General features: G+C 43.2%; 1 long non-coding RNA gene across 4 annotated transcripts; it reads left to right on the forward strand.

Annotated features, from left to right (window-relative positions):
* The first annotated feature begins 1,151 nt into the window (after nt 1-1,151).
* Nucleotides 1,152-38,407, forward strand: LOC149127985 (uncharacterized). 4 transcript variants are annotated; one of them, XR_016230166.1, is made up of 4 exons: nt 1,152-2,074; nt 25,824-25,947; nt 35,917-36,036; nt 37,244-38,407. It is a non-coding gene; the product is annotated as an uncharacterized LOC149127985 (long non-coding RNA). The 4 variants fall into 4 exon arrangements; XR_016230169.1 differs by lacking the exon at nt 35,917-36,036 and having other exon boundaries at nt 1,162-2,074; XR_016230168.1 differs by lacking the exons at nt 35,917-36,036; nt 37,244-38,407 and adding an exon at nt 28,088-28,243 and having other exon boundaries at nt 1,162-2,074.
* The last annotated feature ends 33,682 nt before the right edge of the window (nt 38,408-72,089 follow it).

Here is a 72,089-nt window from a genome sequence, read left to right on the forward strand (position 1 = left end):
AGGATGCATCCCAGAAGCTGCCCTGAGTGGGGACTGTCGCTCCCCGTCTTCGTTGGGGAACGACACAGGACCCTGCGCTGTTCTTTTGTCTGCTCGGCCCTCCCCGGGTTTGCTGCTGGTTCTTCCCGGGTTGGCTACCAACCCTTCCACCTCCGTGGAAGGGCGGTTCCCCCTGGCCACTTTCCCCACTTCCGCAGGGGAGCGGCACACCGCCGGCCGGCTCTCTCGGGGGCTGCACAGGTGTTCCTCTTAGATGTTCCCCTTAGATGTTCCTGGTGCATGTTGTCTCTCTCCTCCTTTATAGTCCTCTTCCACCAATCCCAACTCTGCTACCCACACGCCAAGTACGCTGCTCTCCTCCAATCAGGAGCAGGATCAGCTCCTGCAGGTCATCATTCAAGCTGGCGAGAGGCAGCTGCGTAGAAGTTGCTACTCCCTTCTCAGCACCATCTTGTGGGAGAGCAGATGCATAGAATAAGTCTTAATTCCAGTAACTTAGTCTAGTCCGAGTTGCTCCCCACAGGGACAAAGAGAGAATTTAGAAGTCGGTGGTGCACCTGAGTTTCAGCCTGGCTTGTCTGTTCCCTAACGTGGCTGAGCGGGTGAAATGACAGACGCATTGTAGAGTCGGCTATGGACAAAGACACTAGGCAGACAGAAAGCACCTGCCACACTCTGGCCCCTCTCTGGTGGCTTTCCTTCTGCAGGGGCCCTCCTTCCTCCACCTCCAGCCCTGTCCCTCCTGGAGAGTGGCACTGTGGGGCTATCTGTGGCTCTCCCATCAACCAAGGCTTGTGTGTCCTCACGTCTTGCTTGGTGCATTCATACATTCATCAGTACTTAGTGAACACCTCCTCACTGTAGCTCTGCCCCAGGCCCAGGAAAACAAACAGGTGGGGTCCCTGTCCTCACTGCACTTGGGTCAGGAAAGAGTTCACTGTTTAACTCTGCCCCAACTGGGTACCCAGGGCTTTTGCCTGCTGCAAGAGACCTCCCCAGGTAGGCAGCAGGTTGGGATTTAAGAAAAAGGGGCTTCTCCTCCCTCTGGAGTCATTGCTGTCTTGCCTCTGTAGCACTTCCCTGGGCCTGGTTTATTTATTTATTTTTGAAATATCAGATTTGGGGGTGGGGGAGATAGAGAGAGAGAGAGAGAGAGAGAGAGAGTAAGCTTGAGAGAGAGTGCTCCCATTCCATCAGTCTACTTCCCAAATGTCTGCAATGTCCATGGCTGCAGTGGTCTGAAGCTGGGAGCAAGAAACTCAGTCCAGGTCTCTCATGTGAGCATCAGGAACCCAGTCACTCGAGCCATCATTGCTGCCTCCCAGGGTCTGCATTAGCAGGAGACTAAATCAGGAGCCAGAGCTGGGTGTTGAATTCAGGCACTTGGATGTGGGACATGGGCGTTTTAAGTCGTGTCTTAACTGCTAGGCCAAATGGGCACCCCTGGGCCTTGGTTTAAAATGTCGGTGGTGCTGCTTTCATAAACTCAGCTCCAGGTTCTGTCATAGAAATGCTGCCCCAGCGACATGCAGAGGGTGTGGCCTCCAAGAAGAACCAGGGGCAGTGCATCTCTTGTGGGGAGCAACTCGGACTAGACTGTTACTGGAATTAAGACTTATTCTATGCATCTGCTCTCCCACAATATGGCGCTGAGAAGGGAGTAACAACTTCTACGCAGCTGTCTCTCGCCAACTTGAGTGATGACCTGCAGGAGCTGATCCTGCTCCTGATTGGAGGAGAGCAGCGTACTCGGCGTGTGGGTAGCAGAGTTGGGATTGGTGGAAGAGGACTATAAAGGAGGAGAGAGACAACATGCACCAGGAACATCTAAGAGGAACATCTATCTGAAGGAACATCTGAGCAGCCCCCGAGAGAGCCGGCCGGCGGTGTGCCGCTCCCCTGCGGAAGTGGGGAAAGTGGCAGGGAGAGCCGCCCTTCCACAGAGGTGGAAGGGTCGGTAGCCAACCCGGGAAGAACCAGCAGCAAACCCGGGGAGGGCCGAGCAGACAAAAGAACAGTGCAGGGTCCTGTGTCGTTCCTCCACGAAGACCGGGAGCGACAATCTCTTTCACAGGTTGGTGCACACATTTCTTCCTCCCTCCCCCCTCCTTCCCTCCTCCCTCTCTCTCTCCCTTCCTTTCTTTCTTAAAGGTTTATTTATTTATTTGAAAGGCAGTGTTAGAGAGCAAGAGAGTGAGACAGCAAGAGAGAGAGGTCTTCCGTCTGCTGGTTCACTCCCCAAATGGTCACAATGGCTGGAGTTGGAGCTGGTCTGAAGCCAGGAGCCAGGAGCTTTTTCTGGGTCTCCCACATGGGTGCGGGGGCCCAAGGACTTGGGCTATTCTCTGCTGCTTTCAAGTACATTGGCATGGATCTTGATCAGAAGTGAAGCAGCCAGGATGTGAACTGGCAACCATATGGGATGCTGGCATGGGAAGCGATGGCTTTGCCTGCTACGCCACGTCACGGGCCCCTGGTGCAGAGATTTCTATAGTGTAAACTCTGATTCTGTAATCAGTGGTGCAATTTTAGCAGATGTTACCAAAGATCAGTGCTGGCTGAGCACTTTGTACAGAGACAGGGCGTGGCCTGGGGACTTTCGGGTGCTTTTTCTCACCAGTAGATTCTATGAGGGCAGAAAGTAGTACAGATGCTCCTTAGCTTATGATGGGGTCACGACCTGATAATCCCACCATAACTATCCTAAGTGAAAAGAATCAAGCACTTTTGTACTTTTCTTTTTAAATCTGACATTCTTCAAATTTTATTCATAATAAAATGATGTAGTTTGATATGCAGGGACAATGAAAGGTAGTGTGAACTTTGCTATTTTTGTTTGGGTTCGAAATTCCAGTGTTATAAAACCAGATGGATGGAAAAGTTATAGAAGCATTTGAAAACACACACAAATAGAAGACTAAGGATTTTTTATTAGTGTTTGAATTTCTAGATTCCTTTCAAATTCATGAAAATTGTATGTATATGAATTAGATAAACAAATAAAAATCTTCTGGGTCCTCTTTTCTCCCTTTCACAATGGTTTTTGTTCTGAGTAAATTATACCTGTCTTTCATTATAAGGGCATATGCTGAACTACGAGTATGTACAACAAATTAAAATCTGATGTAAATGATATTAATGCTACTTTTAGCAAACTGGGCTTCCTAGTTAATACAAATATTTCAATTTCCATTTGTGTCATGCTTTCAATATGCACTGTAAATTTCTTTAACTTAAACATTTTTTTATAACCATGGAGCTGACTTCTTAAAAATATATTATCTGTAAATAATTTACTACGAGGTGCACACAGAAAATACTAGTATACAATTAACTTCCATACAGTTTCTGTTTTCCAAAACACTTAAATTTTCTACATGAAAACTTAGATTGTGTTCCACATTTTATTCAAAATTCACAGTAAAGGTAGAATAAAGTCAGTGATCCACTTAGAGAGAGAGAGAGAGTGAGCGAGCCTGGAACCTACCTGATAGCAGCCCCTTCCGGTTCAGCAGCAGGTGCACTGTAGAGTTTGGGGGGTTTGCTCTCACAACCACGGGGTGACTGGTGGCTAAGCTTTCTGTCTAGCATCAGTAGTCTGGAAAAGATGCACATTCAATATTCCAAGCTGAGCTGCAACTGAATGAATATTGTTTTTGCACTGCACAAAAATTAAAAAAAAATCAGAGAGATTAAATGGCTGGTTCCTGGTCACATAGCTAGTCATTGGTGAACATGAGTTCTAAACCCTTCTCTTAGGATTCCGAGTGTAGAATCTGTTATATTATAGCCCATGGTTTCTTCCATAGTTGCAGGCACCAAAATCCTTTGTAAGTCCCTTATGTAAAATAGCATAGTATTTGTGTATAACCTATGTATGTCTTATACATCTCTAGCTATCTTTAGATTACTTGTAATGTCTAATACAATGTAAGTGCCTTGTAAATAGTTGTTATACTCCATTTTTTTAGGGAAAAATGATGAGAAAAAGTCCATATGTTTAGTGTAGATGGAATGCTTTTTCAAATGTTTGTGATCCTACTTTGGTTGAATCCAGGGGTATGGAACTGTGAGTATGGAGGGCTGAATGTACTTGGATTCCAGGAACCAAGGCCTGCCTCTGTCCACGAGTGTGAGATGGGATGGAATGCTCACTCCACCCTGCACTGTAGCTGTGTCTTGTGGCTCTTAACAATGGAAGAAGGTTTCTTGTCAGCTCAGGGGCCTGGGCTTCATGTGATGGGAAGACCCCATGGTGGGGACAGTTAGGGTCAAAGGAGACAACCTTGGTTCCGTTCTCAAGACAGATGGGCAGCAATGAAGAGCTTTTCCCTCCCTGCCTGTGTTAAGTTCACTCTCAGATACAAACTCGGCTCTAAGGATACATCCCTGAACATATTCTTGTTGCCCAAACTCCTTCTATCTTCTACCATTTCAGGCAGCGTGAAGGTCATTTTCTGAGACTGATATGTCAAATTCAAAGAAAGCGAAACAATGACCAGAGAGAGACACTCAGGTATTGTTCCTATTATGAGTGTGGCTTTTTCTCAGTTAACTCCAAGGCTGTTAAGAGAAATATGAAATGCATTCAAGGGTCCTATTGAAGGTGACACTTGACCCTGAGTCCACATGGCTAGACTTCAATCCAGTTAGAGTTGGTGTTGATGCACCAGAGCTGTCCGTGGGAGCCGGAGTTCACAGGGCTCCCATTTTGCAGATATGAAGACCTAGTGGGTATAGGAGCTTTCTCTCTGCAAGAATGTGAAATGTTGGATTGTCTTAGTAAAGGCATAGGCTAAAGGGATTCAGTGTGAATTCACTGGTTACCAAGACGGGCTTGCTGTGTGCTGATTTGACTTTGCTGATTTGGACAAGGTGACAAATTTCTTCTATGTGGGAGAAAATCTGCAGTTTAGATCCTCAAACCTAGGTTATTAACACCCCTGTGAGTTTTTAATCTCCCTGTAGACAGAGATCATAACCTGGAATTTATGTATTTCATGCAACATCTAATAGGTGACAATATTGGTTGGACGTTTCACCCTAATTGGTACTTCTACCCCCATTTTTATCATCATCAGAGGCCCCAGGGGGATGCATGACTAGTATCATATTTATTCATCTGGTTGAAATATGGAGGCAGAGGGTATGAGATGTTCAAGACTCCAAGGCTGTTGGCTGGCCCAGCTGGTCTCTGACTTTGGAGTGCACTGCCTCTACCATCCTGTCTATGTGAAATTCACACTGGTCCTGGGAAGATGTGTGGATGGCTGAATGTGGGAGAATGTCTAACACTTTCTCCTTTAAATGGACTGCCTTTGAAAGGAACCCAGTCTAGAGAGAGAAGAATCTATAGAAATGATAAACCCTCCATGGAGGGACAGTCCAGTCCTTCTTGGTACCCTCTACTACTGTTTTAACTCTTCTCATGTCAGGAACTCATTTATTCCTATTTGAAGTTAAAGCCTTTCCAAGGACTTGCGCTGTGGCGTAGCAGGTAAATCTGCCACCTGTAGTGCTGGAATCCCATATGGGCATGGGTTTGAGTCCCAGCTGCTTGGCTTCCGATCCCAGTCTCTGCTGTGGGCTGGGAAAGAAGTGGAAGATGGCCCAAGTCCTTGGGCTCCTGCACCCATGTGGGATGCCTGGAGGAAGGCTCCTGGCTCCTGGCTTCCGATCAGCCCAGATCCAGCCATTGCAGCCATTTGAGTAGTGAACCAGTAGATGGAAGACCTCTCTCTCTCTGCCTCTGCCTCTCTGTAACTGTGCCTTTCAAATAAATAAATAAATCTTTTTTAAATAAATCCTTCTCACTCAACTTTAAGCCAAGAGCTTATCACGGCCTACTGGATGGGGATGACAGACAGCTCGTGACAATGTTCTGAGTAGAAGTCTGGGAGTTTTTGAGAAATGAAAATACACACACTCACACACACATACACACAGAACCTCAAATAACACAATTCCTCTATACACCTTTACGGTAACTTAATACAAAGCTTAGAACTTTGCCTTCTGTATTTTTCCCATTGGAAAATATTTCCCAGATTAAATATAGATTAACTATATTTCTAGATAGTACAGTTTCCATACATATATTTTATAGTGAACTTGTGGATTCCATAAACTATGGACTTTAGAAATCTTGGTCAATCAACTTTTTAAAGCTATGAACTACCTCCTCTTTGTATAGAACCACATAGCATATATAGCCAACAACTGGGAGGAAAGTGTTCATGGCCTGAACAGCTATGTAATAATGGCTCCCTGAATCTTAAGGCAAAAAAATTTAAGTTTTCAATTTCAGAGCAGTGTAAGCACCATAGTAATTTGTACTGCCTCCAAGGTGAAACTTGTCTTTCCCATTTTTTAAAAATTTTATCTATTTATTTGAAACAGTTACACAGAGAGAGTGAGAGACACCAGAGTAAGAGAGAGAGAGAGAGAGAGAGAAAGAGAGAGTTCTTCTATCTGCTAGTTCACCTCACAGATAACTGCAACAGCCAGCACTGGGCCAGGCTGAAGCTAGGAGCCAGGAGCTTCTTTGGGGTCTCCCACATAGATGATGGGGCCCAAGCAAGCACTTGAGCCATCTCTGCTCCTTTCCCAGGCTATTAGTAGGGAGCTGGACCAGAAGTGGAACAGCCAGGACTCGAACTGGTGCCCCTATGGGATGCTGGCACAACAGGCAGTGGTTTCACTCACTCTATCACAATGGTGGCCCCAAGTGTTTTCTATTTATGGATGACTTTTGTGAATCTTTACGCGGTTCTGTTCAGAAAATAACCAGAGCTTTCCAGTGAATAGTTGATCTTCAGTTGGAAGTAGCTGAAGTCATGGAAGAGGGTGGGGTGGGGGTGAGGAGAGGGAGTGGGTAGGGAAGGGAGTGGGCATCCCTTGGAACCCGATGGAGCTGTCCTGGCTTCCTGTCAGCTGCCCTCACGCTTGCTGCCTGGCCAAGCCTTCACCATCACAACCATCAGCAAAACCCAGAAACGTAAGGGAAGTGAAAGGCATGCGTACGCAGAGGCCCTCAAGGTGAGGGCAGACTGCTGGGGGAGGGAATCACTTCTCAGTGTGTTCCAAGGGAGAAAAAGTTAGCATGTGGAGGGGAAGAGAAGCAAGGGAGAGAGGGCAAGAGGCACTGGGGGGACAGGAAAGGACATGAGGCAGGGAGGAGGAGAGAGGCAGAGGAACCAACGTTGGGAGGTGGGGGCGAAAGGCACAGGTGACTGAGCCAACTCATAGCAGAACTTCTCTAAAACTCCAGAAGCCCACTCAGTAGATGTAGCCCCCAGACGGGCAGCTTGTCACCCTTGCAACCCACCCACCCACCTCATTCTGGACCTGGGCCCAAAGTGCGGTGTTAGGGGAACACAAGTAATGGCCCAGTCCTCCTTCATAGCTCTCCCTTTGTCTCAATGAATCTCACTTTCCCTTGCATGCAGCGGGCTCCTGGGCATTCATGCTGGGTTTCTGGCCAGTGGCCACTACTCCATGGCCTCTCCTGTGGCGATTGCCTGGAACTCTGTGCTTTTGCTGCCCAGAGGGACAGGCTGTGTCCCTAGCCCACACTCCGCCACTGCAGTGCACAAGTGCCTTCCTAAATCTGGAATGACAGAGTAACCATGGTTGTACCAGCTCCCTTGAGTGCCAGCACGGGCTCAGGGGTTGCCCAACATGGCCCTTTAGGTGGGCACCAGGCTTGGTCTCCACGGTCCAGGGAGGGAAACTGAGCCTGCCACAGGGAGTGATTGTTCAAGGAGTCTTACCCACGCTGGAAGCTGTATTAGATAAAAGAATAAAACAGTGCACTCATATACATTAAGCGCCTATAGGTACCAGGCTTCGTACGGCACAAATATACCTTCTAGATCTCAGAAGCTATGATTTGAATGCCAAGCTGTCACATTTGTCTAGAATAGAGTATTCTGATCAATGTTTAGCTACAGGAGAGACAGTTTGTCTTCCGCAGACTTTATTTATTTGTTTTCTAAGCCACGGCATTTTCCAGTTTGATAAAATAAAGGCGCGCTCTCACCTGGCCCTCTCCGTTGTCAATCTTCTTTTTTGTTCCTTGGCTTGCAGCTGTTGTCTGCCTTTGAGTCACACAGAAGCGCTCGCAGGAAGAGCTCTAGAGAATTTGGGAAGAAAGGGGAGGGAGGAGAGACAAAAGGTGCCCTTTTTTCAAGAAGCAGGAAAACAGAAGGGAAAGAAAGGGGTTCTGAAGTGTGCTGTGGCAGCCTTGTCGTTTCTTCAGATGGCTCTGCTTCCCCTCCCTCATGCCTAGCCAGCTCTTCATCATTTTTTTAACATCTCTTTGGGGACAGGGACATGAAAGTGAACCACGGGTCAAAGGCAGGCATTAGGCGTTCCGGGGTCCTTTGCCGGTAGCCTCCCGTAGCCTTTGTGCGTCTGCTTTTCTGGGAAGCAGGGGTAGTGGCAGTTCCCCATTCTAGTCACATCGGTCCCCTCCTGGAGGACAGTGTCACACCTTCCTCCACACCATTTACATTTCAAACCGCCAGCCGCCTGCTCTTGATTAATTATTGAGTAACCTGGCCACTTGTGAGCGTTTCTGAGCTCATATTTCACGTAAGAGGTCCCATCCTTTCCCAGCCACAACCTCTTTTTCCCTGAGTCCATGTGTAGTTTTCTAATTGATACTCATGGTTTACTTTTTTGCAGCCCCTGGCCCCCGAGGTACTGGGCTCTCTTCTTTGCAGCCCGGTAGCTGAACTGTCAGCTGCCAGATACTCCCAGGATGGGAATCCACCTATCTGGCTCCTCCCCTTCCTACCTCTGACCTTGGCTGCCTCCGTCGTTTCATAGTGATGGCGTTTGGAAAGCACAGCCTCGAGGTCTCCTCAGTCTTCTGTTACTGATGGAATCTGTGTGAAGCTTTAGAGTGCAAGAGAATTTTGGTGTCTCCCCAGCTCTGGCACTATTCACTGCAGTAGCTGCCAGATAGATCACATTCTCTCTGGACCTCACTGATTTTTATTTTTTTAAGATTTATTTATTTATTTGAAAGTTTAAATTAGAGAGAGAGAGAGAGAGAGAGAGAGGTCTTTGATCCTCTGGTTCACTCCCAAATGGTTGCAATGGCTAGAGCCAGGAGCTAATTCCGGGTCTCCCACATGGGTGCAGGGGCCCAAGCACTTGGGCCATCTTCTAGTGCTTTCCCAGAGCTGAATCGGAAGTGGAGCAGCTGGGACTTGGACTGGTACCCACATGGGATGCCAGCACTGCAGGTGGTGGCTTTGCCTGCTACACCACAGCGCTGGTCCCTGGGCCTCACTACTACTACTGCTGCTACTTCTTCTTCTTCTTCTTGCTCTTCCTCTTCTTCTTCTTTTGAAGATTTATTTATTTCTTTGAAAGTCAGAATTACACAGAGAGAGGAGAGGCAGAGAAAGAGAGAAAAAGAGAGAGAGAGAGAGAGAGAGAGAGAGGTCTTCCATCCGCTGGTTCATTCCCCAGTTGGCCACAACAGCCGGAGCTGGGCCAATCTGAAGCCAGGAGTCAGGAGCTTCTTCCAGGTCTCCCACACAGGTGCAGGGGCCCAAGGACCTGGGCCATCTTCTACTGCTTTCTCAAGCCATAGCAGAGTGCTGGATTGGAAGTAGAGCAGCCGAGTCTCAAACTGGTGCCCATATGGGATGCCGGCACTTCAGGCCAGGGCATTAACTGGCCCCTGGTCCTCACTTCTTTACCTCTAACATGGGCATGGAAATATATAGATGGTAGGGATGATAAGATGATGATGTGAAGCAGTCAGAAGAACACTATACATATTGAGTCCAGATGGGGCTAGTGGAAGTTCTAAGGATTCAATGACTCAAACATTGTTAAGTAAACCAGTTGGCACAGAATCAATCATCAAGAACAATTAAGGAGTTTATTGCGGTGGTCCTTTGTGTACAAATCTTACCAATAGTGATGTGAAGTTGTGGGAGACTTCCTTCGAGTTGACATCCTTTGGACTTTGGAGTTCCAGTTCTAGCATATATATGTGATTCTGGAGAGAGTAGTTTATCTTCCTAGACCTGTTTCATCATCTGTAAAACAGTCAGCAAAACTTAGGAAAAATCTTAAAGATGTAGATAGATACCTGCATTTAGTAGGCATTCAACAACTGAGTTGAATTTCTTAACATCACAATAAATTAATATTTGCTCAGAGGTACGATTGGAGCAATGTTAAAAAAAAAACAGAAGGGAGGTTCAGATTTTTAAAAATGTTGTTAGCCAAAGTATTATTAGACTTTAAAGAAAGCACAGCACATCCTTTAGCACTTGAGGATAATAAAGAATCCACTCTTTTTGGCGAGAAAAAATAAGCGTAAGCACAACTGGCACTCGTTCTCTGTGCATATTGCATGGTGGCTTCCTGTTGTACGCTTTTTGGAAATCCAAAGTCCATCTGTTTTGAAGACCTATTCTAGGTTCTAGGAAAGAAAACACTGTCTAGATCTGGTAGGGGTGCCGAATCTGCCTGGCCTTGAGCTGCCTTGGAAGACGTCCTTTCACCGGCACATGCGTGAAGCCAGGAGGCTGATTTACGGCTGCCTCTGCCCTGGCGGGTCAAGCCCCTCACAGGTCATCCTACCCTGTCAGTTGCATCTGAAGGTCTTCAGTGGTGAAATCTCAACAGAGATGAGGGTGCAGCTTGCTGCACGTTGCTCATTTGTGCCCAAGTGAAAAGAACAGCCGAGGGACAGAAGCTCACTCTCCACGCAGCATGCAGCGTGGGGCTCAGGCCCAGCGCTCCCACCCATGAAGTCCACTGACTGCACAGAAGACTGAACGGCTCTGTGGAGAGGCCTGTTGAGAACAATCAGATCTGGACTCACTCCTCCCTCTGCCCCAGGCTTCTCTGGCTTCCCTTGGCTGATCAGTTCTAAATGATACTTCCTGTTTCAGCTCAGTGTCTAGCGTAAAACATAGGGAGTGACCCCTGTGCTTTTTGACTATTTGCACTGTCGTAAAACATCAAAGGAAAAAATTGGGGGCTATTTTCCATCTTTAATGAAAAAGCAACCAAATCATCAAAGTAAGATTCTCAATTTACTTTGCTGGATCCCTGGAGGAGTAGGGAAGGTATGACACTGTGTTGGCAGAGCCAGCTCAAACTGGTCTTGCTCCCTCAATAACAGTGGGAGCTATCTGGGCCAGTGACGACAAGCTTGGCTTGGCCCTCAGGGTGCCCTGGATTCAGGGGGGTGTGCATGGGACAAGATGGTACTGGGATACTGGGACAGATCTGCAAATTGGGAGTGTACACTAAGTGGTTGTTGGATTCCCAGGTGGGGATTTGCCACAAGATCCTGGAAGTCACACCTTTTAGGGCAAACAATTTCTGTCTAATTCTGATGTTGGCAATGAATTTTTTTTTTTTTTTGGACAGACAGAGTGGACAGTGAGAGAGAGAGAGACAGAGAGAAAGGTCTTCCTTTGCCGTTGGTTCACCCTCCAATGGCTGCTGCGGCCGGCGCGCTGCAGCCGGTGCACTGTGCTGATCCGATGGCAGAAGCCAGGTACTTCTCCTGGTCTCCCATGGGGTGCAGGGCCCAAGTATTTGGGCCATCCTCCACTGCACTCCCTGGCCACAACAGAGAGCTGGCCTGGAAGAGGGGCAACAGGGACAAAATCCGGTGCCCCGACCGGGACTAGAACCCGGTGTGCCAGTGCCACAAGGCGGAGGATTAGCCTAGTGAGCCGCGGCGCCGGCCGGCAATGAATATTTTTTAAAAAATTTATTTATTCATCTGAGCCAGCGCCGTAGCTCACTTGGCTAATCCTCTGCCTCCGGCGCTGGCACCCTGGGTTCTAGTCCCAGTTGGGGTGCCCGGATACTAGTCCCCGTTGTTCCTCTTCCAGTCCAGCTCTCTGCTGTGGCCCAGGAGGGCAGTGGAGGATGGCCCAACTGCTTGGGTCCCTGCACCCGCATGGGAGACCGGGAGGAAGCACCCGGCTCCTGGCTTCGGATCGGCGCAGAGCCGGCTGCAGCAGCCTTTTGGGGAGTGAACCAATGGAAGGAAGACCTTTCTCTCTATCTCTCTCTCACTGTCTATAACTCTCTCTCTGTCTCTCTCTCTCTCACTATCTAACTCTGCCTGTCAAAAAAATTATTTATTCATCTGAAATGCAGAGTTACAGAGAGATAGGGAGAGGCAGAAAGAGAGGTCTTCCAACTGCTGGTTCACTCCCTAAATGGTTGCAATGGACAGAGCTGGGCCAGACCAAAGCCAGGAGCCTGGAGCTTCTTCTGGGTCTCCCACATGAATGTAGGGACCCAAGCACTTGGACCATTCTCAGCTGCTTTCCCAGATGCATCAGCAGGGAGCTAGATCAGAAGTGGAGCAGCTGCAACTTGAACCAGTGTGTATATGGGATGCCAGCATTGCAGACAGCAGCTTTACCTGCTACACTACAATGCTGGCCCCATGGGCAATGAATATGTTAACTGCCCATCTAGGTTCTTGTCTCCTCAGAGATAGAAATACTAAGCAGAGAGCTGGCGCCATGGCTCACTAGGCTAATCCTCCGCCTTGCAGCGCCAGCACACCGGGTTCTAGTCCCGGTCGGGGTGCCGGATTCTGTCCCAGTTGCCCCTCTTCCAGGCCAGCTCTCTGCTGTGGCCAGGGAGTGCAGTGGAGGATGGCCCAAGTGCTTGGGCCCTGCACCCCATGGGAGACCAGGATAAGTACCTGGCTCCTGCCATTGGATCAGCGCAGTGCACAGGCCGTGGCAGCCATTGGAGGGTGAACCAACGGCAAAGGAAGACCTTTCTCTCTGTCTCTCTCTCTCACTGTCCACTCTGCCTGTCAAAAAAAAAAAAAAAAAAAGAAATACTAAGCAGAGACTACTATCATGTGCACATAGGAACAGAATTTATTTAACAGTGATGAAGTAAACAGATTTACAAACCAGTATGAGCTGTCCACACAGAATAACAAGGCTGGTGTTTGGTACCACAGGTTAAACTGCTACCTGCAAGGCCAGCATACTATATGAGTGCTGGTTCAAGTCCCAGCTGCTCCACTTCTGATCCAGCTCCCTGCTGGTGCACCTGGGAAAGCAGTGGAAGATGACTCAGTGTTTGGGCCCCTACCATGTATGTGGGAGGCCTGGGTGGAGTTCTGGGCTCCTGGTTTTGGCCTGATCCAGACTTTCCCCAGCCTTGGCAGCCATTTGGAGAGAGAATCTGTGATTGGGAGATCTCTCTCTCCATCTCTCTCTCTCTCTCTCTCTCTGTAATTCTATCAAATAAATAAATAAATCTTTTAAAAAGGGGCAAATAAGGAAGGGGGTGTAACTGTAGTTGGACATACAGATGGAGTAGGGTCTTCACATGCATCCTGGTTCCAGATGGGACAATTGCCTTCTGGGAAGGTGGTTCTATCAACCTGATAGTACAGGAGTACAAGGATTTCAGCTCGCCTAAAGTTTAACTACCTAGTTACACCATATCAGTTCTAAATGGATTTAGAGTGCCTTACTGATTAAGCTTCAATCACCATGCACTGGAAACACTGGGGTTGGGTAGTACCTGAGACATAGGTATCTGTTGGCAGGTATCCTAACACAGACACAAGGGAGCCCAAACTGCAAGTCATAGACCCTGGGCAGTGCAGAGGAAGAAGGCTTTAACATTCAGTAACACCTGGAAGCAACATTTCTTTCCCTGAGAACCAAGGAGACCAGCTCATGGCCAGAATCCAGATGTGAGTGCCCTTCCAGAAGTAAGGAGGTCTGTTGACCAGCAAGATCCAGTGCTGGCGGCCCCCAGATCAGAACTTTCCTCACCAGCACTTCTGCTTCCCAGCCTGTCCTCCCTAACCCATAAAACCTGTCCCAGGCTTTGGATGGGAGAGATTTGAGCCTTACCTCCTGGCTCCTGGCAATGCAAACATAATAAACTCTAGTTTTCCTCCAAAACCAGTGCCATATTCTTGGCTTCCATGTGCATTGCCCAGTGATCTTGTGCTGAGTCACAGGTACCCAGGTTTCTGTCCTGGGTAGGGTTGACTGGTGCTTGCTGAGACACAGCCTCCTGCCCTTTTTGGGTGGAATTCAAAGCATAATCAGGGTTTGAGACTGGGGAAAGCAGGGAGGAGCACAAAATCTGGGAATCCTTGCACCAGCCTCCTCTCTGAACTGATTTTCATGGACTTGCATTTTCCCAAGTCTACCCTACTGGCTGACTCTCAGGCCAGGTCTCAGAGCAGCCCAGATCTCCCTGCCTAGGAGACGGCAGCTGCTTCCACTGTCAAAGCTGCAGAAGGCAACTGGGAAAACTCCTAGTGCCTCTATGTCTTCAACTTAAAATACTGAGAACATCTTCCATGACTTCTGTCTGAATGTTGTAGGAAGGTTCTGTGGAATTATGCCCATTAAAGGTGGGAAGGAATGTGACAGCCTCAACACCAAAGGTGTCCAAAACATCCCTGCCAGCTGAAAAAGAGATGAGTTTGACTCTTAGGATTGACCTCTGCACACCTCACTGCAGTAGTCAGAGCAGAGGGGTGGGAGCCTGGCTCTTGCTCAGTGACCTCCATCCATCATAGTGGCACATGGCAGTGCTGGGAGACACCTGGCTGGACTGTTAGCAGCCTGCACTTCCCCTTCTCCTCCTCCAGCCTAGGTCAACAGCACAATTCACTGTGCTAGCCATTGGTTATCTCCAAGGCCTGGCCTCTGGGGTTGACGAGCTGTCTGAATCTGTGGGGTGGCTGCTGCCAATCTGACTCTTTGAGAGGAGCTGCCTTGCATTTGGTGATCTTTGCAAATCGACTCTCACCCAGGAGGAAGACTGATTAGCCCTGGGTGAGAGACTGCTGAGCTCATGATTGGAGGTGACTCTTCTGGATAAAAAGAAACCAGTGTTTCCCAAGTAATGTAACTTTTTTGGGTGTAATCCCGTGGCCGAATGGGATACTCCAGAGAGTAGCTCTTGGCAAAATTGAGAAGCTTCCTCTTGGTTCTCCCAAGTCCCTCTTTCATAAATACATCTGTGAAAGTGATTATGTCTTCTAGACAAGATGGACAATAGTAGGACCAACATGCAGTCTTCAGGAATATTTGAATGGGAGTGAGGTTATGACATGATTAAAATAAGATAATTGTTATAATAATAAATGATAACACCACAGAACTATTGAATAGAAACATTAAGAGCAGACACGGTAGTTATGTGTCATCAATGGCCACATAGGTAGAGTTAACTGAGACCTTTGAGAATTAAGTTCAACTGTGTGTAAACAGAGATCCAGAATAATGGTAGCTTCAGCAAGATAGAAGTTTATTTCTCTTCTGCATGGAGTTCTGGACACAGATGGTCAAGAGCTCTGTTCTACCATCCACTCTTTTCTCTTTCTCCTCTGGAGTGATGGTGACTTCTCACAGGACACAGATGTTTTCCATCTTCTTTTTTTCTTGTGATACTACACAGGTTTCCATTCCCAACGATGCCTCAGGGTCTAAGATGATTGATCTAGCACTGCCCCTCACACCTGCATTCTTGAGAGCAAGAAAGAGGAATGGAAAAGAAACCACAGGGAAGACGCCTGCTGTTTCTTAAGGAAGGTTCCCAGAAGCTGCAAGTCAATACATTCATATTTCCTTGGATAGGCTTGAGATTCTATTCTGTTGCCCAGCACCTGCAAAGACCAAATAGAAGTAGAAAACTGAAAGAATAGAGAATGTGCTGCCTACCACTGATGACACCTGTCATTTGTGTAAGGTCCAAGTTTCTAGGAGGTCTTCTCCTGCCTTTTCATATTCCCCAATCCGTTTTTCTGGTGCCTAAAATCTCCAAAGAGTTTGAGTTTTTCCATCAAGACAAAGCAAACTTCCTCATGCTGTGACCTTCTTGAGGTCACATGGCGGGTAATTGGTGCTGTTCCTTTTTTCTCCAATGTTCTCCCAGCCTCACTGAGATGGTGTCGTGGAGATTCATCTCCAAGATACCGTTTTTATTGTTGTCCATGTTCATAGAGTGCAATAAATATTGTAGCAGCCAATATTCACTGAAGCTTACTACATACTCAGCTCTTAACTGCATTTTTAGATTAAATTAAATTTATTTTTTTGTTATTATACTGATTTAGTCACCAGCAGACCCTAGGAGTTGAGTCCTCTTTCTAGAGGCAGGACCCTAAATCACAATAAGTTCATTGTCCCTGAAGCAAGGGGACTTGCCATTCTTAAGATGTGGCCGTGACTTGCAGTTTTGAAGACGGGTTTTAATGTAAACAATTGCTCCAAAGTGTATGAGTGGCCACTGGTGGAAGCAGTAGGGATGCTAAGTGCCTACCACATCCGAGTTTCCCTTCATTCCTGAGCACATTGGAATACTGGAAGCAGCAACTAGTGTTGCCCAATGGTCTTTGCGTGAATGAGGAGTCTTCTTTTGGTCCAAGGCCTTTTAGAGTTTACCATGCTTTCTTTTCTCCAAGGAGCCATGTGTTGAAATTATGGCCTCAGAAAAAAGAAAGAGGGTAGATCTCTGAGACAGCAGATGGAGCAGAGCCTTGCTGACTTACACTAGATTTTACATGAAAAAGATACAAACTTCTATCAAGTTGAATCCCTGCTACTTTGCTTTTTATTTGTTGCTATATTAACAAATAGCTTGTCCTAACAAAAACAGATCATACAGAATTTACATAGATCTTACTCAGTTTTGCCACAATGATATTCTCTTTTTTTTCTTTTTAAAGAATTATTTATTTATTTGAAAGGCAGAGTTATAAGGATGCAGGGGCAGAGAGAGAGAGAGAGAGAGAGAGAGGTCTTCCATCTGTTAGTTCACTCTCCAAATAGCCGCAACAGCTGGAGCTGGACCGATCTGAAGCCAGGAGCCAGGATCTTCCAGATCTCCCACATGTGTGCAGGGTCCCAAGCACTAGGGCCATCTTCTACTGCTTTCCCAGGCCATAGCAGAGAGCTGCATCAGAAATGGAACAGCTAGGACTTGAACCAGAGTCCCTATAGGATGCCAGCACTTTAGGCAGCAGCTTTGCCTGCTACGCCACAGTACTGGCCCCTTCTTTTTTTCTTAAGTGACCATTATTTCAAAGAGACTAGGTAATAGGGTGACAGATATTGAATAGAAATTCCAACAGACAGAATTGTAGAGAAGCATTTGGTAAGACTGTTTCCTAAAAGAAACCCTCAAGCCTCTGCTTGCCTAATTGATATGCTGTCCTAGAACAATTCAGCTGACACTGTGCTCCCGCAGGTTAGTTAAAAGGAGAGTGCGATGCGGAATCCATATGCTGCCATTCTGCCTTTCAAAGCAGCCCAGAAGCGGAGCCTCTGTCTCCATTAGTAAGCACCAAACATAACAATTAAACACACATCACACCAGGCTAGAAAATCCCTGGAGGAGGCTCTGTGTCCATACTGTGCAAGTCTGAAATCTGTTCTGAATATTGCAAGATGAGAGGGGGAGGCCACCCCAAAGATGACTTGGAGAGCAAAGAATCCCACATTCTGTTATTGGGAGCTTGAAGACTGCTAATACCATAATCAATAAAGCATGCAGTGAATGTTTATTGTGCCAATGGCAGTGGTGAGTTGAGGAGTTGCGAGTGGATGTGTCAAGTGTTAGTAGAGGTGATTGTTTCAGAAGTCATCCTGACTGTGGAAAAGGAGTAGGTAGATCCTGGTCAGTACTATAAGGTACTTCTCTAGTACCTCCCATAGTCTTACATAGACAATAGCCAGGTCTGGGATGGCTAAGCTTGCACGCATTGCATGCATTGCATGCATTGCCCCCATGGTGATCCGAGTTTAGTTCCTGCATTTTCTGACCCAATTCCTGTGGATTCCAGCCACAGATTAGCACAACTAGAAGGTTCTTGATGAAGCTGAATGCAAATGAAAAATCCTGCTCCTATGTATTGTCTGTGCTGCTCCTAGAAACAACTCCTTGATGTAAGAGTGCACTTCAAAAAGTTCATGGAGAATGGAATTAAAAGATACTGTGAATTCCCTATGAACTTTTTGAGGTACCATTGTTGAAGGAAGGCACAAAACTAACACTTGGGTATAAGAGGTTGTATTGTAGTTCATTAAAAAAAAAAAAAAAAAAAGCAAACAAAAAAACCCTCTAATACTCCAAGCCAAAGAGCCAGAGGTTTTGTGTAACTCAGTGCACCATTCCAATGTGACTCTCAGCGTTTCATCTCTCAGGGCCAAGTTTGGGGTGCAGTGGGTTAAACATTTAGGACACTTTGCAACCCACATAGGAGTGACTGGGATTGAATTTTGCCTCTGCTTCCAATCCAGTTTCCTATTAATGCACATCAATGGGAGTCAGCAGATGATGGTTCAAGTTTTTGGGTCCCTGCTACCCATGTGGGAGACATAGATGGGAGTTTTTGGCTTCTCACTTTAGTCTAGTGCAGCCTCACTACTGCAGATATTTGGAGAGTGAACCAACAGATGGAAGATTGCCTGTCTCACACTCTTTTAAGTAATGAATCAACAGATTGACGGAAGATCAATCCCCTGGCCTCCACTGATCTGTTTTGCAAATAAATACAAATAAATAAACTTTTTTTTTTTTTTTGACAGGCAGAGTGGACAGTGAGAGAGAGAGACAGAGAGAAAGGTCTTCCTTTGCCGTTGGTTCACCCTCCAATGGCTGCCGCGGCCGGCGCACCACGCTGATCCAATGGCAGGAGCCAGGTGCTTCTCCTGGTCTCCCATGGGGTGCAGGGGCCATCCTCCACTGCACTCCTGGGGCACAGCAGAGAGCTGGCCTGGAAGAGGGGCAACCGGGACAGAATCCGGCGCCCCGACCGGGACTAGAACCCGGTGTGCTGGCGCCGCAAGGCGGAGGATCAGCCTAGTGAGCCGCGGCACCGGTCAAATAAATAAACTTCAAAAACTGAGTTTCATCTCCAGAGAAAGAAAAGGCTCTCTTTAATCTGGTATCTCTCAAGGAAGAAAGGTGTGTTTCGACTTGCCTTCTCAACAAGGAGCCTCAGGTGCTATCACATGTACTCTGTTGCTTGTCTCTGGTAGGTGAATATTCCTGGCGTTCTATGTAAGCGCTCCAGGTTGATGGGCTCCCAACATTTACCTGTCTTATTGATAAAGGAGAGACTGAGCAAATGAAATCTTTCTTTTTCTTTCTAGGATCAATATTCCTGTTAGCTGGACTCAGGGGAGCAGCAACAACTCATGAATCTGTTCCTCTCGAAACTTTCCCTTTTCCTCCAGTGTATCTTGTGATGGCCACATTTTCCATGTCTGTGATCTCCTCTCAGCTTTGCAAACGCTTGACTAGAAATGGAAGTTTATTCTAGCATTGATGGTGCGGCCTCAGGATTCCCATAACAAGCTCTTCTTAACAAGAATACTGGGCAGATTTTGGCTGCAAGCTATAGGATCAGGAAGGAGGATTAGAGTGGGAGTCAAAAGGTGGTATAAAATGGGGATAGGTTACTTTGCCTCCGAACCTTACTCTTATCAACTACATTTTGGAGGGTGGATCAGGGATGTGTGTAACCACCAGATTCCATAAGGCTTGAGAACCTATGCGCCAGGGAACATGCATCCTGGCAAATGCATATTTATATACCCTTATTTAAACCTTTATCTGAGAGAGTTCTGAGTTCATCTAGCTAACTTAATCTCATATTAGAGACACAATTCCAAGAACTTAATGACTAGGCTTGTGCATTGACTCAGTTCTAGTGCTCTCTGAACCAAGTAGATCAACTCAGCCACACAATTACTGCAAGGAAAGGAGCAGGTTGGAAATTCTTGAAGAAATCAGAGTTTTGTATAACTGATATGGTTAATTTGAGAAACTTAAATGGAATGTTTTCATAAATGATCTATTTATTGCACATTGGATAGAAATCTATTAAAATTACAAAGTTTGGGTCAATGCACCAATCTGAAGAATAGGCACAATTTTAGCTTTCCTTTTTCTTCCTCCAATCCCAACCAGAACTATAGCAACTAGAATAATTAAATCATGGGTTTGGGCAAATTAGTCAGCTAATCCCAACCCCAAAGTAATGGAAAAGCAAACCATTAAGACATTCCCACGTCAAATAGAGACTCATTTAAAAATGATGTGTGAATATAACACATCTTATAAAATGAAATAGATAGGATAGAAAATTTCCATATACAAAATCTTTCAACTAGAGCTTTCCCTATGTGAGTGTCATTACCTTAATAAAACTGAATTTTGATCCATGGATCAGTAAATTTGGAGCAAACAGAGATGATGAATCTCTCACTTCAAATTCCTAATTTTGGAATTTTCTTTGATATTTTCAAGTTGATGGTCCTTAGAGTAGGTGGGGCCCTGAGTTTTGACAGTGGAACTTGAAAGAGCTACAATTCTAGATTCTTCAAGCCTTCTTGCCCACGGAAATGCCTTCTATTTCACTATGATTATTGTGTCATTGGTCAAACCCTTTTGACAGATGCACTTGTTTTGGGGAAAGGTCAGTTCTCAAATTGCTATTGTTGAGTTTCTTTTCAAATGTTCAAATTATGGATGGCTTAGTTTATCCCCTTTACCCCAAAATAAGAATCCTGGCATTCTCGCTAGCCTTCTCACAGAGCAAGTCTTTAAAAACTTCCCAAACACGTGTGAAAACCGAATTTTATGAGGATCCAAGGCCAGCCAGGAAACTTTAGCAAAGACTAGATTTCAGAACAGCAGATCTTCAGTTGTGCAAAGGACATTGCTAAACTTCTGGGTTGGAAGGTATCCTGATATACCTAATTCTATTTATGAAACTGCATATGTGCTTTGAAACTCCGTTTAGATCCAGCTCTTTCAGCTAGAGATGGAAACCATATGTGTGTCTAAGGCCCTTATGTTTTGCCTTGGAGAGTCTTAGATTTTGTTTTTATTTCCAACTCGGCATCATTTTCAGATCTGGAAGCATCTTGGGAATGTCCTTGACCTTCAGTGTTACATGGCCATATTTTTATTACCTATTATTACTCTTCTTTGAAGAATCTCATTTTCACATGCTCAGAAAGGTGTTGTGGCTTTTAATCCTCAAACATTGTTCTCAGTAGAGCAGAGATCTGAAGGCAATATATGGAAAATTTAATCTCACAACATAGGTAGAATTGCATTTTGCTTGCTGGTTTCTTTTTGAATACATCAGGTCTTCTTTTCCCCTTGATTCAACATTTCTTTTGTGTGGTGTGGTCTCAGACCTGTGCCTGTCTCATGCACCCAAGAATCATGACCATACCCTAATGTGAACAAGACTGGCTGTGTACCAAATCTATTTCCCATTCTTTCAAAGTATTACTGTAGGGGAGCCTGGCACATGACCTGTCAGCTGGGACCCATGATGTGAGCCCCTTGCAAGTGTGTGTCTATGTTCCTGACAATGGAATGCAAGTAGAAGCGATGGGAGACAGTTATAGCCTAGATCCTAACCCGCACAGCCTTTCCCCTTAGTCAGTGCTGAAATACAGAATCTCCTCCAGCCAGTTTTGGGTATGCAGATGAGGGCAACCCCTTAAAGTTGGTGGAGAAATTGGATGGAAAGAACAAAGGTCCTTGTCTTAGTCTGCTTTCTGTTGCTATAACAAAATACCAGGGAATGTGTAATTTAGAAAGGATTGGAGTTTATTTGGCTCATGGTTCTGGAGGCTGAGAAATCAAGAGCATTGTACCAGCATCTGCTGGGCATCTGGTGAGAACCTCCTTGCTGTATCATAGCACGAGGGAGGGCCTCCCATGGTGAGACAGAACAGGTACACCGGCTCAGGTTGAATAAAGCCACTAATGCTATCACGGGGGCTCCCCTTCATGAATCATCTAATCCTAACCACCTTCCAGAGGCCCCAACCTCCAAATACCACCAACCTGTGACTTTGGAGATTAAACTTCCAGTCCATGAACTTTTGGGGATGCATTCAAACGATGGCAATCCACTAATGGCTTCAAGAAGCAGAGCTGCATGCCCACCCAACCTGGATTACTGCATGAAAGTGGAATTTTTTTTTATTCTTAAAGATAGCTTTTTCTCCTAAAATCATGTCTAGACCTCAGGACTCAGGCACAAGAATTGATGGAAAAGAAATCCTGTTTTGTGGAGAACCAAGAGAGGTTCCTAAGCTATGCTAACAAGGATTCAACAAGAATTCAGCTTTCTGTCATATATTTGGAAAGACTGGTCAGTCCAGTTGCTAGGCATCAGGATATTAGAGTCAGAAGGAAGACTGACATTAAGTTTACATAGACACTCTACCCATTTTCTTTATTGGGCATGTCATTTAACCTGTACTCATGAAATTAAAAAAATCAGGTTAAGGATAGAGGTAATTAATGTTAAACATTAATATGGACATATAAAAAGGAGGAGTGAACTGCACTGTGACTAACTTTGACGAAGACAGTCAGTGGAGGTCCTTTCATGAGCTCACCTCTCCAAGGCAGGTGGGCAGTTCCGCGTCTCGGCAGGTGAAACTCCGTGGATGCTCAGTCTGTGACTTAACCTGCTTTAACCTAAATTCTTTCAACTACAGAGTGGCAATGATGTACATAACTCATTCACTTTTTTATTTGGTAGATGATATCAGGTGTTATCTTTGTTATCTAACACATGGCACCTATTCCATAGACTGTGTTAATGTTTCAAGGTTGAGGGCAGCTTGCCACAGGTTCCTGCTGCTGGTTGGGGTTACCTGGTGTGGTCCATGGAGACAAAGATGAAGATCTGTGGTGCCTCTTTAAGGGGGCACCACAAGCCTTTCAGATGTTTCTCTTTGACCTATTCAAGATTTGAAAGAACCAGTAATATGTACCAAGGTATTTTCAAGATCCCCAAAAGTTAAGGTGCCTTTAAACAGAAAAGAAAAAAAAATCTATATAATTTGCATTTTCATATTATTTCAGGATTTGCATTTGACGCCATGTATCATGTTGATTGACATAGTGTATGAGGCTGCCCATGGGGCTGGGGGTCTGTGAGCCTCTCAGAGGTAGGTAGAATGTCCTTCACAAGCAGGCTGTTAGCTGTGTCTGGAAGCCTGTTTCCAGACCTGCCAGCACTCCCCCACTATAGCTTCTTGTGCTGCATGTGTGACCTTGCAGTCTTAAATCACCTCTTCAAGTTTGTTTCAATCTTCCCCCCAGAGCTAGCAGAGAAAGGGGCTGAGCCCCTAAGGAGAATTTAGCTGTCTCCCAGAGGCCCCTGCTATCTCCATGAGCCTCAAGCCAATCAACATACGGTATGTGAAACCTCCACCTGACCCTGTCCAATGGGCACCCCCATAGAATGACCCCATAAACAGACAATAATGCCTTAAAAACCTTGGACACTTCCTGAAAGTCCGTGTCCTTTTTGGGTACTCCACCTGTTCTCCTCTCAGACCAGATGCTTTTCTGTCACTTGTCAATCAAATAAAAGTTTCCACTTCTTTGCAAATTGTTTCCCAGCTTTTTATTTCTAGACTGAGCTGAGGGAAAGAACCCACAAAACTCGCTCCGGCAACCACGCTCCCCTCTGCAACAATGTAGTCCAAGAACACTTTGGATATACAAACCTGCGATTCAGTGGGCTGTGTCAGAAAGGTTTCTATGATATTTAATGGTATTGAATATGAAGAAAAAGCTACTAGAGTCTACGTGTCATCTTTGCTTACACTGTATTGGTTAATAAGGGGGAGGGCATGAAGGGTGTTGCAAAGACTAAAGGTAGTAAGAAACAATAATGTCAGCTATAATGATAAAGACAGTGTTGGTTATGAAAGAATTTCAACCTAGTTCTCTCCAGTACTTCTGGTTTTCAAGACAAATTCATCAAAGCCAGGCTTAAGCCTTCTCTAAACCCTGCTTTAGGAGTGGTTTTCAATGACAGTCTCTAGACCATTTAAGAATTCCAGAATCACACGTTTGGCTTGGAATGATGTCAGGTGTGGTTTTAAGAAGTCAATTGGTGGGGAAGCTTTGGCAATAGTTGAAATAAACATCTTCAGAACATAGTGGGCACGATAATTGACATGGCAGTTAAATCAGCAAAGTAAAGGAGTGTGTGATTGATTTCCTACAGTGCTCAGTATCAATGAAAAAGCTGTTCAAGCTGACTAGGGCACCTTGATGCCAGGACCCCATTTGCTGGTTGTATGGAGAAATTTTTACTTCTGTGGCTTACTGTTTTCATCAAGTCATACATGAAACAGTTGTTTTTATAGAAAAGGATGAAGTAGTTGAAGTGGTTATTCATAGTTTCCAAATCCTACTCTTCACTAATAATTGGAGTACTTCATGCTAAACATCCAGAATATTAAATAAAAATATGAATGTTGAATTATTTGAGAACACAAGGAAGTATATATGGATTTGTGTACCCATGAACGCTCAACGATGTAGCCAGTGATTTTTCATTCATTTTGTGAACGAGGCAAATTTTGCAGGTTTATCACTCCATGGACAATTGGTTTCTTTGGCTTGGAGACCACCAATTTTATCCCAAATCTGGTCAACCATCTGGTATGTTTATCATTTAGCTATAAGGAAGCACAGGAATATCTGAGAGAGATTGATTCATGCATAGGTATCATAATTCCAGGTAAGACCATTTAGGTTACATGCCCTTCTGCTGTAAGCTGAGAATGTCAGGATCCTGTTTGAGGGACAAGGGTTTCAATTTTCCTCCTCCTCATCTCTTCAACATTAGATTTCCTCCTGATCCCTCACGGCCATCACATTATTCACTTTATACTCCTTTCCTGGGAACTCTCATACATCCTCACAGTACCTGTGTCATTTACATCCCACATCTGCAACCTTCAGTGTGGACCTTGCTTCTAGACTTGATACTTAACTTCAGATCCACTTATTTATTAACCTGTCTCCTTGAATAGCCTGTAGCATCTCAAGTTCAAGATGTCTAAATCTGACGTGATCGCTTCACTCTGCACTATATCACTCTGCACTATACCTCCACTAGTTTCCTCTTTTTCCAGTTGCCCTACACTATCCCTGTCAATCAATCAGTACAATCAGTATAGTCAGTCCCCACAATCAATGAATCAATCACATTTTAGTCAAACTTCCATAATATCCCTTGACATCCTTTATTTTAAGGCATTGTGGTTTCCAAATTTGTCTACCCTTCAAATCGTTCATGTTTCCTCCCACAGAAGATTCATGCAGTTCTCCTGTCTACGCCTTTCCTTCCATAACATTGACCTTAAATTGTGATGATATATTCATGTGACCACGGCTGCTCATCTCTTTCTATAAATGTGCACTGCATAAGAGCTTCACATTTTGGTTTGTATTGCTTCATTATCTAGCATATGTAGATGTTCACTTGATATTTGTTGAATGAATAATTTAATCCATCTGGCTTCTTGCTATGGACTAATTACCCATCTCTCTCTCTCTCAATTTACTCTTTTCTCTGCTTGCCATCCTTAAATTTTTTTAAAATTGAAGTGTCAGAGAGACAGAGATAAAGAGAGAGAGAGAGAAATAGAGCAAGAGCGAGAGTAAGAGCGAGAGAGAGAAAGAGAGAGCTCTCATCCACTGGTTTACTCCCCAACAGACTGAAAGGGCTGAATTTTGGTCAGATAGGAGCTAGGAGCTTGGAACTCAATCCAGGTTGCTCATGTGGGTAACAGGAATCCCATTATTTCAGCCATCACCTGCTACTTCCTAGGGTCTGCATTAGCAAGAAGCTGTAGACAGGAGCTGGATCTAGGCTGTGAAGGAGATCTGGCTGCAACATCTGCCACCCCACTGATCGCTGGGGTTGATTCGGCTGATCTGGCTGATCCTCCCTCTCTGCTCCACGTCCACCCCTCCAGAAGCTGTGCTCTTGGTTGAAGAGGACACCCTTCCCAGCTAGAGGAGGACCGGTCTTCAGTGAAGTAGCTGTGCTCCCCTGCTAGAACCTCCAAACAAGCTCTCAAGGAGTACTCTGGTACCCAGGTACACTGATATGGGATGGGGGCATCTTAATTGGTGTCTTAACTGCCAGGCTGAACACCTGCCTCTGGAGTAAATATTTGAAAACACATCTAGGCCTGTTGTGTCCCTGTACAACATCCTTCCTGAAGGATAAAGTCTGAACCTCTCCACAGAGCTCTGGGAAGATTTGGCCCTCACTGATGTGTCCAGCTTCAGTTCTTTTAATTTAGCTGCTTGCCTTTCTTCTGTTTCCTGTCCCCATCTTCTTTCTATTTCCATGCCCTCCCAGCTTTGCCAACTCCTCCTCGTCTTTTAGCTCTCAACTTGAATGTCATCTTCTAGGAATCTTTTCCTGACTCTGCAAGAGGCTTGCTGACCCTGCACTGTGCCTTGAATGATATCGTTGATTTGTCATGCACTTTTCTCTTATTGTAGAGTAGCTTCTTAAGAGAGAAAAGGGGCAATGAGAACACATCACTCAGCTCGCAGCAACAGGATCCACGATGCTGTGGCCCCAGACCCTGTGTCAGATTTTTTTTTGACAGGCAGAGTGGACAGTGAGAGAGAGAGACAGAGAGAAAGGTCTTCCTTTGCCGTTGGTTCACCCTCCAATGGCTGCCGCGGCCGGCACGCTGCAGCCGGCACACTGCGCTGATCCGATGGCAGGAGCCAGGTACTTCTCCTGGTCTCCCATGGGGTACAGGGCCCAAGCACTTGGGCCGTCCTCCACTGCACTCCCTGGCCACAGCAGAGAGCTGACCTGGAAGAGGGGCAACCGGGACAGAATCCGGCACCCCCACCGGGACTAGAACCTGGTGTGCTGGCGCCGCAAGGCGGAGGATTAGCCTAGTGAGCCGCAGCACCGGCTCTGTGTCAGATTATGATGGTGAGTTGGAATTAGTGAGGACCTGTGGTCTTCTTGGCTTATTCAGTCTTGGTGAAGGTTCCTTTTAATGAAAGTGCATCTCTTGGTCCTTTTAACCCCTCTTGCCCCCTTAACAGTGAATAGGAGAGTGGGGTGAGGAGTGAGGAGAAAGGTAATAAACACACAATGGCAAAGGAGGAGAGAGGTAGGGACTAGACAAAAGATAAACACCCACAGTACAGAAGACATTGGCCAAGAAGTAGCAGTGCTATCATTGCTTATTGTCTAAGTGATTTGTTAGCTAAATGATTGCGTAGTGACAATGTGACTGTGTGATGAGTTCCCTGGCTTTCTTGGGATATAATTATTAATGTGGAAATGGAAAACTTCCTTTGGATATAATTTTAATTACTATTGTGATTCTTAATTCCTCTTCTGGCAAATCCCAAATTGTCTGTTGTCCCTTCCTTTAGTTTTCTCACATGGCTTAACTGAAGTTTAAGGTTTTTTGGTGAAAAAGCCTGGCTTTTAGGTTCTCAGGTTAATTTTTAGAGAAGCTGAAACTTGGTTCCTGTTTGAAAATCTGGTGATAACCAATAAAACTGTTTTCACTTGTTTGTAACTTTGAGAAGATTGTGCCACTTCACTGAAACTTCAAGGCTGAATCATAACCTACACCAAAACATTTTTTTAAGGAATTTAGCCAGTTAGCTTATTTAAGAGATTTTTTAGATTAAGTTAGAAATGGATAGTATTTGTAGTTAACAGGCAATGTATCGGGATTTTTCTAATGAATAGTGAATTCAAAACACCCAAATCCAGGGCAAATATTTGGTCTAGTGGTGAAGGCACTTGTCACTGTTCTTGCATCCTATATTGGTGTACCTGGTTTGATCTCCAGCTCTTACTCCCAATTCCAGCTTCCCAACAATGCTGACCATGGCAAGCAGTGGGTGATGGCTGAGGTATCTGGGTCCTTGCCACTATGTGGGAGACCACAGACTTGGGTTGCTGGCTCCTGGGTTTGGCTTGGATGTTGTGGGTGTTTGAGGAGCGAACAAGTAGTTGGGAACTCCCCTTTCATTTCTCTACCTCTCAAATAAACAAATAGCTGACAAAAATTCCTAAAGACCAACCATTAAAGGCCCAGAAAGATGTGTATATAAAGATAATAGACTTTAAAATATGCAGGGATTTGGGCTGGTGCTGTGGCGCAGCGGCTAAAGCCCTGGCCTAAAGTGCCGGCGTCCCATAAGGGCACCGGTTCTAGTCCCGCCTGCTCCTCTTCTGATCCAGCTCTCTGCTATGGCCTGGGAAAACAGTAGAAGATGGCCCAAGTCCTTGCACCCTTGTATCCATGTGGGGAACCAGAAGAAGCTCCTGGCTCCTGGCTTCGGATTGGCGCAGCTCTGGCTGTTGCGGCCATCTGGGGATTGAACCAGCGGATGGAAGACCTCTCTCTGTAACTCTTTCAAATAAATAAAATAAATTTAAAAAAGATGCAAGGATTATCAATTTACAACTTAAGTAAATGCTGAGTAAACTTCAATTATGATTCTCTGAATACTGCAGATGCATTATTACTCCCAGTAAGGCTCTGTTGACATTTAACAGTGAGGTATGCAGGGAAACTAGTAACAATTAGCTGCACAATTATGTTGATTTAGTTCAATTCAGCAACATTTCTGGAACTCCTACTGTTTGCCAAATTGCAAGGGATAGAATGGCCATAGCAGTCTTGGCTGTGGAGAAACTCAATCTCTTGTGGAAAAGAAGTGTATGTGAATTTCTTAGAACATTTACAACTGAAAACAATAAGAATTGGGGGCTGACATTGTGGTATGGTAGGTTAAACCTCTGTCTGTGGAGCTGGCATCCCATTTGGGTTCTGGTTTGTGTTCCAGCTGCTCCATTTCCGATCCTGCTCTCTGCTACAGCCTGGAAAAGCAGTGGAGGATGGTCCAAGTGCTTGGGCTCCTGCACCCACACGGGAGACCTGAAGAATCTCCTGGCTCCTGGCTTCAGATTGGTCCAGCTCCAGCAGGTGCAGCCGTTGGTGGAGTGAACCAGTGGATGGGAGATCTCTCTCTCTCTCTCTCTCTCTCTCTCTCTCACCCTCTCTCTGTAAATCTGCTTCTCAAATAAATAAATAAAATCTTAAAAGTAAAAGAGAAAACAATAAGAATCTACTATCTTGCAGTTCAGATGGTCACAGTCTGCAAGGAGTCTCAGAGGACTGACAGCCAGGTGTTGGGAGGCTGCATTCATTCTGGAGGCTCTCTGGAGAACCCATTCCTTGAGTTTTCCATCTTCTTTTCCCCTCCACCATTTTCTGTTAAAGATTTATTTTATTTACTTGAAAGTTAGAGTGACAAGAGAGAGGCAGAGACAGAGAAAAAGAATCATCCATCAGTTGTTTCACTCCCCAAGGGACTACAACAGTAGGGGCTGGGCCAATCTGAAGCCAGGAGCCAGGAACTCCTTCTTGGTCTTCCTTGTGGCTGGCACAGACCCAAGTACTTGGGCCATCATTTGCTGCCTTCCCCGTCACGTTAGCAGGAAGTTGGATTGGAAACAGAGGAGCTATACCTTGAATTGGCACTCCAATATGGGATGAGGGCATCCCAAGTAGAGGATTAACCTGCTGTGTCATGATGCCTATCCAAGACTTTGAATTGTAATTAATGATAAAACTTTGTCTTGAAATATGAATATGAGTTAACTAGAGAACTGGGTGTGCAAACCTCATTGCGATTTTGATTTGCATTTCCCTGATGGCTAGTGGTCCTGAACATTTTTTCATGTGTCTTTTGGCCATTTGGATTTCTTCTTTTGAAAAATGTCTGTTTAAATCCTTTGCCCATTTCTTCACTGGGTTATTTGTTTTGTTGTTGTTAAGTTTCTTGATCTCTTAGATATTCTGGTTATTAATTCTTTATCAATTGAATTGTTTGCAAATAATTTCTCTCATTCTCTCGGTTGCCCCTTCACTTTCCTGAGTGTTGCTTTTGCAGTACAGAAGCTTCTCAATTTGATGTAATCCAATTTGCAAATTTTGGCTTTGATTGCTTGTGCCTCTGGGGTCTTTTCCAAGAAGTCTTTGCATATGCTGATTTCTTGCAGGGTTTCCCCAATGTTCTCTAATAATTTGATGGTGCCAGGTTGTAGATTTAGGTCTTTAACCCATTTTGAATGGATTTTTGTGTAAGGTGTGAGGTAGGGGTCCTGCTTCATATTTCTGCAGGTGGAAATCAAGTTTTCCCAGCACTATTTGTTGAAGAGACTGTCCTTGCTCCAGGGGTTGATTTTAGCTCCTTGTTCAAATATAAGTTGGTTGTAGATGCTTGGATTGATTTCTGAAGTTTCTATTCTGTTCCATTGGCCTATCCATCTGTGTTTGTACCAGGACCAGGCTGTTTTGATTATAACTGCCCTGTAGTATGTCTTGAAATCTGGTATTGTGATGCTTCCAGCTTTGTTTTTGTTGTATAAGATTGCTTTAGCTATTCAAGGTCTCCTGTCTTTCCATATGAATTTCTTTTTTTTAAGATTTATTTATTTATGTGAAAGTCAGAGTTACACAGAGAGAGGAGAGGCAGAGAGAGGTCTTCCATCTGATAGTTCACTTCCCAATTGGCTGCAATGGTCAGAGCTGTGCCGACCTGAAGCCAGGAGCCATGTGGGTTCAGGGGCCCAAGGACTTGAGCCATCCTCTACTGCCCTCCCAGGCCATAGCAGAGAGCTGGATCAGAAGAGGAGCAGCCAAAACTAGAACCGGTGCCCATATGGGATGCTGGTGCTTCAGGCCAAGGCGTTAACCCGCTGAGTCATAGCACTGGTCCCTCCATATGAATTTCAACATCATTTTTTCTGTATCTGAGAAGAATTTCCTTGGTATTTTGATTGGTATTTCATTTAATCTGTAAATTGCTTTTGGAAGTATGGACATTTTGATGATATTGATTCTTCCAATCCATGAATATGAAAGATTTCTCCATTTTTTGTATCTTCTATTTCTTTCTTTAATGTTTTATAATTCTCATCATAGAGATCTTTGACATCCTTGGTTAAATTTATTCCAAGGTATTTGATTTTTTAGTAGCTGTTGTAAATAGGATTGATATTAGAAGTTCTTTCTCAGCTCTGGCATTGTCTGTGTATAATAAGGTTGTTGAATTTTGTGTATTGATTTTATATCAACTCTTCTATGAATTCCAGTAGTCTGTCAGTGGGATCTTTTGAATCCCCTACATGTAGAATCATGTCATCTGGAAATAGGGATAGCTTGACTTCTTCCTTGTCAATTTGTATCCCTTTGATTTCTTTTTTCTTGCCTAATGACTCTGGCTAAAACTTCCAGGACTATATTGAATAGTTCTGGATCTCAGTGGGAATGCTTCCAACTTTTCACAATTCAAGTTTATAGCAATTAGTGCCTACATCAAGAAATTGGAAAGGCACCAGATAAATGAGCTATCAATGCATCTCTAGAAAAACAACAGCAAACCAAACCCAAAACTAGTTGGAGAAAAGAAACAATTAAAATTATAGAATAAATAAACAAAATTGAAACCAAAAAGATAACACAAAATATCAGTAAAATGAAGAGCTGGTTTTTTGAAAAAATATGCAAAATTCACACACTATTGGCCCAACCAACCAAAAAAAGGAGAAAAAGATCTCAATTAATAAATTCAGAGATGAAAAAGGAAATGTAACAACAGACATCACAGATATAAAAAATTCATCAGAAATTACTACAAAGAGCTGTATGCCAACAAAATGAGAAACTTAAAAGAAATGGATAGATTCCTGGACACATACAACTCACCTAAATTGAGCCATGAAGACACAGAAAACCTAAATAGACCCGTAACCAAGATAGAAATTGAATCAGTAATAAAGACCATTCTAACAAAGAAAAGCCCTGGACTAGATGACTTCACTGTTGAATTCTACCAGACATTTAAAGAACTAACTCTAATTCTTCTCAAGCTATCCAAAACAATTGAAAGGGAGTGAATCCTCCCAAATTCTTTCTATGAAGCCAGCATCACCTTAATTCCTAAACCTGAAAAAGATGCAGCAGAGAAAGAGAACTACAGACCAATTTCTCTGATGAACATAGACACAAAATCCTTAATAAAATTCTAGCCAACCAAATCCAACAACACATCAGAAAGATCATTCACCTGAACCAAGTTGGCTTTATCGCTGGTATGCATGGATCTTTCAACATTTGCAAATCAATTGATGAGATACATCACATTAACAAACTGCAGAAGAAAAACCATGTGGTTATCTCAATAGATGCAGAGAAAGCATTTGATAAAATACAACACCCTTTCATGATGAAAACTCTAAGCAAGTTGGGTATAGAAGGAACATTCTTTAACACAATTAGGCAATTTGTGACAAACCCACAAGCAGCATCCTATTCTTAGTGTAGGCACCAATTACTATAAACTTTCCTAACACTGCTTTTGTTGTATTCCATAGGTTTTGATATGTTGTATTGTCATCTTCATTTGTTTCTGGAAATTTTTTGATTTCTCTTTTGATTTCTTCAATGATTTCTTCATTCAGTAGCATGTTGTTCAGTCTCCATGTATTTTCATATGTTCTAGAGATTCCTGAGTTGCTGATTTACAGCTCCATTGCTTTATGGTCTGAGAAAATGCATGATATGATTTAGATTGTTTTGAATTTGCTGAGACTTGCTTTATGGACTAGCATGTGGTCAATCCTAGATAAAGTTCCATGCACTGCTGAGAAGAATGTGTATTCTGCAACTGTAGGATGTAATGTTCTGTAGATATCTGTTAGGTCTATTTGGCCTATAGTGTCAAATAACTTGTTTCCTTGCTGATTTTCTGTCTTGTTGATCTGTCCATTACTGAAAGTGGGCATTGAAGTCCCTCGCTACTATTGTATTGGAGTCTATGTATCCCTTTAGATACCTTAACATTTCTTTTAAATAGTAAGATGCTCTGTAATTAGGTGAATATACGTTTATAATAGTTAATCTTCCTGTTGAATTGATCCCTTAATCTTACATAGTGACCTTCTTTATCTCTTTTAAGAGTTTTTGTGTTAAAGTCTATTTTGTCTGATATTAGGGTGGCTACTCCAGATTTATTTTGGTTTCTGTTAGCATAAAATATCTTTTTCTATCCTTTCACTTTCAGTCTATGTGCATATTGTTGGTGAAATGTGTTTCATGTGTCCCTCTAATTTGCATGGAGTTTCCTCTGCTATTTTCTTCCTAACTTTTCCCTGAGACTTCACTCTCTCCACTTTTTAAAAGCTATCTTCTCCTGGACTAGAGCAGTAAGCTCCCTCCCTACTCTGCCATCTTAATCCATCAGGGTTAAGTGCCTTTCAAACAAATAAACAAATATTTAAAAATATATAAAAAGGGAAAAATTTCAAAGGGGAATAAATGAAAAAAAAAATCAGCTAATTATTCTTTGGTCCTAGGGCTTGGTTTTGATCAACAAATAACCTCATAGATACTTGGTTCCACCCACAGAGGTCCACTTTCTCCAAGATACTGGCTCTACTTCTATGAAAGGCACTTTCTCAAAGCTGATTTCAAGTTCCAACCTTCAATTATAAGGTAAACTATCAGAGAGGTGGGAGAAACAGCATCAAGAGTGACAGAGAAAAGAAGACTTGAAGGGATTGTTGGGATGATTTAACACAAGCCCTAACTGATCATAATTACCTGAAGGTTTTCAATTTCTGGCACACTTCATTTAAAGTGGAGTGATTGATAATGCTGTTTCAAGACTGGGTTAAGGTTTCCCGAAATGAAGTCTACACTTCTCCAACTTGTCCTGTCTTGTTTGACTGACTAAGCATGATGGTGAAAAGTATAGACTTGAGAATCAGGTTGTCTGAGTTCAAGACCTGCTTAACTCCACTCACTAGCTGTGTTCCTTTGATCAAAGGAGTCACAGTTACTTCGTCTGCAAGATGATGATAGAATCTGTGGTAGCCTTGATGCTCTCCAAGGCTGTATGTGCAAGAAGGGTCCTGTTTGAGTCACTTACATGGGAAAGAGATTCCAGACAGCAGGAGTGAGAGGGTGGGGAAGTGAAGCAGGACAGCTAAGACCACTAAGATCACTGTAGCATCTGGGGCTTGATCTGTCAGGTGAAGACACCACGTGTGGCACCAGACTCTTGACTGTACTAAGTCACTTCTGATATTCTCAGCTCCTTGAGTCTTCCAACTTTGCTTAATCTCCATGACATGTTCCTTTCTTTTGCTGGAGGCTACAGTATTACCTGAGTGCAAGGGGCTATCCAAAGCAGGCCCGAGAATACACAAATGCTTGCCCGTATCCATAACCCTTCCCCAATCTTGCCTGATATTCTACTTACTGTGTTGTGGGCATTACGGTCTCTCCTGGCCCACATAGTTGTCCACAAGAATCCTTGAAATATTGGTTCCAGGACCTCCCATGGATACCAATATCTGTGATGGAATGCTTAAGTACCTTATATAGAATGGTGTGGAATTTGCATGTGGCTTACAAATATCCTCTCAGTACATTAACTCATCTTGAAATGGCTTACAATGCATCATGCAATGTAAATGCCTTGTAAATACTTATTTTACTGAATCATTAAGAGAATAATGTTAAGAACAAAAGTAGTCTGCACATGTTCAGTTCAGATGGTATACATACACTTTTAAATATTTATTTATTTATCTGAGAGGTAGAGTTACAGATAGAGAGAGGGAGAGACACAAAGAGAGATCTTCCGTCTGCTGGTTCACTCCCCAAATCGCTGCAACAGCCAGAGCTGGGCCGACTTGAAACCAGGAGTCAAGAGCTTCTTCTGGGTCACCCATGTAGGTGCAGGGACCCGAGCACTGCTTTCCCAGGCCATAGCAGAGAGCTGGATTGGAAGAGAGCCCTTGGGACACAAACCCAAGCCCATATGGGATGCTGATGCCATGGCAGAGGCTTAGCCACAGCACCGGCCACCAGTCGTATTAATTTTTAGAAATTATTTTGCATACATAGTTGGCTGAGTCTGTGGATTAGGAACCCTGGATTACTCAGGACCCGAGATTCTTCTAAGGAGTGAGTTGTTTTCAGGCACATCAAGTTGTTCCAGGCACACAGGGCCTGCTGAAGCAAGGAGAGGTAGGATGGGGGCAGACCTGAGGAAGGAGCTGCTTCCTAGTCTGAGAGGCACTCCCTTAGGGAGCTCTGGAGGTCTGCAGGTGCGCAGGCTGCTCTTGGACACTGAGGAGCAGGGCGCTGCAGAGCACCTAGGCTCTGGGATTCTCAGGCTCACCCACTACACCTACGTCCCTCCCCACAGGGAGTCCATGCATACTTGTGCTTCAGCATGAGAGGCCTGCTCGGGCTGCACAATGCCTCCTTAGAACTTGACTGTCATTTTCAGGAGTCTGCCTTGAGGTGTGGCTTGGCTGATCTCTCACGCATCTGCCCCCTAAACCTGGACTTTTAACTTCCTCATATTCATATTCATTTAGGGCAATTTTACATTTACAGGAAAACTAAAAGAGAAGGACAGAGAGTTCCCATCTGCCCCTGCCCTTCCCGTCCCCCATGTAGAGCTGTCTTTTTCTTTCATTTGCCTTGGTGGGGTGCCCTTGTTACCACTGATGTGTGGATACTGGCTCAATATTATTCACTGAAGTCCCTGATTTCCATTGGGTTAAACCCTTTGAGCTGTCCATGCCCTAGGTTTTGATAAATCGTGATAACATGGGTGGTTACCTTTTTTCAAGATTTCCAAAGCAATGAGCAAAACCCATGCCCCTCCACAATATTTATAGTTACTGTTGTCCCTGTAGCATTTAAGGACCATCACTATCACTCACCTGAGGCTTCACCTTCCACCTGTCTCTCATCCCAATCAATCACAGACAGGACTCCCAGGGACCAATTGCATAACACCCACTTATCTCCAGCAATGGCAGCTTTATTGCCATCTGAATGGTCAGTTATCCCACTCCAGTATTTTATTCTGAACATTTCATTTCCAGGGATGCCCTTTTACCAACTATATTAGTTTCCTAGGGCAACCATACAAAGTACAAATGATTGGGTGACTCAAACAGCAGTTTATTTCTTACAGTTGGGAGGCTGGAAATCGAAAACCAAGATGCTGTCAGTGCTGGTTTCTGGTGAGGGCTCTCCTCCTGGCTGTGGACAGCTGCCTTCTCACTGTGTCCTCGCATGACTTCTTTGTGCACAGGTGGGTGGAGGGTTGGAGGGAGGGAGTCACAGAGGGAGGGAGAGAGAAAGGCAGAAACACTACGAGCTCACTCTCTGGCTCTTTTTTTTTTTTATAAGGACACTAATCCCATCCCCTAGGACTTAATTTAAATTGAATTACAACAGTCCCCTCCTATGTGAGGGGTGCATTCCAAGTTCCCCAGACTTCTGGAATCATAAATGGTACCAAATACTATATATACTCTAATTTTTCCTGTATGCCCGGCAGGATGACCACACGGCACCAGAGCTGTTCAATCTTTCCTTGCGTTACATCCTGATACCTCTTTGGCATCACTATGCTTGGGATTTGGGGCCATTATTAAGTAAAATAAGGGTTATTTAACACAAGCACTGTGGTACCATGATACACATGTCCGACAATTGAGACAGCTGCCAAGTGACTAATGGGTGGGTGGTGTTTCCAGCACAGATATGCTCGGTGATTCCTGGCCTGAGCAGGTTGGAGTAGGATGGAGTCAGATTTCTTGATGTGTCTCAGAGCAGTAAGCAATTTAAAACTTATGAATTATTTATTTCTGTAATTTCCTATGTAATATTTTCATACTGTGGTTGATCACAGGTAAGTGAAACCACAGGGAGTGAAACTGGATGGGTTGGGGGGAGGTGCTGCTGTAATTCTATTAAGACTTTATCTGCAAATTCGATCACAATGGGAGTTAAGGCTTCGCCATAGGAATTTGGGGTGATGCAAATAGTCTGTAACACCAACTCACCTAGCTGAGGTGCTCACAGTGCATGGCTGGGCTGCTCAGTCTCCAGACCTCATAAGGCTGGCTTCAGAACTGCTTGCCTTTTATTCCAGGGGGGTGATGTGCTTGCAACTGCTCATTTGCACATGCAGGAGTGCTGAGCAGGATTCTGCAGTGCCAGAGGGGCCTGGGGGCAGGAGGTCAGAGTTTCAAGGAACGATCGTGAAGTCCTTGGCCATGGCACCAGTGCAGAAATGCTTACAGTCTTCGAGGAGCTGATTACCATGGCAGTGGTTGAGACGAAGTGGGAGGGTGTGAGATTTGAGGTGGAAAGGCACCCAGAGCCAGCATGCGGTCAAAACAAATGTGAGCGAAGCATCCAGAACACTAGGATGGTAATGAGGATGATGGTGATATACAGAGGAAAAAAGCAAGCAGTCACATAGACATCAAGTGTACTTCTCTCTTTTTTAGGAAGTTGCCATATGCTGCGGACAAGTCCTTGGTGTTGACCGCTGATGTCAGCCAGCTCTCAGGAAGTCCCTAGTCTGAATCTGGTGCCAAGCTAGTTCAGACTTTTGAGATGTGTGACTGAAGGCTTTGAGTCGGGTGCTGCACCGCATGATTCAACTACAGCGCCCATCATGCTTGTGAATCTTCCCAGTGACTTCCTGGCTCCATCCTGCAAAGGAGCATCCATGAGGCAGCCGCCCTGTCACCTGGTGTGGGGCAGGTGCATGTAGAAAAATTAAGAGTTTCCACTGTCTGGGGGTAGCTGCCACTTTATGCTCTGAGTATGGGAAGGATCAAAACAATCCTCTTCCTGGGCTATTTTTAGATCAGAGACTGTGATCAGAGGAGAGAGTAGCAGGGACATCCCTGGGACAACAGTTACATGTGTGCGAAGTGGTTCCTGTACTGTGTTCTAGGGGGCGCCATTCACACTGGACTCCAGGGGATGGGGGCTCCTGTATGTATGTAATGGTGGCCCCGGTCCACTGGCCAAGGGTTCTGTCCCTCAGCTGGGGTCTCAGGGAAATTCGAGTTTTCCCAGGCCTCGTGATCTTATTTCCATGGTGGTCCATGTCTCCTGTCAAACTATGTCATTGGCAAGCAGCTTCTTCCGCCCTCTCATTAGGGACAGTATTTCATTCCTATGAGTTAAGGATGTAAATTCTAGTGTTTGCAGCTAGCTCGCTTCCACCACATGAAGACCACCTTAGAGAGTCACAAATAAGGATAAAAATTTTCATTGTGTCCATACATCTTGGCTTAAAGACATAAAAATGCAACTTTTTTTTTTTTAAAAAGATTTATTTATTGGAGAGGCAGAGTTACAGACAGAGAGACACACACATACACAGATTTACTTCCATTTACTGCTTCACTCCCCAGTATGGACACTACAGCTGAAGCTGGGCTGATCTGAAGCCAGGAGCCAGGAGCTTCCTCCGGGTCTCCCACCTGCGTGCAGGGGCCTGAGGACCTGGATCATCTTCCATTGCTTTCCCAGGCCATAGCACAGAGCTGGATCAGAAGAGGAACAGCCTGGACACAAGTATGGGATTCCAGCACTGCAGGCAGAGGCTTAATCTATTAAGCCACAGTACCCTCCAAATGACAACTTATAAACAAAGCACTTTTCAAGAACATTTTACAATATCTCAAATACATTTCAATATTTCAAATATTTTCTAATATTCCTATTATTTGTTTATACTAATCGGTAGTTTTTGTTAAGTTTACTGAGGAATAAAAACACGTGGTTAACCACCGAATAAATTAGGAGTGAAGTGAATATAAATTACGAGGATTTAAAGATTGCATACAAAGTACAGGGGCTTCAAATGTACCTGCTCACAATTTGTTCTTAAATGTATGACCGCTTGATTCTAAATCATATCAAACCTTGATCTGTTCAACAGAAACCCTTTCCATAAAAAGCATGGGCTAAACAATTGCAGAAGTGCAGGTATCTTCTGCCTGCTTCACCAAAATACTTTTTTTTTTCCTGTTAAAGAAAAAAAACCCCACATTGGAGTTTTATGTATTTGAGAAATACATAATGAGTTTTAAAGACATTCTATAAACGAGGGTGTGCCTCGAATTAAGAAAGCCAGACATTTAAATAGTTGACCTTACCAAGCACATAAATTAGAGGGTAATTACTTAAATGTTCTTCAGTTTGTGAAAGGATTTACAACAGGGTTCCTCTAAATAGCTAACTCTCTAGTGAATTTAAATTACTGGTGTGTGTTTGTAAAATTAGTCCCCCCTCTTTTTTTTTTTAAAGCAACACACCTGTTGCATAAAACAAGGTGTGTCAGAATGAGGTAAAGCTGAAGGGTTTTCTGCTTTGTTAAGCAGATGTTGAGGTGGCATTATAACTCATTTGCCAAGCTTCCTCCTGGGAGGAAGGACAGTCAGTAATGAGGCTGAGCTCATGTTTGTGCTGGTTCCTCCCGCTGCTTGGAAACAGTGAAGCAGGCTCCTCAGGAAGACCCTGGTGGGAAGAGCGTTCTTGGGTTTCCCTTGGGGGATAGGACCAAGGGGAAGCTGGATAATCTGTGGAGCCCATGGCTGCCCTAGATTGAGTCTTTCTGTCCTTTGGTGCTTGGAAGACCAGACAGGAACAAGAAATAAGAGCAACTGTTGACCTTGACAGGAAGCCAGCCAGGGGGTGATGTAGTAGGCAATACTGCTGCTTCATTATTTTCCAGTATTGAGAACTCAAAAGTGTAGCAACCACCATTCCATGGGAACACAGATTCTCTTTTTGCCACCAGATCTGAGGGCAGACTCATACTTCTTCACATGATCCTGTGGATCGTTCTTGCTTTCCATAGCTTGCTCTTGCCAAGTACAACTTTTTTTTTTTTTTTAACTTTTATTTAATGAATATAAATTTCCAAAGTACAGCTTATGGATTACAATGGCTTCCCCCCCATAACGTCCCTCCCACCCACAACCCTCCCCTCTCCCACTCCCTCTCCCCTTCCATTCACATGAAGATTCATTTTCGATTCTCTTTATCTACAGAAGATCAGTTTAGCATACATTAAGTAAAGATTTCAACAGTTTGCTCCCACACAGAAACATAAAGTGAAAAATAATAGATGATTTTTTTTTTTTTTTTACAGGCAGAGTGGACAGTGAGAGAGAGAGACAGAGAGAAAGGTCTTCCTTTGTTGTTGGTTCACCCTCCAATGGCCGCCGCGGCTGGCGCACCGCGCTGATCCAATGGCAGGAGCCAGGTACTTCTCCTGGTCTCCCATGGGGTGCAGGGCCCAAGTACTTGGGCCATCCTCCACTGCCCTCCCTGGCCACAGCAGAGAGCTGGCCTGGAAGAGGGGCAACCGGGACAGAATCCGGCGCCCCAACCGGGACTAGAACCCGGTGTGCCGGCGCCGCAAGGCGGAGGATTAGCCTAGTGAGCCACGGCGCTGGCCAATAGATGATTTTTTAAATGATGATGAAATCAGATCAGACCTATTTTCATGTTTAATCCCAGTGAGAGTCAAGTTGGGAATTGATAATTTCTTCTTCTTTTTTTTTTTTTTTTTTTTTTTTTACAGAAGATAAGTTTAGTATACATTAAGTAAAGCTTTCAACAGTTTGCACCCCCATAGAAACACAAAGTGAAATATACTGTTTGAGTACTCGTTATAGCATTAAGTCTCAATGCCAAGTACAACTTTTTAAAACAGCACGTGCACTTGTGCATGAACTGCAACTTCAGGGTGGTTGTGCCCCTTGAAATCATATACAGCAGAAGTCTTCAAAATGTTTATTATGAAAAAATGCATGTATTTAAAAAGTTTTTGCACCAAAATAAAGTTAACTTTTGATTCCATCCCCCAAGAACTTTCTGAAGTATTGCTTATATATATTAATGTCATTCTCTTTCAATTCTAGTAGATGTCTGGATTTGGTTAAGTTGTATGGCCATTCCAGTGAAAATGAAAAAAAATCCCATCAATTTATCTTAAATTCACTCATTTTGCAGATTTTAAAAGTTTTATTTAATTTGATTTTTGTAAGGGAAAAGGTTTATTGTCGGGTGGGGGAAACCTGACAGGCTGCCGCCTCACGCACGAGAGATCAGCCTTAATATGATTTTTTGAAACGGCAAATTTTAAATTTGCAGTATCGTCAAAGGCTTAATGCTCCACTAAACAAAGAATTCAACAAGAAAAAATATGAAGACCACAGTTCAGCAGGAAAAGAGGCAAGGACTACAGACAACAATTCAATGAAAAGGTGTTCACCTTCACCCATATAAATTTTAAAATAATCACAAAATTATTAAAACGATAGTGACATATAATTCCTATCCACTTGACAAAGATTTAAGACCAAGTTTGGCAATGAGTTTGCAGCAAGATGGAGACACAGGCATTTCTTTCTTTTTTTGCTTTTGTGTTTCATTTCTCAGATTTTTGGATGGGGGCTAGAGCTGTTGAGGGTGACTGATAGGAAGAGCAAACTTGCCAACACCTTCTCTAAGCAGCACTGTTGATGTCCGTATGGAGGGAGACAAGACTACTTCAACGCTCCCTGGGCTCCTCAGCATTGGAGCCCACAGTGAGGCAATGTGGGTGTGGCCCTACCTTCATGCCATCAACCCCAGTGGTGATCTTTAGCAAGCTCCTTTGCATCCTTAAGTGTCCAGGGAGATGCAGTGAGAGTGAATCTTCTTTCCTTGTAGGTTGTGGCTTAGAAAGAGGCCTTCTCACCCCAGCTTACCCAAAACACTTCCAGGTGCTGGCCCAGCCCCAAAATACCAATCAACCACCTTGTCCTTTTTTTTTTTTTTTTTTTTTTTGACAGGCAGAGTGGACAGTGAGAGAGAGACAGAGAGGAAGGTCTTCCTTTTCCGTTGGTTCACCCCCCAATGGCCGCTGCTGCCGGCGCACTGCCAGGAGCTTCTCCTGGTCTCCCATGCGGGTGCAGAGCCCAAGCACTTGGGCCATCCACCACTGCACTCCCGGGCCACAGCAGAGAGCTGGCCTGGAAGAGGAGTGACCAGGACAGAATCCAGCACCCCGACCGGGACTATAACCCGGTGTGCTGGCGCCGCAGACGGAGGATTAGCCTAGTGAGCTGTGGCACCTGCCTAGATCTGCCTTTCAATAGCCTTGGCCATGGCAGGCTCCCCCCATGTGGGCAGACCTGGGCCTTTGTGTGATATCACCATGTCTCTGAATTCAGCTATGGCAGCTGAGAAAGAATCTTCCCACACTTGAATTTTATGAACTAGAAGGTTCTCTGCAAATGGACAAGACAAGAACTGAGCATTTGAAGAGGGACCAATTTGGATTTCAGTTCTGACTTTAATACTTAGTAATTGTTGACCTCGGTCGAATTACTGAACACCTCAAAGCCTCATTTTATTTCTCTTATCATAACACCAGCTTCCTAGTGCTGTTATGTTGGTTAATCAGGGCAAATAGGACAAACATAAAATAAAGGGCACAGGGAGTGGCATTATAGCACAGTGGCTGTTTTTGTATAGTGAACTTGGAGGGAGAAGCTTGTCTCACCTGGTTTCCCTGTTTCCCAAATCCCTCTTAGCACAGAGTTCTTTGGGAGGTGGTTGCTTCTCTCTAACCAGGGTGTCTTTCATCCTCTTTTGCCCTATTTGCATTTTTTATGTTCTCCAGTCCCTTTACCCCAGTTCCTTTTGAACGTTCAATTTCTTTCCTATCTCTGCCTTTGGGAATTTAACCACTACACACAGTGTTCAGATCTGTGTCTCCCTTCTCATTACCCTGCTAGAAGGTCTTGAGCATAGGAATCACATCTTGTATGAGGCAGGGCTCAAGCAAGGAGAAAAATAAATACTGGTTGGTTGTCTTTTTAAAAACTGGAGCTATGACTGTAGAAGAAACCCTTTTATTTCCCCAAGCACTCAAATTCATATGGGGAGAATGTGCAGGGTTGCTATAGTGTCTTGCTTGATACATCCCAATAGTTGAGTGTTGATGTTCTTAAAATCCAAATACTCAGTTTATGACTTTGTTCTTTTCTTCATCTCAAAAAATTTAGTGGTGAATCGATGACTAAAGGGATCTGGCCCAGGAAGTTTTTAAATACCTGAATGTAATTATTGGATGAAAAGACATTTTAGCAATCTTCTCTATCAAACGCACAGGTAGACTTCAGTGTCTCACCAGTTAGCTTCAGGCCTACCAGGAGACTGATAACATGTACATGTGATATAATGCTGGAGACTTCAATCAACTGGGATGAAATCATTTAGGCTAAGGGCACATGACTAGGGATGTGCCACAGATTGCCCTAGCATTTACTCTGTGCCAGTGCATCCAATTTTTTCTTTTTAAAAAGGATTTATGTATTTATTTGAAAGTCAGAGTTACATAGAAAAAGGAGAGGCAGAGTGAGAGTGAGAGCGAGAGCAAGAGCGAGAGCGAGAGAGAGAGAGAGAGAGATCAATCTTCCATCTGCTGCTTCACTCTCCAATTGGCTGCAATGGCTGGAGATGAGCTGATCCAGAGCCAGGAGCCAGGAGCTTCTTCTGGATCTCCCACATGGGTACAGGGGCCCAAGAACTTGGGCCATCTTCTACTGCTTTTCCAGGCCACACCAGAGAGCTGGATTGGAAGTAGAGAAGCCGAGATTCTAACTGGTGCCCATATGGGATGCTGGCACTGCTGGCAGCGGCTTTACATGCTACACCACAGCACCAGTCCCAACATCCAACTTTTGAAGTTTGATGAAATGGAGTATAGAGGTGGAAACATGGCAATAAAATCCAGAGCTGTAAAAGCAAAGAATAAAGACCAGGAAAGTATTTAAAGTTCTTATGTCACAGCATCTCTGGATCTGAAATGTTGCAAGACAATAATTTAAGACACTTGCTCCACATTGCAGTTGAACTGTGGCTTTATCCTGGAATCAACAGCAGCTTCCACCTAAAAGGTTTAGGGGGCAGAAAAAGTGGAGCAAAGAGACAACTCCAGTGTGATTAGGACTGATTTTGAAATTTAACCATTAAGTTCAGTCACTTCTCTACCAAAGTTTCTTTAGGGAAGACCTATATCTTTGTCTTGATTTTTCTCAGCATTTATGGGCACTTAATAAATGGTTGTGAAATAGATAATGACCCAAATGTACACTACGACTTTAGTTGCTAAATAGTAAAAGTGCAAATCTCACTTTTTGATGGGAAATCTTGCAAATTAAGGCCAAATAATTTTAGCATTTTGTGGATATTCATCATTCCTTCTCATTTCCTTCAAATATAAGACAAAAGAATAACCACTTATGGAAAGTTAAATCCTAAGCTACCTGTCTTCATGGGTTGCCTTTTCTTTGAGAAACACATATTCACTACATTCCATGAAATGTTTTTTGAAAAGCAAATTATGAGTTTGAAATTCGTGGGATTTTTTTTTATCATATTGTTTGCTCTTGTTCACCTATCAATCACCATTAGTTACTGACTGAGGTTAATATCAATGTTTCTGAACTAGACTAGAAAAATACATATTTGTGTAAATGCATTTGGGGCACTTGTCTATGTATTTTCTTTGGATTAATTCCTAGAAGATATGATCAGAGTTGGTGAACTCAAAAGGCTTCCATAGCCTTGGCAACTCATGTCAAGAGCCTAGGGTGATTACTGATGCCATAAACAAGAGTGTCAGTTTGTTAAGTCAGCAACAGGAATCACTGTGCACTTACTCCTCATGTAGGATCCCTGTCCTCAATGTGCTGTACATTGTGATTTAATGCTATAACTAGTACTCAGTGCAGTGGAGGATGGCCCAAGTCCTTGGGCCCTGCACCCCATGGGAGACCAGGATAAGTACCTGGCTTCTGCCATTGGATCAGCGCAGTGCGCCGGCCGCAGCGGCCATTGGAGGGTGAACCAACGGCAAAAGAAGACCTTTCTCTCTGTCTCTCTCTCACTGTCCACTCTGCCTGTGAAAAAAAATATTTATTTTCTTTATTTGAAGGGAGGCACATACACACACACGCGCACACACACACACACACAGAGAGAGAGAGAGAGAGAGAGACTCAGAGACTGAGTGAGAGGGAACTCTTCCATCTGCTGCTTCACTAGTCAAATGGCCTTGATGTTTGTGATGGGCCAAAAAATGTTACAAAAAATGGGCTTCTACTCTTTGGACATTCATTGAGCAGTTGTGAATACTAAAACCAATACAATTTAAATAGGAAGGAATTAATTGCCTATAATTGGGTGCTTACAACTATTGGAGGGCTTGAGGATCTGTCTTGGGGCTAAGCTCAGAGGGAAACAACTAGTCCCTGGGGACTGCAGTACCTGTGCATCCAGTGTTGCCATTGGAAGCTTCCTGGTGGGAAACCCTAAGTACCTCCACTGGAATCTACACTGTCAAAGGAATGTCTTGTCAGGGTCACAAAAGCCAGTCAAAAGGTAACCCTGGAGTTGTGGATAGAGATCAGTTTCAAATAAAATTTCATCCTTCCATTGCTATATTCCCTGTGGATGAATTCTTCCCAGGGCTCTAGGGTCTATGGACAAGTAAACCCACAGATGCAGCCAGAATAAACATGTAGATTTTGTGGGTGCATGATTATGTGGAAAAGGGAAAATGTCAACCTCACTTTCTTTTCTTGGATGCTGAACCAGTTTCCCAGTATGAAGGAACAGCGCCACATATTAGTTGCTCGTTCAGGGCATAGACACCCTCTGTAGGATAATTTCTTAACTTTGCAAGGTTATGTTAACCAGTTGTTGACACAAGTCAGGCCATTCTGGCATTTTGGAGAACAGCTGCTAATGGGGATATAGTGCATAGTGAACTTGGTGAATCCTTTGGGTAGTATGTCATTGTCTCACTTTTTTGTTGTAAAACCAGTTCCTTAATCAGAAGCCATGTGTTGCACATTGTGTTTGTGAATATTGCATTCATTAGGTCCTGGAGAGATGTTGGCAGAAGCAAGGCAGGCAACAATGAAAATATCCATATCCATTATGTCTCTAAGCCAGGGAATGCCTCTGCCATTTTGTAAGGGATCCAATTATAACTGATCTGATCTCTGATAGCTGACTGGATCCTTTGAGTAATGAGGCCAGCTGGACTACCTTGGGAAAGACAAGCCATGCCTTGTCTCCGTTTATGCCACTATGGGTACTTAATTCCTGAGCCCATTGCAAAAGCATTAGTTTAGCTGGAGAAAAGCTTGATGCATATCCACAGGTCACTTGTCTTATATCCCTTGTTATTGAGAACCTCTTCTGAAGAAGACCTTTCTGAAAATGATTCACTTCCCACTCTGTCAAGCCATTTGAATAAACATGTTCATATGCCTGTCCTCCAAACCTGAGGACACTTTCACTAACTTCTTTTTCATCAAGTTTTGCAGATCATTAAAACTTTTTATTAATATAAAGAAAACAGATTTTATGGATTCCGTAGGTACAATTCCAAGAAGAACAAATCATAATTATCTCGAGATGCAGAGAACCATTTAATAAAACACAACATCCTTTCATGGTAAAAAAAGGAAATCTGAGAAAATTGGGTATAGAAGGACCATTTTTCAACATAATTAAAGCAATATTTGATAAACTTACAGCCAGCATCATATTGAATGAGGGGAAAAGTTGGAAGCATTTCCACTAAGATCCAGAACTAGACAGGGCTGCCCACTTTCACCTTGCTTTTCAATAGCGTTCTGGAAATTTCAGTCAGACCTCTTAGGCAAGAGAAAGAAATCAAAGTGATACAAATTGGAAAAGAGGAGGTCAAATTATCCTTGTTTGTAAATGGCATGATTCTATATATAGGGGGACCAAAAGACACCACTAAGAGATGATTGGAACTCATAAGAAAGTTTGGTAAAGTTGCAGGATATAAAATCCACTGATAGCTTTTGTATACACAATTGTATACAGAATTCCATGGCTGAGAAAGAACTTGTAAGATCAGTCCCATTCACAACAGTGACAAACAATTTAAGTATCTTAGAAGAAATTTAACCAATGAGGTGAAAGATCTCTACAATGAAAATTACAAAGCATTAAAGAAAGAAAACATATGAAAATGGATAAATCTTCCATGTTCATATATTGGAAGAATTAATATCATGAAAATGTCCACATTACCCAAAGCAATTTATAGATTCAATGCAATCTCAATCAAAATACCAACAACATTCTTCTCAGATCATGAAAAAAATGATGTTAAAATTCATATGAAAACACAAGGGACTATGAATAGCTAAAGCGATCTCAACAAAAACAAAGCTAGAGGCATCACGATACCAGACTTCAAGACATACAACAGGGCAGTTATAGTCAAAACATCCTTGTACTGGCACACAAAAATAGACATGTAGTCCAGTGGAACAGAATAGAAACTCCAGAAATGAATCCATACATCTACAACCAACAAATCTTTGACAAATGAGCTCAAATCAATCCCTGGAGAAAGGACAATCTCTTTAACAGATGGTGCTGGGAAAATTTGATTTACATATGCAGAACTATGAAACAAGATCCCTACCTTACACCCTATACAAAAATCAATCCAAAAAATTCAAAATGGATCAAGGATCTAAATCTACAACCTGATATCATCAAATTACTAGAGGAAAACATCAGGGAAACTCTGCAAGACATGGTGTAGGCAAAGACTTCCTGAAAAGACCTCAGAAGCACAGGCAATTAAAGCAAAAATAGACAGAGTATTACATCAAGCTAAGAAGCTTTTACCCTGCAAAAAAAAAAAAAAACACTCAACAAAGTGAAGGGGCAACTGACAGAATGGGAGAAAATACCTGTGAACTGTGCAATTGATAAAGGATTAATATCCAGGATCTACAAAGAGCTCAAGAAACCAAGCAACAACAAAACAAATAACCCAGTTAAGAAATGGTAAAAGGATCTGCATAGGCAATTTTCAAAGGATGAAATACAAATAACCAACAGACTCATGAAAAAATACACAGAATCACCAGCCATCAGAGAAATGCAAATAAAAAACACAATGAGGTTTCACCTCACCTAGTTAGGATGGCTATTGTCCAAAAATCAGAAAACAATAAATGCTGGCAAGGATGTGGAGAAAAAGTACCCTAATCCATTGTTGGTTGGAATGTAAACTAGGACAGCCATTGTGGAAGACAGTTTGGAGATTCCTCAGAGATTTGAAAATAGATCTACCATAGGATCCAGCCATCCTACTCCTGGGATTTATTTGAACAAAATAAAATTTGCTTGTGAAAGAGTTATTTGAACCCCCTTATACTTGCAGCTCAAATTCATAATAGCTAAGATATGGAATCAACCCTGAGCTCCATTAACTGATGATTAGATGAAGAAAATGTGATATTTATACACTATGGAATACTACTCAGCCATAAAACAGAATGAAATTCTGTCTTTCACAACAAAATGGATACAACTGGAAACCATTATGCTTAGTGAAATAAGCCAGTTTGAAAAAGACAAATATCATATGTTTTCTCTGATATGTGGAAGTGTGGCTGTCTCCACTAACCTTTTTTACTAATCTTTCACTCTTGGTTTTTGGAAACTTTTAATCACAGGCTAAACCATTAACTATCGCTCATGAATCAGTGTAGAATTATACTACTGGTTATCTCTTTTTCTGGACAAAGTAAAACCAAGCAAGCACACAAACAAGCAAAATAGGTGTGTTTCTGAAGTTCTGCCAAAGACATGGATCCCCCTTTCCACTTTTAGAAAAGTAGAAGAGTTGACTTGGGGTTGTTACCAGTATCATTATCATGAAGACCAACTTGTAAACCAGATTTTTTCTTCAGCTTTTTTAGAGAGCTCCCCAGGAGACTTGAGCCTGATGTGCTTATGTGTTGGGCACATCCAACTTTATGGCTTGGTGATTTAGATTACAACTGCTTCTGGATAGTCTATTCAGGTGACATTTTGTTCCGTAGTCAGATATTTCATCTACAAGGATCCATAGGTAAGTCAAGCATTATATCTCAATAGGAGAATGGTCTTGACAACATAAGTTTCCTTCAAAGCCCTCTGAGCATGGACTGTTATTTTCCTTTTAAGGTCTACCTGGAGTTCTGCATAGGATTCTACTCTGTATCAGACGCTGTGAATTTCTATGGAGGTGCTCTAGCTGAAGTTCCAAATGCTTGCTGTTACTAAACCATCCTGGGCCTCTTTAAAAGGGATACCTTTATGGATTTTTTTTTTTTTGCACAAACAAAGGTAGTATCTATTGCCTTCCAAGTTCAAAGAGGCCACTCTCTTAGTGTGGTGGGTTCATGATAGAGACTTTTTTTTTCTGTTTGGAGAGGCTCTCCTCATGTGTCCTAAACAGCTGGAAATGCCAAACCTTCAAAGTCTTTGAATTTTCATCTCTACTCCCTGATGCTCCTGTGTCTCACCAAGAGATTTAAGACATGTCATAATCATTGTGTCTTGTGTGATGGTGAGGTGACTATGTCCTATGTAGAATTAATTATGAAAGTGTCAGAGGACTGACATAACCCTGAAATCAGATGGTGATGGTGTTATTGGAAAAGGAAAAATGTGGTCAGATTGATAGCTGTATACCAGGTACCAAGATTTGTTGATTGACTTTCATAAAGAGATTTCTTTAGGATCTGCAGGGGCAGCTGATATTATCATCTGATTAAGTTTAAGATAATTTAACATAATTTTTTCAAAATACATCTTTCTTTCACATAGACAGAATGAATGTGCTCAGAAAGGGCAGTATAAGAATCAAGCTTTGTGCATCCTTTGGGTCAGTGGTGGTGGGACATGTCTGCATGATCCCACCTGTGATGTATGGCATTGCTTTTGATTTGTTTTTGTGTACAAAGACATGGCAAGGAAACAAGCCCAAGAGTTTCCACCTGACCCTTCTCCATGCTATGGCTCTAAGCATGTCTAGTCAAGCAATTCACTTAGGAATGGAAACACTAATCAGAGGCTGGATCAAGAGATCTACTAGTTAACTTATCTTCATAACTCTTCACTTGATTGGTGGACAGCAGGGCATTTCTGAGTCCCCATGGATTGATACTAGTATCCAATAATCCCTGGGAAATGTGGATATTTTCCTTTCCTTGTGGCACAGATAACTCACTCAAGAGCCACAGGATCTCTGGAAGGATGCAATAAGAATATATATTGCATATGTTTGTATATTATGACAAGATCCTTCCTCAAGTGTACCCAGATTCCCTTTCACACACACATTCTTGATCTGTGAACTGATTTATATCTGGAAATAGAATAAACTGACGTGACTCTTCATCTTGCTGTTCCAGTTGGACATCTGTTAACCAAATTTAGAGGGTTTTCTTAGGGATGATATACAGTTCAAGTAGGGTCTTGGTGGGCTGCCAACCCATTTCAGTTCAAGGGGTCCCATTCTCCATTATCCCCTGCCAAAGAGCCCTTTGTGTGATGCCAGTTTGATTGCCATCTTGGCTCTGTTGATTATTATGGTAACCGTACTCCTTCCTGGTGGGTGAAGGGCTGCCACTTGGCCTCTATAAATCTGAGATCTCATTATGCCCAGTGAAATCAGCTAGCCCATTTCACTGGCAGCACCTCTCATTTTTTTCTTTCTGACATACAGAGTATGTACAGTCACTATAGCATTTTTTAAGGCTTTGAGTATGTCCCTCAGCCATATGTATCTGATGCATTGGGGAATGAGGTCTCTGCTGAGCCTCCATGGAGGACAAAGAGAAAAGGTGATTGAGTGACTCTCACAAGGTGACCATCATTTTATGTCTCTGGGTTTCTTTTCCCACATTATACCAAGAACAGTTTTTTTTTCTTTGACTTTGCCTGCCATTGAATCAACCAGCCCAAGTGCTTGGAGCAGCACAATGAATCTTTGGCAAGTGTATTTGTGTTGGAATTGGTAAATCAGACCCAACCCAAAAGTATGTCTTTCCCCTTGTGGTCTAGTCCTCTCATAGTCCTTCCTCACACATTTACCTAAGTTTCTGATGATCTCAATTAGAAATCTTTGCAACTCTCTTTTCAACTCTTTCTGCACATAAACCCTTATATCCTTGGCAGGATGATGCTCTCCCTGTCCCTTCTGCCCTCTTAACCCTCCCATGCCCAGGGTCCGGTTGGAATGTACCTGGCTGGAATACAGATAGGAGCAGGGACATGAGGAGTATTGAAATATCCTTGAAAAGTAGTGATCCCAGATGAGATTATTGCAAGGATTTTCAATCAAGGCAGAGTCAATTATCAGGGAGGGGCGCCAGTATCTCTAGGTAAGGATGACTCAGTGAGATCTGAGAATGCAGACAACTTAATGTTATTCAAATGCTCTCAAAGTTTTCTATTCCAGCTTTTAGAATTATTCCATGTGCAGTCATTCTTAACATTTCTAGAAGAGACATTATGAGGCTGTCAATTACTATGGTTTAACAACCCACAGACTCCAATTTTGGGTTACTCTGGACCTACTGCAAGAGAGGTGATTCATTCACGGAAGGCAACAGGCTTCTTGTCCTCTGACCATGCCTGGAACTCACCACATCTTCCCTTAACCTTTCCAGTACAAGTGGAAGTCTCTAGTCTGTCACCCCACAGCCTCTGCATTCTAAGGGTAGTTCAAAAAACTAATGGGAACAGAATTAAGAGATAAGGTTATCTTGGTGCAAAAAATTTTTCAGACCCACACATAGTTTTCTCAAAATATACATTTTCCCTGAATTTCTTAAAGTCCCTTGAATTTCTCACCAGAATGGTTTGTGCCAGCAGCCACTCAGTGAGCCAGAGTCTGGTGTGCAATAGGTAATCTTGGTGACTACAGGTGACAATTTATGTGAATATTTCATCTTCACATGCTGGGACTACAATGTCTTGTCCCTGCATGTTAATAGGATCCCCACTCAGATTCCCATTTTCAAAAGTGTGTTACTTTCAGCACTTGACTGGGACAAGTTACTCAAAAGATTGGCATTTAGTTGCAGTTGATGGAACTCATTTTAGATTAACCAGAAGAGCATTTATGTTTAAATATTAACTGGCTTTCAAAGTCATTGTAATGATGGAGACAGGGGCTCTAGCAAGGTTTCAGCAGCCTGAAGAATGTTGCCCAGATTGTCTTTCCGCTTTGCTTAGTGAGTGTACACGGCTGGTGGATCCTAAACCACTCTCAGACCTTAGCACCAAGAAAGGGAAACAGTTACACAGTGTTGGTGGGCATGTAAATTAGTGCAGCCATCATGGAAAACAGTATAACGATTTCTTAAATAATTAGAAATGAAACTGCCAGATGATCCAACAATCCCACTAATAGGCATTACTCAAAAGACATGAACTCATCGTATCAAAGCTATACCTGTTCCACTATGTTTTTAACAGCACTATTTACAATAGCCAAAATATGGGAAATCAACCAAGTTGCCCATTCACAGATGAATGGCTAAAGAAAATGTGCTATATATACACAATGGAATATTATTCAGCTATAAAAATAATGGAATCCTGTCATTTGCAAAATGGATGGAATTGGAGGATATCATGTTGTGTGAAATAAGTGAAACACAGAAAGACAAATACCATACGTTCTCTCTTGTACATGGGAGTGAACATTAAAAAAAGAAACTTTGATCAACACAGAATGTTGATTACTAGAAGCTTGGAGAGATGGAAGGGAAAAAGGTTTTTTGGATTTAAAAAACAATAGGGGGTGCTGGGTGAGGTTCATTAATTATGACAAAGATACTAATAGGAGTTGTTAATAAGGGAACTGGAGAGAGGGGTATATATGGGAACTCTTTTACTGCCACACATTTTTTGTTTTGTAAATTTAAAACTACCCTGAAATAAAATGTCAGAAAAACAAGCTCAGCTCTAAGCAGCCGAGGCAAGATCACCGTGGGCTTCTAGTCTCTGCAGCTCAGGAAGGCACCTGGCAAGGAAGCTGAGATGGATGCTATAGGAGACACTCAGTACGCACTGAGAGGATGGCCATGCAGGTTTCCTCAAACTTGCACTTTTTTACTATCAGCATTCCCTTGATCTTGGTCAGCTGAGTGAATAAATCTATTTTCTGGTTATTTTAACTGGTACTTCATCACAACATTTTATTAATTCTGGTGCCTAGTTTTTATTTTTTATTTATTTTTAAAATTTATTTGACAGGTAGAGTTATAGACAGTGAGAGAGAGAGACAGAGAGAAAGGTCTTCCTTCCGTTGGTTCACTCCCCAAATGGCTGCCACGGCCAGCACTGCGTTGATCTGAAGCCAGGAGCTAGGTGCTTCTTCCTGGTCTCCCAGGCGGGTGCAGGGGCCCAAGCACTTGGGTCATCCTCCACTGCCCTCCTGGGCCACAGCAGAGAGCTGGACTGGAAGAGGAGCAACCAGGACTAGAACCTGGAGCCCATATGGAACGCCAGTGCCGCAGGCGGAGGATTAACCAAGTGAGCCACAGCGCCGGCACCCTAGTTTTTATTTTTTAATGTCTGTTCATTTTTTGTGTTTTAGTATAGATGTGTCTATTTTTGCTTTATTAATTTGAAAAGTTTTTCTAAAAATTATTTTATCTTTTTGAACACTAACCATGCAAGTTCAACTTACTTATGTAGGGGTCAGAACTGTGGCACACACGGTTAAGCTGCTACCTGCGGTGCTGGCATCCCATATCAGAGCGCCCATTGGAGTCCTGGCTGCTCCTGTTCTGATCCAGCTCTCTGTTAACCAGCAGAAGATAGCCCAAGTACTTGAATCCTTACCACTAACATTAGAGACCAGGATGGAGTTCTTGACTTCTCTGGTGTCTGGCTGGCCAGGTAAACTAGTGGGTGAATGATCTCTCTCTCTCTCTCTCTCTCTCTCTCTCTCCATCTCTATGCTTTTCAAATAAATAGATAAACCTTTGAAAGAATTCCTTGTATTTTTTTCAGTTATAGCTACTGCTTTTGGGCTTTAATTTAAAATTTTTCCCCTGCTTTACAGCTTTATAAATATTCAACAAATTTTGGGGGGATAGGTTTTGGTTTTATTTTTATGTATGTCTCTAATCCACCTGAAACATGTTTTGGTATCTACTATGGATTGGGAGTTACATTTTATGTTTTCCACTTGATGCTCCATTGAGTTCACAGTATAGTCATCACTCAGTATCTGTGGGGGATGGGTTCCAGGGTCCCCTGGGGATGTCAAAACCTACAGATGATCAAGACTCTTATATAAAGGGTGTAGCATTTGCATATTTATACATCTCCTCTTTTGTATTTTAATTCATCTCTGATTACTTATAATACTCACAGCAAATTCTGTGTGGATAGTTGTGCTGTGTTGTTGAGGGAATAATGACAAACCCTATACCTGCTCAGCACAAGTGCAGTTTCTTTTCTTTGCTGCGTGGTTGCAGAACCTGTGGCTATAGGAGGCATTTGGATTGTCTGTTCCCTGATCGTTGCCTTAAGATGCCACCACATCATATATCACATTACTATATGTACCTGAATCTGAATTACTTATTCTCTTCCACCGATTTTTCTGTTTCTGTAACAGTACATCATCTTACATTCTTATTTTTCTTTTTTTAAAAAATTTATTTTTAAAAGCATTTCATTGAAATACCGTATACCTACCAAGAAATGTGTACATAAGCATACAGATAAATCAGATTTTTGTCCTTTGAGCAGTCATAACCAACACTCGAATTAAGAACAAAACATTACTCATACATCAAGAATCCTCACTAGTTCCCCCTCCTCCTTTTTTTTTCTCTTGTTTTTTAATGTGGGAAAGAAGAGTATATTTTCACTTACATGGTACGATTCAGTGAAACAATATAACTAAATATCAAATGGCATGATGGCCACACCATTTTTATACTCTATATATTAGCTTCCACAAATAAGAGAAAACATCTGATATTTGTTTTTCTGGGTCTGGCTTATTTCAGTTAGCATAATGATCTCAAGTTGTGTTCATTTGTTTCAAATGTCAGGATTTCATTCGTTTTTATGACTGAGTAATATTCTATCATGTCTATATACCGTATTTTCTTATCCAATCATCAATTTAACTAGATTGACTCTATCATAGCTATTGTGAATTGAGTTGCTATAAACATGGTAGTGAAAAATATCTCTTTCATATGCTGATTTCATTTCCGTTGGATATATTCCCAGGAACTAGAATAGCTGGGTCATATGATAGATTTATTTTTAGTTTTCCTGAGGAATCTCCATGCTATTTTCATAATGGTTGTATCAATTTTACATATATATATATGTATTCATTAAAGATTTATTTATTTTTTTGAAAGTTGGGTTATAAAGGCGGGGGAGAGAGAGAACTCGATCTCTCATCTGCTGGTTCACTCCCCAAAATGACCTCAACAGCTGGGGCTAGGTCAGGCAGAAGCCAGGAGCCAGGAATTTATCCAGGTCTCCCAAATGGCTACAAGGGCTCAAGCACTTGGACCATCTTTTGCTGCTTTCCCATGTGCATTAACAGGAAGCTGGATCAGAAGTGGAGCAGCTGAGACTTGAACTGGTGTCATACAGGATCCTGGGTCACAGGTGGCAGTCTAACATGTTGTGCCACCCCATTTTTTTTTTAACTTGAGAGGCAAAGAGAGAGCACTCCCATCTCCTGGATCAGTCCCCAAATGCTCAGAATGGCTGTACTGGGACAGGCAGATGTTGGGAGCCAGGGACTCAATCCAGTTCCCCCAGGTAGCTGGCAAGGATCCAAGTGCTTAAGCCATCACCATTGCCTCTCAGAGTTTGCACTGGCAAGGAGCTGGATTCAGCTGCAAGAACCGTAAATTGAACCCAAGCACTTTGATGTAGGACATGGGCATCCTAATCAATGGTTTAACCACTAGGCCAAATGTCTACCCGGGCATTCGTATTTTCAAAATGTGTTCTGGTTAAAATGCTATGTAGAAATGCCAACAAAATTTAGAGAATTTTTGTTAGGATTTCAAAATTTCTATTGGTATTCCAATTCAAAAAATCCGAACTATGGATTCATCCAAACTGTACATATTCAATGAGTTTTCATCCAGAAATATGGGAGATGGCATTGCCTGGACAAGGTGTGTGTGTTGGGGTGAGAAACTTGTCCATTCAGACCCCAGCTCTGCTAGACTTAACACTGTAAACCTCCGTCAACTATTGCATCTCTCTAATTTTCGGTATCTTCCTCTGTGACAAGGAGAGAAATATTACAGCAACTGCAGGTTTGTGGTAAGGATTAATGAAAGGCCACGAGTGAAACTCCCAGCAGAGTTTACTGGCACAAAGTTTAGTCTGAAGATGCGGGACCAGCAAGTCCTCAGAGGATAAATGATGATGACGAGACCTCTTTTTAAAGGCACACAGGAGACTTCTGTACTTTCTTCGTTTGGAAGATGAGAAATTTTTCATTATATTTTTTTCTTTGATTTTTTTTTCTTGTTGCAACTGTGTCAAGCAGCAGAACAACAGCACAGTTCTGCTCTTTCTGTTTCTGCAGCAAAGTCTCAATTTAGCATTTTTCTTTTTAAAGGAATGGATGCATAATATTGAACGATGAAATTTAAACAACTGGATGTATAATTTGTTTGACAAATTAGATAATGCCTTTTGCTTTTTGGTTTGGAAGATTCTAGACTCCGTTTTTCTTACAAAATGAAGCCGCAAAGTACCAGGGCATGATAATGCAGTTTAGACCTCAACACTCTGATGAATGCATAATTGTTCCTTTAGAGCACGACTTCTCCACCAGGCTACAAGTTCCCCGGGGCTTGTGCCAAGTCGGCTTGCTCACCACTGCGGCTCCTCTACGTGCCTGGCTCTCATCCGTGCTCAATACATATTTGTTGCATGAACGAATGAATGACCAGTTCCTAGCTACCTCTTCAAAAGCACACAGTTTGCCTCTTCTCACTCTTTAAAAACTACCAGCAGCTTCAAACGTCTTGCTCTTCCTGAATGCACCAGGATATTTATTCCTCTGCACCTTTCACATGCTATTTTTTTCTGGGTGTCACGTCTTTCCACTTCTCTGTCCGCTAGAATATTGTTACTTACTATACTTCCCACAAGGAAGCTATTCAGAGAGCTCCCTAGCAGCCTGAATCACTCCCTCATTATTGCTGCTAACATTTTGCATTTTCTCTCCCTGTTGCTTGGAATCTCCTTACTGTGTGTACACATCTGCCTACCCTTGTAGACTCTGTCCAGCACAATTCCTGGCACACATGCGTAGAATGAATGCATGAGGCTCAGTTCAGTTTTGCCCCTTGGCTGAGGGAGAGCAGTGCCTGCACATTTTCCTGGTTCGGAGAACAACAAGTGGTCCCATAACACTATGTCCCTAGCACCTAAACCATCAGAACAGAACTTTCTGTGCACAGCTAAAGCTTCTCAAAGATTGCTCTTACTAGGTCACGATGGAAAGGGACGAAGCCTTCTGGTTTCTCATGATTACACTGTCTTGTTGTAAAGTCTCCATTGCAAACAGAAGGTTTTTAAGCATGGCTTAAATTTGAAGGCAGTCATTCCATATTGGAAAAAGGCAGAGCAACTAAACAAAAGGCAAAACTTTTTTCAAAATAAGTGTGGAAGAAGGAACAAAGAATCATGTGCCACATACAAGAGCATATTTGTTTGTCTGCTTTGTCACTTTGAAATAATGGAAGCAGAGGATAAGCATCTTTTTAAAAAAGGTTTATTTATTTTACTTGAAAGGCAAAGTTATAAAGTGGCAGAGGTAGAGAGAGAGAGACAGAGTCAGAGAAAGACAGAGAGAGGTCTTCCATCCGTTGGTCCACTTCCCAAATAGCTGCAGCATCTGGAGCTGCGCCGATCCGAAGCCAGGAGCCTGGAGCTTCTTCCAGGTCTCCCAAGTGGGTGCAGGGGCCCAAGCACTTGGACCATTTTCTACTGCTTTCTCAGGCCATAGCAGAGAGCTGGATTGGAAGTGGAGCAGCCGGAACTCAAATCAGTGACCATATGGAGTGCTGGCAATGTAGGCAGCAGCTTTACCCACTACACCACAGCACCGGCCCCTGGATAAGCATCTTAATGCACCTTATAGGGTCTCCTTTCCAATAAAGTTATGAAAATGGGGATTGCATTTCATTTCCTGAAATACATCTGTGCAGGTTATATAACTCATTAAATGTAACTTCAGGTTTCAAGACAGGCTTTAGAAAGCAAGGCAATATATCATATAATTTTATTAATTATAAAAGCTTTGTTTTCCATGATCAGGGTGAACAAATGGTTCAGGGAGGTCAATAGAAAAAGGATTCCATTGGAAATATTAGGTTATTTGAGAATCAAAGAGTCTATCTATATTCTTTCTACTGGGAGCTGTGGACAGTGGGGTAATGGAGAAAGATGGAAATGTTGATGGCTAGGAACTTGGAGTGGAAGCCTGAAGGCAGTATTAGAAGAGAATATTGGCCGACACCGTGGCTTAACAGGCTAATCCTCCACCTAGCGGCGCTGGCACACCGGGTTCTAGTCCCAGTCGGGGCACCAGATTCTGTCCCAGTTGCCCCTCTTCCAGGCCAGCTCTCTGCTGTGGCCAGGGAGTGCAGTGGAGGATGGCCCAAGTGCTTGGGCCCTGCACCCTATGGGAGACCAGGAGAGGCACCTGGCTCCTGCCTTCGGATTGGCGTGGTGCACCGGCCGCAGCGCACCGGCCGCGGTAGCCATTGGAGGGTGAACCAACAGCAAAAGGAAGACCTTTCTCTCTCTCTCTCTCACTGTCCACTCTGCCTGTCAAAAAAAAAAAAAAAGAGAGAGAGAGAGAGAGAGAGAGAATATTGCTCAGAGGGACCTGAGAGGGCTTGGGATTGGCACAAAGTCCAGGTCGCATGGTAGAAGGACAGTGGGCTCTGGGAGAGGCAGACAAGTCATTCTCAATTTCCACTGTCAAGACCAGAAGAAGAGGCCCATGATGCACACACAACAAATACAAGACAACAAGCAATATCTACTGTTATTGCTATCTGGCTATGAGGTGCCGTGGTGCATGATACAGACTGCAGAACTATTTGAAACTGCCAGGTTCGAAATTCTAGCTCCACCGCCTCCTTGGACAAATGACTAGATCTTTTCCATCACTCTGTTTCCCCGTGGCTGCCGTGGGACTGTAAAATCAAGGCCATAACAAGGATTAAATGAGTTAACATTTGTAAAGCACTGAGCTCATATTACTGCTATTAATATTATTATTATTATCATGTAATGTAGAGCTAAATAGATGATGCATCATATTTACCATTAATTTTGTGCTCTACCCCAGTGTAGAGTTCTGTTTACATAGGGAGTCTACACATTGAGCAGAGCAGACACTGGGCCTTTACTTATATTTTCTGTGAAATTTAATATCTTAGAGTCTAAGTTTTGCTGGTGTCTAAATGTTGGGAGCATGGATTTCGCTATGAAAGGGCAGATGATTTTTTTCATTTACTATCTATTTTAATGTTTCTTGATGTCCTTTTTATAGTCATTCAACAAGCATTTACAGAGTAGCTGCTGTGTGCCAGATTTGTGAGCCACCAAGATTCCCACCCTCCTGAAAGATTTCTAAAACCCAAACCAAAATCTGGTACCTTATACTTTTATACACAATATATCCTATTTCTTAAAAAAGGGTGTATTTTATTTATTTGAAAAGCAGAGTTACACACAGAGAGAGAGAGAGAGAGAGAGAGGTCTCCCACCCACTGGTTCACTCTCTAAATTGCTTCAATGATCAAGGCTGGGCCAGGCCAGAGCCAGGAGCCAGCAGCCTTTTGTGGGTCTGTCACATGGTTTCAGGGGACCCAGGACTTGCACCATTTTCTGCTGCTTTCCCAGGCATATTAGCAGGGAGCTGGATAGGAAGTGGAGCTTAAACTGGAGCCCATATGGTATGCTGACATTGCAGGTGGTGGCTTTACCAGTTACGGTTGGGTCTCCCACTGCATAGAAGGATTCTGAAAACCAAAAAACAACAAACAAAAACCCCAACTATCTCAAAAGATAGATAAGATGCAAATGTCGAAATTCCCCACTTCCAAAATTATGTGAAGATATGCAGTGAACAAAACTAAATCTTTCTGTTGTATTTTGCATCATAAAATTCCCCTAAATGTAGACATTCTCACTGCACATAGATTCAGGATATACTGGGGAAAGGGAAACACCAAAAAAGAGGAGGATCAAAACAATAAGAGCAAAAACAACCCCAAAAGATGACTTAATGCAGTAACTAAGTCAAATTGTAGCAAATACCTAAGATTTAACATTGATTGCACATAAGAATTAATCATTGTACTGACGTCCAGTGTTCCTGGGTAAAATTCATTAAAAATCATGAGAAGTAAACAACTGAACGCTATGTGGTGCTGATAATCTAAGCACTGTCTACATTCAGTCTTACTTCATCTTCACAGGACTGAGAGAGTGAGCATCTTTCCTTGGGCTGTGGGAGAGAGGGTGTAAACTTGCCCTATCTGGTTTCAGAGCCTAAACATGTTTTTAACAAATGTGATTCATTCTCTGGTTATTACTGAACATCTTTGTTTAGTTTATTTCAATTAAATGCAGAGAATAGTAATAAAGTGCCAACCCTATGCAAAGGCAACGTAGTAGTAGAAAAAAATGATGCTGGGGAAAAGCAGTATGTATGTTAGGATACGGACCAACACGGCAGAACATATCAATGCCTGCAGGCTGGGCATTTTCATAGGGACAAAACAGACTTAGCCTGAAATGAGTTAACATAAGTTGTGGGAAAACTTACCTAAGGCATTTGTCTCTGTAGTTCGCAGTGAGAACAAAATTTTCAGCTGAACTAAGCAAGGGCTCAAGAATCCACCCCTTGGTGTGCTCCAACTGGCAGATATGGAGAATTGTTTTCAACTGGGACAGAAGTAACATTTGGACAGAACCAAAATTGTTAAGTGTGTTTTAAGAAAGTGAAATCAAAGGCCAAGCAAATGTTATCCGGTCCCCAAGTTGGCACTGTAGCATGATGAGGTTTTTTTGTTTTTAATTTTTTGATATATGCTACTCTAATCACAGGCTTGGTTAAGGGTAATAAAGGATATTGAGATAATATTTAGTCATGAGTTGATTCATCTATATTTAATTAGGAGGTCAAGTAACATTCAGAGATGTTAAATTAGATAAGTGCATGCATGTGGTTAAGCATAGCTATCATTAGATTATTGCTCTAAGATTATGACTTTTTCCCTAAAAATTTTTCATTTTGTCTTTTTCAAAAAATGCATTTATTTATTTATTCATTTATTCATTTATTTATTTGAAAGGCAGAACATCAGAGAGAGGAGAAATGGGAGGAGCAGGAAAAGGTTTTTTTTTTCTTAACATTTATTTAATTATTTGAAAGACACAGATGCAGAGGGAGAGAGAGGAAGAGAGAGTGGGGGGCGGGGGATAGATCTTCCATGTACTGGTTCATTCCCCAGATGGCTGCAACAGCTGGAGCTGAGCTGATCCAAAGCCAGGAGCTGGGAGCATCAGTGCCCATATGGGATACCAGCACGACAGGCAGCAGCCCTACCCACAACCCACAGCACCTGCCCCCAAAAGAGGTATTTTACAACCTCTAGCTTACTCCCCAGGATCCAGGCACTACCTCCAAGTCTTCCATTGGGTGTCAGGGGCCCAAGTATTTGAGCCATCTTCCTCTGCCTTCCCAGGTGCATTAGCAGGGAGTTGGATGATAAGCAGAGTAGTTAGGATTGGAACTGACACTCTGATTTGGGATGTCAGCATCATACGTGGAGGCCCAAGTATATCTACCATTCTACTTTTGATTTTAACTTAGTTTGACATTTTGCTAACTTGTATATTAGGCATTTAAGATCATCTATAGAATTCCAAGTCATATATCCCTATACTCTAAGCAAAATAAAAATTCTAAGATATGTTATATCTAAGGAAAACAGATTTATAGATGTGCAAGTGTTCTAAATAAAACTATAAATCATGAATATTTTCTACAGGGTTTAAATAGTTCATTTAAAGAAACTTTTGAAGCACAGAAAAGTCAGGTGCATTTTTATTTCTATTAAAATGAGAATTAAGGGGCTGGCACTGTGGCGTATGGGTAAAGCCGCCGCCTGCAGTGCCAACATCCCATATGGCACTGGTTCAAGTCTCAGCTGCTCCATTTCTGATCTAGCTCTTTTGGCCTGGGAAAGCAGTAGAAGATGGTTCAAGTCTTTGGGCCCCTGCACCCACGTGGGAGACCCAGAAGAAGCTCCCTGGCTCCTGGCTTTGGATCAGCATGGCTTTGGATTGGCACAGCTCCAGCCATTGTGGCCATCTGGGGAGTGAACCAGAGAATGGAAGACCTTTCTCTCTGTCTGTCTGTCTGTCTCTCTCTCTCTCTCTTTCTCTTTGCCTCTGCTCTCTGTAACTCTGCCTTTCAAATAAATAAATAAATCTTAAAAAATTAAAAATGATACTTGAAATTCTATGGAAATTGAATTGGACAGAACCCAGGTCTGATTTGCCATCTGTACCGCTCTGCTTTGGGGGATATGTCTGACCAAGTAGGGAACTTCCTTCTTTGGTCACCCTCACCCAGCAAACCCAATCCAAACCTGTGGAAGAAAAGCAATTAGATATTCTAAGCAAGGATAATAACAGTATCGATAGTCAGTTTCTATGGTATTATCAGCTACCTGGTCAAGGAAAATGCTGCAGTGCAGGAATGTAGCATTACCAGGCAGCCTATCACACCTTGCTTCTTTGCCCTGTGCAGGGTTTTAAAAGAGCTCAAACCATGCTCACCTTTATTTTTTCCCCTTAAATAAAAGGAAGGCAAGCTGCCCATAAAGACCTGATGATAAGCAAACGAGCGTCTTTATGGCTGTAAAGATGTATTGTGAGACTTTGCAAAAAAACAGGAGACCAGCAAAGCGCTCAGGAGTAATTAGACGTAATCTGATGCACGCAACCTCGTAAGGCAGGAAGAGCTAATTACAATTACAATACACCGTGCTTGAAACATATTTATTGTGCGTATTTTTAAGATGTTTGCTTCACCTGAAGAAAAGGACGATGAAAGCATTTCCATGTAATCAAAACAGAGATCATCTTCTTCTACCCACTCCATTTATGTCAATTTCTAAAGTTCAAGGTAGAAATATTTTAATCCACATTAGACTCTGGAATTCCTACGTGTTTAAAAGTAGCATTGCTGAAGACAAAACACATATCCAGCCCTACCGTGCCCCCTACATACACACACTCACACATGCAAGATAGGATGCAATGCAATCATTTTGGCAGCATAAATTAAGCGTAGTTTCCTTGAGAAAGGGCATCCATGGAAGTATATATTCACTAAAAGATTAAGTAAGTATTTAATCCTCAAAACCGAAGCAAACAGCAAAGGTCCAGCAGAACTTCGCCAGTCCACCTTTGTAAGGGCTGCTTCATGTGGCACTGTCATTGCAATCATCAGAATAGCACCAGCTGGAACCAAGATCTACGTGGTGACTTAAAGGAGAAAGATGGAGGTGTATTAACACTATTCCATTTATTCAAGTTTAACTTTGAGTTACTATTGTGCATTGTAAAGCAGAACAAAACCAAACACACACACATACACACACACACACACACATAGTAACCCTTCCATCCTGAATCCCAATCTACCCAGAGCAGGATTTTTAGGTCATAGAGAAGATAATCTGAAATTAAAATGTATATAGAGGGGCCAATGCAGTGGCATAGCAGGTAAAGCCGCTGCTGGCAGTACTGGCATCCCATAGGGGCTGCTCCACTCCTGATCAAGCTCTCAGCTATGGCCTGGAAAAGCAGTGGAAGATAGGTGAAGTCCTTGAGTCCTTGCATCCACATGGGAGACCCAGAAGAAGCTCCAGGCTCTTGGCTTCGGATCAACCCAGCTCCAGCCATTGTGGACATTTGGGGAGTGAATCAGCGGAGGGAACACATTTCTCTCTCTCTTTATGCCTCTGCCTCTCAAATAAATAAATAAATAAATACAAAAAAGCATATTAGAGGTATGTCTGCATGGAAAGAAACATAACATATGTAGGGCTCAGTACTATTTGCAGTTTCTGGCATTCACTGGGAATGGCATGGAAAGCCAAAACACTCTGGCAAAAAAAACAAAACAAAAAAAACAAAAAAACCCACCTAAATGAAAGATCTCCGCAAGTGAGATCCCAGTGAAAAGAACATGTCATCAGCCAGTGCCGCGGCTCACTAGGCTAATCCTCCGCCTTGTGGCGCCAGCACACCGGGTTCTAGTCCTGGTCGGGGTGCCGGATTATGTCCCGGTTGCCCCTCTTCCAGGCCAGCTCTCTGCTGTGGCCAGGGAGTGCAGTGGAGGATGGCCCAAGTGCTTGGGCCCTGCACCCCATGGGAGACCAGGAGAAGTACCTGGCTCCTGCCATTGGATCAGGGCGGTGCACCGGCCACAGTACACCGGCCGCGGCAGCCATTGGAGGGTGAACCAACGGCAAAGGAAGACCTTTCTCTCTGTCTCTCTCTCTCACTGTCCACTCTGCCTGAAAAAAAAATATCCTTTAAATTCTAAGTTTGGGGGCAGGCACCATGGCTCACTTGGTTAATCCTCTGCCTACGGTGCCTGCATCCCATATGGGTGCTGGTTCTAGTCCCAGCTGCTCCTCTGCCAGTCTAGCTCTCTGCCATGACCTGGGTAGGCAGTGGAGGATGACCCAGGTGCTTGGGTCCCTGCACTTGCATGGGAGACCGGGACAAAGCACCGGCTCCTGGCTTTGAATTGGCGCAGCGCCGGCCGTGGCGGCCATTTGGGGAGTGAACCAACAGAAGGAAGACCTTTCTCTCTATCTCTCTCTCACTGTCTATAACTCTACCTGTCAAATAAAAAATAAATAAATAAAATTATAAAAAAATTAAAAAAATAAATTCTAAGTTTGGGGGCCAGTGCTGTGGCACAGAAGGGTAAGCTGCCACCTGCCGTGCTGGCATCCTTGGTGGGTGCCAGTTCAAGTCCTGGCTGCTCTTCTTCTGATCAGCTCCCTGTTAAGGAGCCTGGGAAAAGCACAGAAAATGGTCCAAGTCCTTGGGCCCTTGCACCCTTGTGGGAAACTTGGAAGAAGCTCCTTGCTTCTGGCTTTGGCCTGGCCCAGCACCAGCTGTTGAGGCCACTTGGGGCATGAACCAGCAAATGAAAGGTCTCTCTCTCTCTCTCTCTCCTTCTCTCTATATCTCTACCTTTCAAATAAATAAATAAATAAATATTTTTTAAAAATTCTAAGTTTGAGGGCCAGTACTGTGGCATGGCAGGTAGAGCACACTGCATGCTGCAGTGTCAGCATCCCATATGGGCACTGGATCTAGACTTGGCTGCTTCACTTCCAATCCAGCTCTCTTGCTATGGCCTGGGAGAGCGGTAGAAGATGGCCCAAGTCCTTGGGCCCCTGCACCCATGTGGGAGACCTGGAAGAAGCTCCTGGCTCCTGGCTCCTGGCTTTGGAGTGGCCCAGCTCTAGCCATTGAGGCCATTTGGAAAGTGAACCAGCAGATGGAAGACCTCTCTCTCTGTCTCTCCTTTCTGTAACTCTGCCTTTCAAAATATAAATAAATAATAAATCTTTAAAAAAATGTAGGTAGAAGGAAAAGAAATGTAAAAGAATTAAAGGGGTAATTGTATCTATAAGAATTCTACGGCAATGCATTTGTTTCTCTTTAGGGCATGGCACGCCGCTAGAGCTCAGCGGGCATGGTGATTACTTTGCACATCTCCAGCAGTGCACAAGACAGAGGAGTGTGCATGCAATGGGCACTTAGGGAGCAGTCCGTCGGCTCCACCTGGAGTGATAGCAGTGATCTCTGTGGTGCCTGGCGCTGGCAGCACATGGGTTGAGGACTTCTTTGTACAGTTAGGAGGAGAGGGCATGCTCTTGGCAGGGACAGCCTTTTCTGTGCTGTAGATTCAGTCCTGTCCATGGCCTGAGTTCAAACCTGCTTCCTCCCTGGGGAGGGCAAATCGTTCGACACATGTTTAGTTTACAAATGCAGCTTTCAAAAAAATGTAGTTTGGGAATATGCTACGGTATTTCCTTACAGTGGAACCTACTCCTTGCCCCAAAGCTCTGTTAAGTGGAATTGAATGCACACATAACTATCTGCACACTGTTGCCAAGTGAGGATAATTTCAGTGTGTCCTTGTATGTTTTGGAGAAAATGCCAGCAATGTTGAAACAAGATGCCCCACAAAATTTGTGAGCCCATTATTACTCCAGGTTTCTTCTCATAGAAGATTTAAATTCAGAGCTCACTAAATTTACATTCTATTTGAAGGCGTGGATAAAAAACGGGCCTCTGAATACTATCTCTCAAGTTGATCAATTAATGAGCAAACGGATGCATACAATTTCTCCAAGTTTAAATTCTTAAAGATGTAAGTTGACATATGCTCGCATTTTTCCAATAAAGCATTGGTCAAGTTTATAACAACATCAAGAGAGGAAACAAAGATGTTTTTGAAAATACTATGAGCTTTATTAAAACAGAAGCCTCATTTATGTACGTGGTTGTTAAGTTCTTTTTGGTATTTATATTCTCCAAGTGTGAAAACTGTCGGAGCACATGCGAGTATCATGAATCGTGAGAAAAATGGGTTTTCTATAAAGCTCTGGGGTCACCTAAGTCAGTTTCAGGTCAAAAATGAAGCTTACAACAAATCCAAATTCAAACAGCCAAGCCAGGCTGCTGAAGGTACACGCTCACTGTGCGGGGCGTGCTCCCCACCTGTGTATTCCAAGTCTGCAGAGAACACATCAAAGAGAGAGCCAGACATGACCGCTGACACCAGAATTCTAGTTTTCTCACCAAAAGCCACATAAATGGGAGGTACTATAATGACACACACAAGCTCTCTGCCTTTCTCTCTGCATGTTCTCACAGTGGAAATAACACACGTATAATACGCCAACCTTGAGAGAGCACAAACTGCTGGGAAACATTACCTTCTGTGCTGCAGCGAATTCGTGAGTTTTCACCAGCTGCCTGGATCTGTCCGGACATGTTCGAGTGCTCATCCCGTTAAGACTGGCAATTAAACACAGTGTTACAGCTAGGAGACCCCAAATTTCATTCCATCTTTCTCTCCTGTTTTCAGAGCTCAATTGATTTTTCTCCCACTTAAAAAAAAATGCTTGCGTACATAGAGCTGGTTGTCTATGTGTGTGTGCGTGCTGCTGATATACCAAACAATAATGACAATCTTATGATCATAAAGTATGGGTTCCCAACCATGAAACAAAATGAATTGTACAGACATACAAGTTCTCCATAGTTATTATAAACAACCATGTGTTTAAAAGCTCACCAACTTCAGCTGTTGTCAATTAACTGTCTTGCCGTGCCTGCCTAGGTTGGCACAAGTGGATCCTAGTTGGTTAGCCATCCGGTGTACCGAGAACTGGAACATGGGTTTGGAAGACTTGAAGGAGTAGTAATCTGGAAAGAAGATAAATAGAAATCAGCACACACAAGTCTTGCATGTGTATGAGGGAAATCTATGAAAGGTTATGAGCGTTTGAAAAGAGCCTTTTGAAAGGTTTGTTTATTTAAGACAATGCCGGGTTTGCTGAAATGAAAATGCATTTTAGCAAGGGGCTGATGGGAAACACAGACTGTCAGGGGAGCTGGAAATGGAGCAAGAATGACCAAAGTTGAGAGACCTAATGACTCGTGACATCTCCCCTTAAAAATAAACCTGAAAATGGGCAGGAAAGGATACATTGTAACATCCCTCACCGATTGGCAACTCAGATTTTGCTTTATTAGTGTGGACAAGTGAATTTTATGTGATAGTTTGTTGTATTTAAAGACAGTGTAAAACTCTCGTTGCAAACAGTTGTTTACAGTGCGTTTTTCAGCGCAGAGCTGTTTTAAAGCTCAATTGTGCATTTTGCAGATAAAGTGGGAAAACTAACTGAAGCCTGTATTGTAAGCAGTGGTTGCCGTGGAAACCCCAGTTTCAAGAGCTGGTTCTCCATTACCACTTAATTTAGGCTTCCTAATTGCATTCCACTAAATCGGTAGCGACAATATCTGCAGAGCAAAACTGCATGCCCAGTCTAGCGCAAACCTCTTTGAAACAGGCTTTTTGAAAGCCAGGAGCTATAAAAACTCAGCATGACGTGGAGCATATGAGAAACCTGTAGATCAAATGTACTACTGCCTGCTTTCTCATCCTTAGTAACTTCAGTGGGCTCCACACCAATCTATTAGTTCAGTCTACCTTAAAGACCATAACGCTCTGCCGTGTGGAAACTCATCTGTCCAGCAACACGTTGGTGCAAAATGGATTTAATTGTACTCCGACCCAGTATCATGTCCATCTTATTTTACTACCCACCAGCGGGTAGCCCGAGCCCAGTCGCACTTCTCTTGAACTGCCCCGGCTCCACAATACGAGCAGAACAATACTTTCTCAGTTCAAATTATTTGCCACTGTTGGGCTGAGCAGAGAGCTAGACCGCCCATATGTGACCTGAGGAAGAGGCTTGTCAGAACCACTAGACATGAAAGCCTTCCAATTATCGACCACACTGCCTTAATAGAGGAGGCAACGAATATGATAGTGTAAGTGAGGAGCTCTTCGTCACTGTCAGATTACCACTTGAGTTAAACTCTTGTAAATCAGTCACATTATGCCGCTGGTGGAGAAGTAAACACAGAGCGATTATGCTTAGGATTCCAGAGGGCTCTCTCCCTGCCAAAGGAGTTACAGTGGATGTCCTATGAATCTGGATCTTGTCGTGTTTATTATTTGGCAAACACCAACAAGGGGCGCGTTGGCAAAAAAAAAAAAAAAAAAAAATCTAAGTTCCCTGACATGGGATCCAGAGGAGTGGGATGCATCTGCCTTTCGGGCGGCCAAGGAGGCATGCCAGTGTGTCTCCCTGGCTGGACACAGGCAGGCTTGGTGGGCATCCATGAGAGAGGAAGCCACCTAGCCCCTGATTGACAACAAATCCCACAATTCTTGTTTTCTTGTTCAACAAGGAACGCTTTCAAGCAAAATGCCTTGCTTTCTCAGAGCACAGGACTGGATGCCAATGCCCGGTGCAGCTCATCGTTTTGTCGCCTGGGTCCTGAGGATTTGGCATCTCTATTGTAGGCAGAGAGACTCCCTTTGCTCCGGAGAGACAAGTAAACAACTGCAGCGTTTTATCCTCTCCCTGGCACTGGGGCATGTTGCTAAAGCAGCCTGCAAACGGCTGCCAAGCACTCCACTATTGTCTTCTATCTCCCAAGGTTTTCAATGCCCTTGCCCTCCCAACGGTGGGTCTTCTGCAGGAATGAATGAGGCATTTTCCAGGACAAGACTTTATGAATGAGGCGGACTGTGTATTACAAGGCAAGAGGCTCCTGTGCATTTCCTAGATTAAGCAAGCAAATGGGAAGGGCGTCCACCTCCCAGCTTTTGTAGTGATGTGGAGGAGAGAGGAAATCAACCTCACTGGTAAGCCCCTCTGTGGAGTCACAATACAAAGAGGAGGTGGGAGCTTCAAAAGCCAGGCGCTTCAAAAACCCGGACAAGGCAGATTCTACTGTGGAAATAGTGTTCTTCCAAGGTGGTGGGGAGGGGCTCTTGCTGTCCTATAGTTTTAATCTATAGGAAAATATAACCTGGCTGTAGGTGTGGTTGCTGCTAGGCAGTGGCTGGATTGCCTGTTCCCTTTGCAGTAAATGTGAGGATCCATGGATCTGTGATGGAGAATGCTATGATCCTGGGCACTAAGTTTGAGCAAAATTAAAAGTTAAAGTTCCGGAATTTCAGTTCCGCTCATAGCGCAGAGCAGATAAAAAAGCATCACATGTTCCATAACGACATTTCAGTAAACCACAGCACGCATGTACAATGGTGGTCCCACAAGATTATATTGTCTGGGAACATCATAGTGGTCTTAGTTTAAGTATACTCTACAGTGTTTGAACAAGGATGCAATCATCTAAAGATTTATTTATCAGAAGTATTGGGGTGGGATGTTTAGCTTAGCAGTTAAGAAGCCCACGTTCCACATTGGAGTGCCTGGGTTTGATTGCTTTTCTAGCTGTTGATTCCAGTTTCCTGCCAATGTAGACCTGGGGAGGCAGCAAGTGATGGACCAGGTAATTGGGTTTCTCCCTCCCATGTGGAAGACCTGGATTGAATTCCTGGCTCTCAGCTTCAGGTCATTTGAGGGTATTTGGGAAGTGTACCAGTGGATGGGAATGGTTTCTTTCTCAGACTCAGAAATAAGTAACTAAATAAGGAAAGAAAGAACAGATACTCTCATGGTTCAGTGATGACAACTGTGTTATTTTCCTGTCCCCTAGAGTTTGTAGAACTTCCCTACGGAGACCCTGGCTTTGGCTTCAGGGTGTGAATACTTTTCTGTTTCTTATGTTATTTTTCTATTGGTTTCCTCCTGACCACGGAAGGACAGAAGTTCATGAGTAGGTTTTACAGGATCACCTTTATATGGCTATCCTTCAATTAAGTAAGGAAAAGCTACACATCTCCCTCCCCAGCTCTGGCCCCTTGCCGGGGTCCCTGCCTGTGAAACATTCCAGAAGCAGCTCCCAGAGGGGCCAGCAGGGAAAAGCAGAGGCAACTTTGTTGCAGCATCAGGTTCCTGCTAATTTCCTCTCACACTACCCTTGTGAAATCGCCTCTGATTTTATCTGTGTTCTCCCACTTTGCTGCTGCTTATCTCTGATCCACCTCATGAAACTAATAAAATAAAAGACTAATGTTTCCTTCCCATCCCGAATGATTCATTCCGATTCTAAAACTTCTTTGATCTCTTCTCCATTATTCTAAAACGAAACTCCAAATGTTGGAGCTTAAAACCGAGCCTTGTTTCAGGACCCAGCCCAGGTACCTCGTGGAAAGAAAATTGCAGCCGCCACCGAAAAAGATTACGACTGAATTACAAATCAGAGAGTTGCATAAATAGTTATGAGGGAAAATTGCAGGATAATGCTGCTGATAGAATCAATAACATCCTTGATAGTGATATACCCAGGGGTTCTATATATTATCTATCCGCCAAAATGTCAATATAATAAAACCAACAGAGGAATTTATATCAAGATCTATTCTCTGTTGATTCCCACGTGAATAATAAATCAAATTGGATACCTGAAAGATCTTCTTCTCTAATCGACTTGCTTAAGAAATTGGTTAAACTGGCCACAATGCTATTCCAACTAATAGATGTTTGGAAACATTTCTCTTTCCTTTAAAATTTACACTGCATTTTAGCATATGACCCATGATGGCAAAAAAAAAAAAAAATCACACACTCTGTTAGTAATAAGGACTCATACCATCACATTTACTAAAGTATTGTATACTTACTTTATTTCTCTCGGAGTCCCGTGTTTAGGAAGGGACCAGGAGCACAAAGCCTTCCCTTTAAAATGTCGTTTGAGTAAGCAAATATATATTGATCAGATTTCCTTTATTTTTTTTTTAGCTATCTCTACTCATTTTCTCTTTTTTCATCCCCTCTGACATCCTTCAAATTAATTAGTGAAATTCTCATTAGATAGCTAGCAACTCTTATACATTTTTGTAGAAAACTTATGTAAGGCTTTTGTGATGCTCAAATGATGCCACACATGCGGCTTCCATGGATAGGTCTCATGGCTAAATCAGGTATCTTTGAAAGTGACAAGAATTCTCCCAGCTCCCTTGGGAATTCTTGATGGAATATTCCCAGCACGAACATGTTTTAATGTACATCTCTTTACAAAAAATGGATTTTAGAGCCCTGCGTTAAGGCTTGCTTGGATTAATTTTCAGTATAATAATATCCCAGGACAACAAACATTTTTCTTTTCTCTTTTTTAAACATGCCCTTCTACTATCTTTGTTTATTTTGCAGAGAAATTTGTCCTGATTTAAATAATAAAACAGCTATACTATTTGTCCTACATGTTTTAGGCATCAAAAATATTGTTAAAAGCAGCCTGGAGGGACCCCTTTGCACGTGGCCCTGGTTGAAGGGCTCACGGGGTGAAGCAGCCAGAGCCTGGTCTAGTGGGTGTAAGGTCTTCAACAGTTCAACTATTTTCTTGACACAAAACCTCAATACCAACCAACGCCACTGGGAGCAAAGGATGTTCGTGAAATCTCGTTTCCATGAGTTTAGATCTACTGCTCTGATTATTAGGAGACTTGTATTCTGCAGAGAATAACTGGGGAAGTTCTGTGCCAAACAAAAACACAGGATACCCTGTAGAAATGGTATTAAGAATATTTTTATGACAGTAGCAGAGCATTTAACCAAGCATGGGCCTTTCTACGCATGGGCATTG

This window comes from Oryctolagus cuniculus, chromosome 2 (genome assembly GCF_051225735.1).
Source record: "Oryctolagus cuniculus isolate XC-2025 breed Fujian yellow rabbit chromosome 2, ASM5122573v1, whole genome shotgun sequence".
Taxonomy (NCBI): domain Eukaryota; kingdom Metazoa; phylum Chordata; class Mammalia; order Lagomorpha; family Leporidae; genus Oryctolagus; species Oryctolagus cuniculus.